Here is a 72,089-nt window from a genome sequence, read left to right on the forward strand (position 1 = left end):
GAGCTGAGAGCTTGGTCCTGGAGGTCTGGTTAGAGAGGGTAGGGTTTGTCCTGAGGAGGTGAAAAGTCTTATGGTCTCTGGTGCTTCAGGGGCTTTGAGATGTGAGCTCTGCTTTCTCTGGAAGGACAAAGTGCTGCTGCTACCACCTTGATGTTGCAGCTTGTTCACTTGAGAAGATTCTGGGGGGAAATGAAAAAGATAACATCTGGTACTAGAGAGGTAAGCTTTATCTTTTGTAGTCCTAAATAAATGATATAATAGTATGGAGTGTCTGAAAAGTAGGGCAGTGTGGTTGATGTGGGGGTATAGCTGGAGTGGCCAGAAGCAGGGTCTGGAGGAGCCTGGTCTTGGGCAGAGCTGCCCCCCTGTGTGGGACATAACAGATGAACAGCCTTTTCCACCATTATATGTTGGTCTTTCGCCAGCCTGGCTATGAGTCTGGAAGCAGAGGTGTTGGAATGTTGGGGTTGATCACTGAACAGACTGCAGCTTAAAATAGTGTGAATCCTGTGAGAGGAGTTTCTGTGTAGGGTTTTTAGAGTAATGTTATTTTAGCTATTATTCAGGTGCTTGCTTTGTTCTGGCTTCACCTTCTTCATCATGACCAGTATTTGGGCTTATTATGTACAGGGGCAAGTCAAGCAGCTGCCTCACTTGCTGTGGCTAGCAAAATCTGCATGCTGGCTGTGTGTTTTGTGCCTTATTCTGCTGCTACCCTCTCTGCTCTACACACTACCAGGGTTGAGTATAATACAGAGTAGGGGGAAGGTTTCTGCAAGCTCTTCTGCACCCAGTAGGCAAAATAATCCTGAACTTGTGAATTTTGTTGTTGTAGTGTGAGCTTGTTCTCTAAGGAAAAGCAGGTGTTGCTTTATCCGTATAGGGGAACAAAATCATTGCTTGGAACAGAGGGCAGCAAGAGTAGGAAGTGATGTTCTGCCTTTGAAAGCTGATTTGCTCTTGTCCTCAGGACAGCAGAGCTCAGCCTGCAGTTCTGGCTGGAGTGATGCTGCTGGTCTGTGCCCCAACCCTGAGTGGGATGTGGTGAGATTTATCCTAGTGAGCTGATTCCAGCTGTCTGAGTAATGATGGCTTATTGGAATAAGTTTTCCTTTGATCTTATAGACAGAAGTCCACAACAGCTGTTCTGCCACAGATAAGGATAGCCACTCTTCCAGGATGATTGTGTGGAGATTAGTCCCGGGGTGTTGTGATATGAAGGAGCACAGCCCATAAAGGCAACGTAGTCCTGTCGGTGTGCGCACCGCAACTGGGACAGTGGCCTTGGGGAAGGGGGCTGTCTGCTTGTTAGGTGTGAGGTATATCAGGGCTGTAGCACATTAGGTGTGATGGAAATGAATAAGCAACTGCTTTGTCTCTCTCTGCTGTATAACTGTTTCCTCTTATGGAGTCTGGGGAGAAACATTATTCTTGCCTGTTAAACCTGGGGCGTGTATGCTGAATCTGGAAGTTGCTGTAAAGATTTTAATTTTTAAAAAAATTTTAAGTCTTTTTCACTGTTTAATGGAAATTACTTGAGTACAATTTTTTTTCTTCTTTTTAGTAAAAAGTTCTTAAAATTTGTTATTCCAAATAGACTCACTAAAATGCCTCTTTGTGTGTTACTTAAATGTTGCTTTGGTATTGCAGGACAGAATGACAACAATCACTTGAGATGGGTGGTTTTGGCAATGTTGATTTTGGGCTTCCTGCAGGGATCACAAAAATGTTAGATGTATGTATTTTCAGTAGGAAAATAGCTCTGTATTCCCCTCAAAGCTTTTGGAGGGGGTGAAAAATAGAATCAGAGATTCGCACATTTCACACCTTTCTTGGCACTTAAGGGAATCTCAGCTCGCAACATCACCAGCAGTGACACCAGCTCTCCCAGTGAGGAGCGGGACTTGGGTTTGGGGGCTGCCAGAAGTGTGGGTGAGACTGTGGAAATAACCTTTGCCTGTAGTTGAAGGTACTTGGGAGCGGTGGTGGACATGACTTCACTGTGCCCACTGCTCAGCGTGAGTAACGAGTTCCATGCATTTCCATGCCAACCATTAATTTCCAGATGCAATGACTCGCGTGGTATTTTCCATTTCCAGATCTTGTTTGTACTGGCATGATTTAAAATACTTTGTAATTACAGTTGTTCCCATAGTCAAACTGCTAGAGCGATGCATGGTGCTTAGAAGTTTCTTCTTTAGTGAGCAATTTTGGTAATGACAGTAATTCAGATAATCTATCTTTGTGGCCTTGTGGCTTTCAGAAGTATAGGGAGCTTTTCCTCTTTTTTAGAGATGTAGCCCTATCTCTATATATAGGTTGGGGGATGTCTAGTATTATGGATGTGTTAAAATAAGCTTGACTGAGAAATTCTGGTCCTATCTCCACAAATTTGCTGATGTTGCTCTTCATGTTAATGCAATTAAGAAGATAGGGGAAGAAAATGAAGGTGGCAGAGGAGTGAGCTTGGCAGGCTGCTGTGGGCATTGCCAGGCAGCTTTGGGGGTTTGGGTGCATGCCAGCAGCATCTCCTTAAATCATTGAGTGATTGTGAATATACTGGACCTTTCGCCTGAGCTAAGCAGGCTGGATAGAGGTGAAAGAGGCCAGGGCAGTGAGAAACGTGGGGTACTGGCACTGAGGTGTGCAGGGAGGGCTGTTGCCAGAGACACGTGCTGGTGATGCTGCCCAAGCTCTGCACTGCTCGTGTCTGCTCCCTGCGAGTTAACAGCTGAGATGGGATATGGCAGCTTCCTCTCAAAGATGAGGTGGCCTCAGTGAGTACAACTTCAGGCAGCAGTTTAGCTTCGTTTTGGCCAACAACTCCCAGCATGATAAACAGCTTTGGCAGCCAAATGTGACAACGTCCTATTGAACAAGGAAAATCATTCAGTTTTGGGAAGATGGCTGAATCCCAAAGCTGCTCTTGTTTGCTGGTTAAGTCTACCACCAACAGAGACGCTCCTAAATTACTTCTGGGAGAAACTGGTCAGACAGATCAGAGGCAGACATCTCCCTCAGCATGCAATTATATGTGCTGCTTGCTTTGAGAAGAGGCCAAAGCAAACGGGAAGCAGCAATTAAGGTAGGCACCAGCAATGGAGACCTAAAGTATAGGGCACGGTGTTTATCAGTCGTCACTGTACAGAAAAGGTCTCTCCTTAATTTGACTGAAGAGAGACAAGCTGTAGCTCAATATTTTAGTGTATTGATTAACTGTTATTTTTCCTAGAAGATTCTCATATGTGGAGGAGGGTGGGAGGGGCAGATGTTGATTAAATGTAAACTTCTGCAAATGTGTGTGTGACCTCTGGCAAGTTGCTCATTCTTACCTTCCCTTCAGAGGCAGAGAACAGAGGTGGAAAGGTTTGCCATGCCTCTATCCAGTTAGTCCATATATTTTCAACTAGAGGCTGACCAAACTGGGGAATCCTGAGCCTAGAACTAAGCCTTTGAGGTCACTACTGTCATACCAAAGATAAATCAACCAAAATCACTTTTTTGAAGTCTTAAGCAGTAGGAGCAGTAAATGCAGTCTCTGATATTCTGTTGCCATGTAGCACAATGAAGACTAAAAGAAAGAGCTGTTGAACACTCAGCACATCACATCCAGAATGTGTTTGTGTCCATAGTGTGTACGGGAAGTTGTGTGTTTTCTGTAAAGCAATAAAACCTCATTGAAATCTAGCTGAATTTGGAATCTGTATGTATATAGAGATTTGGGTATCAACAGTTTTCTTTGTGGTAACCTATGTATAGGGTTGTTCCTGTCACTTTTCAGAGATCTGGATGCTAAAGCAAATGAAATATTGTTGTCACCTGGCTCTAGAACCAGGAGCCTTAACAGACGCATCAAAGCTCAGGTGGCAGCAGGAACACTGCTTCTGTTTGTGGTACCTGTACATGTACACAGGGAAGCACTGTGGAAGGTGTTTTGGAGACATAACAAAAGAGATGTTGGGTATGTTCCACCTTCCTCCATAAGTCTGTAACTTCAGGTTGTCCCCATCAATAGAAATAACCAATTTGATCCACAGAACTCCCCCCTCCTCCTGCTAATTTCTAGGCTTTGCTTAAAGCTACTCTAGATTTTGAAGTCCTCTTCCAAACCTAAATGGGGCTTCAACTCCCCAGCTCTTAGGGCAGTAGTCAAGTTACCTTTTCTTAATTGTATGTACACATGCATGTGTATTAGAAACATATAAGCACATATACAGCTACGAAAGTATCCAGAGCAAAACAGTGCTGTGGACTTGTCAAAGCAGGCTAAGAGCTGGGAAAAAATCAGGCAGTTCAGGAAGGTGTCTTGAAATGAGTGCTGGAAAATAAACATGGGAAAGGTTGGAGCTAGCTTATTAGCAAGTGCTAAAAGAACCACCTATGCCTGTGTCCACAGTCTTTGGTCCTCCTCTTTGCAACCATCTAGTACAGTCAGTGGCTCCCCATCAACCTGTCTTGGATGTCTCATTGCTTGCTTGTTGTGTCTAATAGACCTCCGTGCCATCTGAAATCCCTTCTCTTCTAAACAACATTGCAAGACTCATTCTTGAACAGTGTGATCCTTGATGCTGTCACAGTTTTATTAAGGGCCTTAGAGGCTTGGTAGCTTGTGGTCAAGTTTACCACTTGCCCCACCAATGGGAAATTATACCCTGGTGCCATCAAGAAGCAGTGGGAGCAGCAAAGCTCATTAATGCTTGCTTTATTAATGAGACATAGGAAGTATTGCCTTCAGCTTCAGAGCCCTACTTGAAAAACAGTTGCCCTCATAATAAAGGGGGCCACTCTGGCACCAGATGCAGAGTGCTGTGCTCGTGTCTTTGTCCAGTAAGTGCTCCTGCTGTAGGGGCATCAGCATCCCAGATCGGTTCTTGAAAGCCTGTGGCTTACACAGTTCTTTGGTAGTTTGCACTAAAGGTTTTTAATTTGTCCTGGTGTATCTGCAGGAGAGGGATGTTGTGTCTTGCTTGCAGTGTGGTAAGGGGCTGCAGAATATCTGTTCTATGCTCTTACAAATGAATCTGTGTTTGATTTATCAGCCAGCGACTGACCTAGATGATGACAGTCCTCATGATCTGTTCCAGCTCTCCATTTGATTAGCATTTTTCTAGCGGTAGGTGAATCATGGAGTTGATACTTCCCTGGTCTTCTACCTCTTTTCATAAAGGGAAGGAGGACACATCTGAGGAGACATCAGAGTATGTCTGACACATGGTCTGGCAATGAAGCAAAAGCAACTCCAGTATCCTGCAGTGTTGGCAGAGATGTTTTTCTTTTAATTTTCTGAGAGGTGCTGCAGCAGAAAACCAGATCTGCTTCCTCAAAGACTGTCACTCCCATCTGGAGAACATAATATTTGACCTGTGGGCTTAATTTGCTGTCAGTCTCCCACAACTCCCAGGAAGGAGTCTCCATCACTTAACTTGAGGCTGTTACCTCTTGCCCAAATAACAGGTTTCCCAAGGCTTGTTCTTGAGCCAGATGAGAAACATGAAATAAATGAATGCAAAATACAATCCTCTTCCTTTTTAACTAATACCAATAAAAATGCTTTGAAGAGAGGGTGCTTTGCAAGTGCTAATTAATAGGACTGTCATTGCAGCTCCACATTGCCACTGCGGAGGAATCAGACTGCAATGTGCCATGTGTCACTGAAGACACACGTCTCTCTGGTTATGATATTTTTTTATTGTGCATCTTGTTCTCAGCTGCTACTAGAAGCAGGAAATCTTTCAAAGCTGGGAAGAGCTGATACAGTTTGTGCCTTGAATTGGTTATGCTTTTCAACCTACTCCTGTGAAGCTGGAGCTATTGCTTCTGAGCAGAAGTCCCTCCAGCAGCTCTCTGAGGGTGCTGGCTGGCATTCCAGGCTAAAGACTAAAATGGTTGCAAGATCATGACTGAGGTGGTGGCGGATACCTCAACCTAGAGCCTAGACTTCATTCTTAAGCACAGCAACCTTATGAAAGTCCTATTCTACCTTGTCTCATCCCTTCTGTGGACCCAGTGGAAGAAATTGTAGGACTCTACTGTCTCGATATATCAAGTGTGGTCTAAACACATCCCTGCTAGCATGGACTGTGAAGAGCTTTATTTTTTTCCTGCAAACCAAAAATACCAACTTTTTAAAAATATCTGGAAATAAACAGTTACATGATCCACTGAAATTCATAATAAAGGACAAATTGAATCCTTCATGCTGTGTAACAGCCATAAATAAAGGCTTTATGGCTGAGAAGTTGTAGGCAATGTTCCAGCAAAATCAGATTTATTCCCTCCCCACCCCCTACAATATAAGTCTCTGGAAATGGGGGTTCCGAGGGCTGTTCTGACACAATGTTAACTGCAGCTTCTTAAACCAGATCTGTGCCAGTATTTATAGTTCACATTCTGTGCGTGGTATGTGCGTATATAAATGCACCAGCTTTTACAGTTGATTTCTCAGTAGTCATGTGAAACCAAAACAACTGATGGGCTGAACTTGGAATCACTTGTGCATTTAATTAAAAAAAAAAAAAAAGAAAATCTGCCTTGCTGTTAGGAAAAAGATTTCTTGATCAAAGTTGCTCCAAGTCGATGGTGGCTCAACCTCTGTGTCATGTTCCTTCTCCCCAAAACCACTGGCTGGGTTTCCAGGGGAACCCTGCAAGATGGATTTCAACACTTGGTTGTACAGTTGAAAAGTGAGCAGCTGCATCCTTTCTTCTCACAAATGCCTGGCCCTACCTCTGCTTGCTGTCCACTCCAAAATTTAGCCCTGAGGTTTCATGAAATATGTCCCTGAGGTAATTAGCCAAGTCCTAAAACTGCAGTCCAGCCAGGTCATTCCCTGTTAAGGAAGAACAACTGAATTCAGTGGATTTAAGGGCTAGGAGCCAAATATAGGTCAGTAGTGGCAGCAGATTACTGAGAGATTAATAAATCAGAAGCATAGCTCCTCATATGTCAATTTTGAATCAGCTAAGTACGTTGTTGGTTTGTGTCCCTTTCTTGAATGCTTAGTGTATATAGTCAAAGATAGAAGCTAAAATGAGGAAATTGTTCTCATTAAGCAATTGCCCAAATATCTTTTTTTTTTTTTTAGACACTGACTAGTACTTCTGCCCAAGGCAGACAGATGTAGAGCTATCAACCTCTCTGCTCTTGTCTACAGCTTGTTATAAACGCTGAACAAAATGGCTTGAATTGTTGGGACTTGAGAAATGATATCTTTGAGCTCTGACCCTTCATAACTGAATCCAGACACCAAATGTCTCTGCTTCCATCTATTTTATATGAAGCACCTGACACAGCAGCAACAAATAACATGGGAATAAATCCAGCAGCCTGCAACAGTTTGCCTTCATTAGCCAAGCCAAAGGTCACCTTGCTGGTGTCACCATTAGTGTCTGGCCACTACCAAGGCCATTGCCTGCTCTAGACCTTACCAGACAGATCATGCAATGGAGGGGAAGGTGGGGAGCCAGGTTGAAAGGCTCCTAGTGCCTCTGTGGGTTTTTTTGTACCCCACAAGCACAATGTCATCCCAAACCTGTATGTGCTGCTTTGGAAATTTAGCATAAACCTGAAGTCCTGGGCTTGAGCTACAGGGGCTGACATATAACAGATATGTCATATAACATATCTGACATATAACAGATCTGATGAGGTCCTGGCACATTCCACCCCCGGCCCTTTTTCTTAAGAGCTGCTTAAAATAAGATCATTAGCCCAAAGTTATCAGCAGCACAGAGCTGCTAACTCAGGAGTCACTTCAGCTTCCCATTCAGAAAGGGTGCGGGCATGTTTTTAATTACAGGCAAGCCCATGGCCGCTGCAGCAAATACAGCCACTTGCCCCCTCCCAATTCCAGACACAAATGCTCCGTTTCCCAAATTACTGCTGACTGGCCCAGGATTGGATTTTATTGCAGACAAGCAAGCCAATTTTTGGAGGGTGAGGTTAATTCAAGCAGCCCCATGTAGAGCCTTATCCTGCAAATAGTTAAATGCTTAACCAGGCCTGCAAAAATTAGTCAAGTGCAAAGCTACCTTTCTAAGGGTTTGTGGGACTGTGTAGCCCCCTTTTCTCCCCTTGGTTCCCCAGTACTTTTCACTGATGGAAAAAAAGAAAAGTGAAGTTGATGACTCTGGCTGACTTGTCCTGTTTTCCTTTTAAATCTAAAACTAAACTCAAGCTGTCTAAAGATTGTGCTGTCTTCATTTATGGAATTATTTCAAACATCAGGATTCTATTAATTGGAGAAAACAGCAAATTTGTCCCAAAGTGGCAAACCTCACAATATCAAAATAACTCTCAAAACATTAAAAAGTCTGCTCCTACTGCCTGGTCAGCACACAGACCCTAGGAAAACCAGTGTGCATGCTTAGAAACAAATCAGGGCCTTAAGTGTGTGTTATTCAAAACTTCTGATCTTTCTTAGCTGCTGGTTTAGGAATACAAATTCTACTGCATTAAGCAGAGAAAGGGAATAGATATTTTTATTTAAAACAGAGTAACTCAAAGTGGCCATAATAACCCATTTGTGTTGCTTTTGTACTTGGGTAATGAATGACTATAGTATAAAGTGCTCCTAGTTTTTGCCTCAAGGTCTTGTCAATCATTACCTGATAAATAAAAACTTCAAACAGGCTCCTTTTAGCTTAATTGGGCAGAATTTCTCTCTGAAGGAATGGCTGAATACAGAGAATAATGTGTTTGTGGCAGCAATAGAAGTTAGCAAGCAGGGTATTTGGATGGAAACATGTAGAGGATGCAAATTCTGAACTCAAAAGATGAGTCTTTTTGGTTTTAGTTATCCAGAAAGTGTCTGTTCCTATTGCGGATGGAGCTGAAAGGATTGAATAGAGCAGCAGAGGAAATCCCGTGGTCCTTGGCAATGCTGCTGAGCTGTGCTTGTGCAAGATCTGCTCTCCCTTTCTGGTTTTAGGCTTTACAGCTGACACTTCTATTAAAAAATCAGAAATCTTAAGATTGTACTAAGGCTTACTTAAATAATTATCTTTTATTATATGAACATTGGCAGCAATGGAGGCAGTTTCCTGTGCAGGGAAAAAAGGATCCTATTGTCAGTACTGGAACAGATCTGAAATGGCTCAATTAAGCAAACATAACATCCTCAGAGTTTGGCCTGAAAGGAAGTTAAAATAACCGATCTATAAAATGTTTTAAATGTGCTTTAATATGTCATTACTCAGATAAATCTAGCTGTTTTGAAGCTGGTTCACTAGAGCTTTATGGCCCTGCCAGTTTATGGCAGCATACGTATTCAAGTCAAGAATTCCTCTTCCAGAACAGTAGATGAGGAGACAAAGCCACAGTAGCGCTGCGGACCGAGGGGAGGCTGCAACCAGCTCGGGAACGGAGTTTTGGCTCCCAGGCTGGAAAAGCTGCTACGAAGCATATCCAGCAAGTTGTGTGTGTTTGTGGCAGAGCTGGAAACCAACCGATATTTCATGATATAAGGCTGGATGTGTTGAAGTTAGTGGTAAAGCTTCTGTTGGCTGCAAGACTGGCACTGTAAAGCAGGATGATTTAATTTGGTTGTTTTTTTATTTCCTCCCTTAGCTGGAACCACCTCTGACTTACACTGTGTCTAAATGAAGAGAATTGGGACCATACTGAGAAATACCAGAGGATCCTCTTTCTAAAATTAGTCTAGGCATACAAAAGCTGAGTAGGCATCAGTTTAGGTCAGTAGAGGTCTTTCCAAGATGCTTTGCTGGACTTCAGATCAGTGCGTGAAGCAAATTTACTTATGAATTTGTAATTGCTTGTGAAAAATAGTAGTTTAACACCAAAATGCTGGTGATTTAAGCCTCTGAATCAGCAAATACATCTACACAAACTGGCACAACTCTGCTCACAGTTCAAAGTACAGAACCCCAAAATTGCTGTTATGCCCTGAAGATATAATGTTTAGTTAATACAGGGATTTAGACCATTATTTTTTTTCAGCTGCCTCCATAGCAATGCGGTGTGGTATCCACAGTAGGAAACCTCATGCCAGCAGCATCTCTGAAATATGCTAAAACAATCTAAATTAGAAAATGTCAGCTTCTTGGCTGATGTTCCTTTGGAGTTTCTTTTTTCCTTTCTTGTGCCTCTATAATTTTATTGGGATGACTAAATCTCTGAACTATGTTAGCAGTAAACAGAACTAATTTACCCCCTGCTTCTTTGAAACAGCTGCTGACAGCTGCACTATAATTCAATCATGGATCTTTGCAGTGCAGTCTGCAAAACATATTCATATTTTTCTGTGTTCTTCCCTCTCTGTTGTATTTAGACTGAAGGAGTCACACCAAATAGCAACATGTGCCAATTATGCCCATACACAGAGACTGATCTACATGAAAACAGAGGCTCAAGATAAAATATTGCCCAGACAAAAAGGTTCTTTGAATACAGGGAGAATAACCACACAGACACACAATGTTGTTGGGATATCTTTTGTAAAGTTGCAATGATTTATTTTACTAGTTTGTACAAAAGGCTTCTGACAACTGCTCTATGAAAAGAACCAGAAACGTGTATGCATTTTTGCCAACTGTTAATAAATATCTTCTTAAATAAGGAAACAAATGTGTTTAGGAACCGAGAATAATTTTTCCTGGATGTGATTGAAAAGGAATTCAGAGATGGAAATAAATAATTCTTCTTCCACTTGTGACAACTATTTACATAAAAATGTACAAACAGTGAAGCTGATGTTGAGCCTAGCAACAGAAATCCTGTTCTTATGCTTAAAAAAAAAAAAACCCAAACCCAAAACAGAAACAATCCCACATAATATTTAATATATGAAACCTATACAGAAGATACCGTGGTCCAAGTTAAAAATGCAATACACCAACGCAGTGACCACCAACACTGAAACACCCGCAAGAAAAACTAATCCTTGACTACTAAATAGTGGAAGTTTAGGCATGATTAGCTCTTAACTTTCTAGGCAGTGCCCCAAGTTCCTTTAGGAGGTTTACAGAAGCACTGGTGTATATAGGTATACAATGTCAAAAGACACTTCCCATCTGTGTGATTTCAATACCTCACTCCAAATAAGAGACGCACCGAGGGCAGTTTTAGCTGTTTATCGTAGATGGTCTTGTCGGCAGGCTCCGGGGAGAGATGGTCTTTTGGCTTCAGCTGTTGTCCTGCCATTTGGCTGTGTGTGGCCAAAGCCTCACCTGGGGGCAGTTAGGAAGTTTTCTGGAGTCGCACTTGCGGAGTGTGTGTGTGCCACGGCCAGGCTGGTGCTGCAGATGTTTGAGGTGCCTGGGTTGGAAGCCAGGCACATCTGGCAATGTGGCAACTGCTCACCGAGGCCCCAGTCCAAAACCTACCGATGTCATGGAGAGACTTGCACTTTCCCATAAGCCTAATCCTGCTACTGAGAAAACTGCTGGGAAAACACCAGTTGACTTAAAGATTAGAATTAGATCATCAGAAACAAGTTTCCAATTTATTTCATAGACAGTATTTTTCTTCCTTTGCTTATTCTTTTTAAAGTGAGGCATCTGGTCTGGATTTGATCTGTGACTTAAAGGAAGAAGAGCAGTGAGTGATTTCCAGAATCGGGCGGTTGCGTTCAATTTATCTTCTTTCTCTAACTCTCCTCTAAGGCAAGTTACGGAGCCAAGTTCCCACTGCAGCTGCATCGCCCTGTCCGCTCACTGAGCAGAGAGAACCTTCCCCAAGGATTTATTATGTTCTGGATCCATCTGTTGGAGGTTTAGGTTTTTGAAGTTTGGAGATTTAGAGCTGGGTGTGCTGTGGACCTGGTGTTTTATTGGACAGAATTTTCTTATTTATCTCCCTGGTGAAATTTATGTCAATCCTACTTTTTTAATCGCAAGGTATGCCAAAGGGTTGAATCGGTTTGTGATTGGTTACCGCTACTTTGTATTCTTCTTCACAACAACTTTAACTGAGTTTTAATTACATAAGTGTGATGTTTGTGTAACCTGTGACTTTAAAAGAAGGAAAAAGAAAAGCCTGGAGGGGATGTTTTCTTGTTCCTGGTTCCAGCTTGTTGGTGTGGCTCTTGAAAGGGATTTTTTTTTTTTAAGAGGTGAAGCCAATAATAGAGCAGGGGTTTCATCGCAAACCCCGACTCTGGGAAGTAAGGTTTCCTAGCTTGTTTCTAGCGGAGTCTGTGTGGTGCTGGGTGTATGTCCCAGCTCACAGCACCTTTTGCACTTGAGCCTCCGTGTTTTCAAAAAAGTGTTGAAACTTGTTCTGTCAGTGAAGTCAATGGACGTTTTCCAAACAGGAGCAGGATCTTAAGCGGGCTTTCACAACTCCATAATTGCTTAGGACACCCCAGCTAAACGTTAATGTTAGGTTTAATCTCTGCTTAACATTTTGCTGCTTTCCTGTTTCAAGTTCATAGCAAACTCAAATTCTTCCTAGAGGAAATTTCCTTCCCTGTTGACAGAAAAAATTATACCCCCAAAAGTCTTGCTCTTTGGAATTATTTCTTCAGTTCTTTTGCTTGCCAATTAGAAAATTCTTTTTTCTTTTTCCTTAGACTGATCTGTCCCTTGAATTTGCATCAATCCAGACATAGCTTTTGCTACTGTAGTTTAAAACTGAAAGTTGCATGTAATTAATCTTTGTTTTTGCTTATGAAATTGAAGAAAACAGAGGGATGGAAGTAATAATTCTCTAACAAAATACCTGTTCACTCCAGGTATATTTTGTTCACTTATTTTATTGCAAACTGCATTACAGGAACTACACATGCTTATTAGTCACAGCACATTCTCACCTTGGATAGATTACTATTTTTTAACTCACATTCAACACTGGTGAGTTTGCAATCTTCAGAAAGACTCATTTGCAAAAGTATGTATTGTAGGAGCCAATTTTGTAGGCAGATTTGGTTTTAAATGGTTTCTCTGGCTTGTTTCAGTTTACAAGCTCATTGTCTGTAATAAACTAAAACAAAATGTGTTCAAATGCCACTTAGATCCAGAAACTGTTCCATTGTCTGAACTTTCAGAAGCCCAGTCCTAAAAACTGTTTGAGATTTTTTTTAAACCCGTTGCTGGAGCACTAACCTTTTCCCCTCCCCCATACAGCCATACAAAACCACACTTTACAAATAACTTTTTTTTTCTTTCCTACAAATCTAATGACAGCCACATGCTCGTACCACCATGTTCCTGTATTTTTTTAAGATAACATTGGAGCTGTCATCAAAATAGAGCACTGAGATGGCATTGAGTTGTGTAGGAGCACAGCAGGGTTTCGGCACAGTCTCTGGGTTTATAAAGTGAACCTGGGGGATGAAAGTAGAAGCATGTTAAGATTTACTTTTCCCTTCTCCTCCCCCATATTTTTCTCTCCCTGGCAACTTTGTCTGTCCCATACACTCATTTGGACATGTTTCGAACACCTGGCTTTGTGTACAAATGTCTTGATGTCCCCTGCATGTACAGAGGCTGACGCACGCACCCAAGTCAGATCTAGTTGGAAATCTTTCAGCGAGGCAGGCTTTCATTAGAAAATTCCCGTTTGTCAGAGCAGTCAACGTTCTGCAGAAGTGTACCAGTTATGGTAAACTCTGTTGGATGTGCAGGCGAGGTTTTGTGAGAAATCCCATCAGCCCTGGGCAGAGACCCCTGTCCCTGCAGCTGGCAGCACTGAGACCTGGCTGGGGCCAGGGGCTCCAGGTCCCCTGTGCTCCTGCTGAGGGACCTCCGAGGAGAGAGGGGAAGAAGCATATAAAAAGCAATCTACCAGGAGAAAACCGCAGATATTTCTTCCCTTGGAAATGGAGATGCTTCTTGTTTCCCTAATACTTTTTTGCAGTGTTGTCCTTAGATGTGCACAGGGCATGGGATGTAGATGCAAAGGTGCAGTGAGCCTCCTTGTGCCCTGCAGCTGTGTGCAGGGGGCCCAGGCTGTTAAGCTGGGCCCAAGTTGGGTAGGAGAGGGCATCCAGGCAGGGTGGCTGAGGTGCTGCTCAGCCAGGGTGTTTGGGACCACCAGGCCAAGAGCCATAGTGCACTGGCTTTGGTGACACAGCTGGGGCTGGGTGGCCCCCAGCCAACAGTCCCACGAGCACAGGCGTGGCGTCATGACACGCCAGCTCAGGGCTCCCATCTGGACATCTCTGTACAGTTTCTTAAAACAAATACACAGAGCAGCTGGCCTGTGTAATTTTGGAATTCACTGACCCATTCCTCAGTCTGCCCCCAGACCCGCTTTTGGTGGCACTATACAGTGGATCCTCACAGAGTTTTTCCAAGAGATGCTGATAGTGGGGCTCATGTCCTGCTCTTTCCTTCCCATGCAGTGGGACTGCACCACCATTAAGATGCCTATCATAGGGCCCTTTTAAACTAGAGAGAGCATGTCAGTGCTTGCAGCAAAGGCAGGGTAATTCCTAGCCAACTATTAATTCAGGCCACTTGGCTAGACATGTTGAGCCAAATGCTGCAGGCATCTTAATGAGCTAATGCAGACCTTATTTCTCTTGTTAGCTTAGAGATATTTTTTGTGTATAAACTTATTTCTGAGTAACACCTATCAGATATAACTGTACTAGGAGCTACAGTGCACCTACCAGTGTCTGTACAATGGCATGATTTGTAGCATTCATGTATGAATTCAACGGGAAAGCACATTCTCCTTCACAGTAATATGCAGCATAGCCCTCCGGAGCGATGATCCAGTCCTTGATTAAATTGAAGCCATTAAATTGTGGAAAAAGACAGAAATATTGTGCAGTGAAACAAAAAGTAAAACAGCACATAAATCTATCAATTCATACATCCACATACAATTAGAGTGGCCTGCAAAATAAAAATCTGGTACCCGGACCTTTCTAATGCTATTTTATACACCTCTAAAGTGGCTGCTTTTCCTGGATTGACATATCCTGCTTTGCAAACATGTCCACAGAGTAGCTGAACTTCAGGGTTTAGTTGTTTATCTACTCAGCAGTGTGCTGTCCAACAAGGATCGCTTCACCCATCACTGTAATGCAGGTATAAGCTCTCAAATCAGAATGTCCTTAACCAGGTTTAAAAGAATTGATAGATGAAGATGAAGAGCCGTATGTGTGTTCAGCCCTGCCAGAGGAAATTCAGGGCCACAGCTTCTCAAAAAGACCCAAGTGTGAGTTTCTAGCCAGTCTCACACTAATTATTTCTATACCCTAACTTTGCAGAAGCACTTCTTAAGCATGCTAAAGGCAATACATAATTTTTCCCCTTTGGGATAAAAAAAAGAATCCAGTTATTTGCTTGACATCACTATTGCAGCTCAGTAAGCGATGTGCAAAGGTACCCCAGCTCCCACCCCAGTCACGCGCAGCCCTTACCTGCCATCCTAGGTCCCTGAAGCTGACGTAGAGCTCATGCTTCTTGCAGGCTTGTCGCTGGTCGCTGCTGCTGTTCTCTGCATGGGGACAATGGGTGGCCATAAGGCCGGGCTGCCATAGGGCTGGGCTGCCCCACGCTCGCGGCGTGCCCCAGCACCCACAGCCCTCAGCAGTGCCCCAACAGGGACTGAGGCAGCACTGCTCATCTGCTGCACTTGTGGGGTGCTTTTTTAATGTTTTCAGTTTTAGTCATAAAATAATGGCTGGGTTCAATACATATGAAATGACCCTCTGGCTTTCTATGCAAAGCCAAAAAAGGCCTGAGAAAATAGCTTTTTTGCCTTTTTTTTCCCCCTGGGCTTCCTCTGACCTCCTATTAGCAAAAAGCAGATCTCTCTGATTATTGCCTATTATTTAAAAGGAGAAACTGTGAAAGGAGTAATAAAGGCACCCTTTACCTATTTTCTAAATTCCTGCCTTTGAATCACCTCTGTTACTGGTGATGGTTGCACCTTCAGGCCTACAAAAGCAACATATGACATTAAGATAATGTGGAATTATCCAGTGCAGCTGGATCCAGATTACAGACTTCTCACACTGGGTGACAATGCTACAGACAAAGAATAAAGCATGGGTCTGAATCACAGAGCTGTGAAAATGCACTGATAGTTACGGTAGTTGCGTCCATCCTCAACATACAGCCTGAGGTGGAGACCAAGTAGAAGTACCCGAAAATACTTATTCAACTCTTGTCATTGGAAGCTAACTCAATATGGCATCTGCAAGCTGGAAGCAGGACACTGGTTACAGGGACTTTTCTAACATACTCGCACAAGTAAGAAATTCTTCTGTCCACTACCCATCCTTTAAAAATTGAATTTATACAGCAAATAGATGATAAAAATGCACAATTAAAACTGCAGACCATCTATGCTCAGGCAACTGCAAAACCCAGACCTTGGAAACATAAGCTATGGAAAACCATTTTAAGACTCTTGGGTTTTGTGTGAGAGGTACAAAAATACCTACATGTGGGCAGGTCAGAGAAGCCACACCTGTCACCACGGCTGCAGAAAAACATCATTAGTTCTAGGACAGGATTAACCTGATTAAATACAGGGAAGCTGCACTAACTCTGATGGGAGAGAGTTCTCCCATAGCCTTGCAGGTAATCCCAAGCAACCCAAGGCAAAGGTGAGTTGCAGATGGTGATAGTGTCCTATGCTGTCCTCTGCCTTCCAGCTCTGGCAAGCTCTCCCTCCATTCAGTGAAGTGCTCACAGAAATAGAGCTCGAATCTGCCACTGCCCTCAGCAGAGCAAGCCCTGCGCTGCGGTTCCTGCTGGGAAGGTCACCAAGGGCCCGTTATTCTGAGGTATCTCATCATTAAGCCACGTTTCTATTTCAAATGCCTGATGGGGTTTTCCATATTAGGAGGCACAGCTCCCCCCCAAACAGCTGCAGTTATCCTGAACAACAACTGGGTTTTCCTCTTCCAGGCAAAACTTTTGGGACTACTAATCGTTTTGGGAGCTAAACTTAAAATCACAAAATGTGAAAATCTACAGCGTTTTGATTCTGATCCACTGAAATATATTAATCATTTTGCTCTCTTATTGCTTTAATGTAATTTTATTTAATGTAATATGTAATTACATTTAAAAATGAGAATTTGTTTTATGTGTGAAAAAAGGCAGACTTTCTGGTTAGGTGCTTTTTTCTTTTTTTAAACTGGATTAAGAAATCCCTCAGTTTAACATTGTTTCCAATAAACATTATTTTTCTAACTTTTTTTGGAATAATCCCTAATCCCAAGTAGTTTCAAACCAGCAACTGAACACTAGTGGTAGACCAAAGAGACGAGAAAACAGACTGACTGTGTGAGAAACTGTTCCCACATTATCCCACGCCCAGATACACCACGTCAGCAACCCACACTGTACCTGCAATGTTCGACACCCGGAAAGCTTCCTGGTTCTTTGGTGTTTTTGATCGATTCTGGCTCCTTTGCTTCCCTCCTGTGGAGCGAATACTGCGGAGATGAACCTCGGTGGCTTTGAAGAAGGCTACCGTGAATGGCTGCTTGTTCTGTGGGCCGTGCCTTCCGATAAGACCCGCCAGTTTGGGATTGATGCTTTGCCCTTAATAACAGAATGGACTGGTAAGAGGGCCTGCAGTAACTTTTCAGCAGGCGTAGCAGACAACAAGGAGGAGAGCTGCTGGCTGGTCAGGGTGATTCCTAGCCATGTCTGTATGTGCTGATCCACCAAGGGCCTGGACTTAGTCGGCAAAGCTGCTTCTGACAAGAGCAGCTCAGCACAGCTAACTTCATTTTATATCTGCGTGTAAAAGTTACATAAAATAGTCCTACATATAATTATTTTACCCTAAATCCGCTTAGCATTAACTTTTCCTGCATTCTTTAGAGGGGTTTCTTTAAGTTCACCAACCTGTAATTTGAAGTGATCCTATAAAAGGACCCATAAAACTCTGCCCATAGGAACACTAAATTCCCAATGGAAGGTTATTAACTTAAAATAAAAATGCCTTGTATGAAATGCTGACAGAGTTCCAGATATACCATAGCTGAATAAAACAAATAGTTCAGATGTTTAGAGACATTTTGCTTATTGCTATATATCAGGTACAGCAGTGCTGTGAATTTTGCAGAACTGTTGATTACTGTTCATGCTTCCTTCATCCTGGGCTTTTAAAATAATTTGATTTTTGGTAAAAGATGATTAGGTGGTTTCTCTGTAGAATTAAATAAATTATTTACAAAAACCACAAGGTGGGGGTAGCAGTGGGATATTTCTTCCTGTTGCCTCTGGGTGTCCGGGTGCTGTTGAGAAATGCAGGGGTGATATCCAAAATTATTCTGTTCCAAGCTACTGAGTACTGCTGCTAAGTCAAAGTTATGTTAATGGCTTTTGAGATCCTTTTGCTAAGACAGATCTGGGACTTGTCAGCCACAAATCGAATATGCCAAAGGACAGCTGACACTTTCCTAGAGAAGCCCTGAAAGGCAGCCTGGCTGGGGAGAGCAGGTGAGGGGCTCTACACTCCACTGACAAAAATGCCTTTATCTTACTAGTTTCTTACTACCAGGTGAAAAGAAGCTGCTAACCTGCAGTATTTCTAGGTAATATTCTATAACTGCTGTTTTTGAGATGAGTAAAGTAAATGCTAAGGCTTAGAAATTACTGTCTCTATGGAATTGTTTCCATCTTTGCTCTTGCACGTGGCCAAAAGATTGGTAAATGTGACAGACCCAGAAAAAGGGCGCTGCACTCAAAGCTTGAGGCCAAGCAATGGACCAGCCTCGGCTGGAGTCCATTTTCTATTTTTCCAAAAGTGTGCAGCTCAGCCAGCAAGTCCCAGGCTGCAATATATGGGATTTGTGGAGAGGACTGGCTCAAGAAGTGTTTTAATGGGAGCTTGGCAGTGGGACAACTGCGCAGCATGGCCAGGCCTTGCAAACTAGATAAAACAAACTAATCTTGGGACAGGAAAAGCTTTGGCGAAAATAGCAAATGCGAAAACTCACGTACGTAGATTTATATGTGGACACACATCAACAACTTCTTCACCTTCTGCTTAAGCTACTTCCCGGAAACTTGTCTGAATGGTTTTCATTTTAAACATTTGAGTCTGAGCCCTCAAAGTGCTTAAGCAAGTAGCTAATGCTAAATACACAAGTAGTTTTGCTTGTGCTCGGGCTTTGCCGGATCAAAGCCTTATTTCCTGAAAACTAGCTCAGCTGCAGGAGTTAGAGCTCACTGAACACTGCTCCTATGGCTTTTCCTGGCCCTTCAGAGGAGTCTTTCTGCTTCCCAAAGCTGTTTCAACTAGCAAGTATATGTATGGCTGTGGTTTTTCCAGTGTAAATTATTTCACCGTTACTGTATCTCTAGAGCGTAGGTCAGCAGTATGCAGTGAGGGGACACAGCTTCACACTGACACGTTTAATGGATTTACATTAGTAGAGCAATAAGCAGCATTTGACCAATGAATTTCTCATGTAACGCCAACATGTCATGTTCAAGATCAGTATGGTGGTAGTGTTTCCTTAGGGGAAAAAAAGGCAAGTAATGCTCTGTATGCGAAGCAGCATATTTCTTTTTAATAAAGATGGGGAAAATCCACTTTCTAACTTTCCTATACATGTAGAAAGCAAGGTTAAGCATAATAGTCACCATTAGACAATGATAAACTTCTCCCAAAAGAACTAAAGTTTTGCCCTTGAACCAGAGGGCACAGCTTTATCTGCTTTTATGAGGCTTCTTTTTTAATACTGTCTAAAATGGGATCTTAGGTAATAAACTAAGTTACACTTGGTGGGAAGCTGCTGTTCCCATGTGCTGCTGCCGAGCAAGGCGTGTCAGTGCTGGGCTGAGAGCTCGCTGATGGCTACTGAGCCACTCCAGCATTTCTTCTGCTTGCTGCTTGAGCCAATCCCCATTTTTGAAAACAAATACCCTTTGATTCCACCATAGTTATACATGTTAATAGACTTATTTGGCAAGACTATAATGAAATACAAAAATCAGTTTAATTTCTTTTGTATAATTTCATCTGGACAGTGCTTGTGATGTCATAATTTTTTTAAATAGACTGTATTGGCTTCATGATTACAGATCCCTATATGTAATGACAGATATAAGGAAAACTGGTGTTTTTTTTCTAATTCACTTACAGCTTTGGGGATTGCCCAAGCATATAGTGTTGCATCAAAATCCTGCTGTGTTTGCAGCATATGATTTTCATATGAGGTCCAGGTGTAAAAGCAACTTTCTTGTTACTGCACATGGTTGGTCTAAATCCAAAATGAAACTTGGGGAGCAAAGGAGGACATGTTCTTGCCATTCAAAATAGAAATTAAAATTCACATGTATGGTGGAGAACTGTGAGTGCAAAGGTGTGCTGCCAGGGAACTTGGTTATAGAAGTCAAGCAGACAATTGGGTTCTGTATCTCTGTATTTACTTTTTAAACACTGCACTTGGCTTTTCTAACTTTAATGACACGCTGATTAAAGTATTTTGTTAATATATTTCGAGAAGGCAGCAACTTACTTTGCAAAGGGCTGAAATCATATACAAACAGCTAGTTTTCTCAGGTGTGCAAAAAGAAATCGGATTCCTAATTTTCATTGAGTTGGGTTACAAATAAGAATGCACTTATCACTGAACATGAGAATTTCTGTCTTTGAAAGCTCTCTCTGTGATAGATCTGGCTGTATGCTTCCAAAGATCCATTTCTAATTGCTCCAGCAGAGCAGAGGTACTGTAAGTGTGTGCAGAGTTGCAGCATTTCCTTGGATGCAGAATCCTGAAAAGTCTCCACTGAAGTTTGGAACATATTCATAAATCAGCTGCCTTTCTCCTTAATGCTGAAAAACAGGATTGACTTTTGTTGTAAAATCACTAGGAGAGGGTAGGGGAGGACAGACCGGTAAGAACACTTTATCGGAAAAAGAGCGTGTGAGACTGTAGTATCCGTGGTGTTTAGAGATATCAAGCCTACTTCTAACTATTGCTTTTCTGTGGACCCTGGGCTGGGTCTTGATGGTTTTCCTGTATGTGAACCATAATTGAACAAATGTGTCATGACCATGAATACAACTTCTGTACTTCCAAGTATTTCATTTAGGAGGCAAACTGGAAACCTAAAACATGGGCAAATGTTTGAAAATGGGTTAAGCTCATCTTGGCTGTTAATTTGCCTTACTGTTTTACCTTTAAGAGGTAAGATTAACTTGTAAATCAGGCTGAATTTTAATCTTTATACAAAGATGGCAAAAGGCATCTGTTATTGGGGTGGAGAACTAGTAACTTCCATGGTGAAGCTCCTCCTTTGTATCTGTGTTTGGGTTTCTGTATTTGCTTGGAAAGAGTAGGTTAAAACAAACCCATACACCTCTCGGTGCACAGGTCTCACATCCTTTCATACAGATGCCTCTCCATAGGTTGTCTGTTAACTGCTTTGCAAAAAGTCTTTATGCAAAATACTACTTACTGAAAATGTTCAGAGGGTTGCATAAAAACCAGTAGCAAGTGATATCATAGATGCATATCTGGAGAATGAAAGTATGTCCTTAGATAACTACACTCAGAGTATTTATAATAGTTTTGAGCTGGGTTTTGCTTAACCTCTCCTGTGGGGCAGTCAGGCAGTTCCAGATGGTCCCAGGTCCTGGGAACCCACATGAACATCCAGGATACTTTGGTTTCCTTTACAAGTTTCCAAGTAAGCATCAGGAATCTTAACTTTAAGACAAAGCAGGATAACTTTTTAGTTAAGAGCTGGTTAGGAAAACTCCCTGCCTGATTCTAAACACATCCTTTCTGGAGAAGTTTCAGAGCCAGGTCCTCCCACCCATTCCCAAACCTCACAGGTTTGTACCATAATCATACTGCTGACCTTGGAGTCCAGACCAGGCATGACTTCACTAGTCATTTCTACTGCCACAAAGGAAATTAAAATGGATCCTAGCTGGTTTTTGATTTTGTGCCAATTAACACCAGCCTTCTACATCACTCAGTTGTGTCTTTTTGCACATAGCAAAGTTTCTTCCTTTCTCCTTGACTGGATTGCACTACCTGCAAATTAGCCAGTAGCATACACGTACCTGGATGAGGATGTGTATCTAGCTAATACCGTAATGGCTGCAAACAGGTTACCAATCTGTTACAGCATTTGAGTACATCCTTAACTTGAAATATGTCTACAGATTATTTTTTTTATTATTTCTATCTTAGGCAAATTTAGGAAAAACGTGCCTAAGAAATCCTATTCAAAGGAAAGAGTACTGAATGCTTAAGGCTTCCGTTGGCTGGGAATTGTGTACCTGAAATCGAGACTCACTGATTGATGTTGGTGTCTGACACTCACCATCAATGCCTTCCACAGACAGCTGCAGGCCAAGATTGTGTTGGGGATTCACCACCCAGTGATTACTGGTTGCAGTAATGTCAAACACCAGCCACCCTTCTTCTGCGGCCCAGATTGTTCGAGAGTCGAGCAGGAACAAATCTGAATCCCTGAAAAAAAGAAGCGTCATTGCCAGTTACCCAGGCTTGCCAGGAGTCTCTATAGGCATCCACATACATGCTTTAAGCAACACATTTGGTCGGCCTTTCAGCAACAGGCAGATGATGCCAGAGCTGGGCTGCCGTGCTTTCCTCTCTAATCACCTTCAGATGAAGTGCTTTTCCTCTCTTCAAAAAAGGAAGGATGGGTTCAAGCAGCATTGGGGTGGTTTTGGGTTACTTTGCTGTTACTGTTAACCTTAGAGCTGCTGATGCAACTGCAGAAAAAAATGCTTGCCAGACACAGATTTGCAAAATTATTGTTTGCATATGCAAACTTGGTAATTGGGCAGACAATGCTGCTCATTATCCTTTCCACACATAATTTCCTGACTTTTATGCATAATTGTAGCATTGGTGCAAGCCAGCTGGAACACTGGTGTGCATATATTAACATATGAAATGGTTTTTAAAATTTGTTCATTTGAGGTTACAGGTAATTGATAGAGGCAATAACCCTCTGCACAGTCACAGATCTGCATTATTTGGGGTGGCAATTTTCTTTCAATTCATTGCTAAATTTTTTTAAAGGCCACTGCTGAGTTATTCCAGTTGAAGAACAAATACCAAGAAATGAGAAAGATCTGAAACAGAGAGGATTTTGTGCATTTGAAAAGGATTAAATAATTCTGGATTTACAAAACGTTTCCTGGCAAATTTCTGTAAAATAAAAATTTGAGAAAACACAGGTTCTGTAAAGAAAATAATCTTTTTTTATCAGAAATTAAGAAAGAGATGAAATTTGGATGAAAAAATTGGATAGTGGTGCAGTTCATTTATAAAAAATGACTTCAAGAAGAACAAAGAAACACGGTGGAAGTGTCTAGACAAGTCCTGTAAGAGCTGCTTTTGTACTTACAGTGTGCAAACACGATAACTTGTTTAAGTGTAATTATATCCTTGTGAATGAAGAAATATCCTTGGAAAACCCTTTAATCATGTCCTCAAAGCTTAAAGAAGGCCTTATTAATTTTGTCACTTTTGATTTGTCAGTGCAAATATACATATTTAACTTAGTTTACACAGTGCCTCTTGTCTGCACGAAATAATCAGGAGATCAGAAATGAATCTGAGAAGTGCTGTCGTCATACAGGCTTTTGTCTCATAGCTTTTCTTTTCTCTGTGCAATACCAAGAAACTAGAGGCTTTTGTCCAACGCAGATGACTCAAAACAGAAATGGAGTTTTATTGCAGTGTTTTACTATCTAGCTTTCCTTTCAACCTTTGTGGGCTAGAGCATGTAAGAGATGATGGCTTTCCTCTGTGAGCTAATAGCTGTCACCGCCTATGGATCTGTGTTGCCTTACCTGATATTAAACTTCTGAAATAAGCTCGTGCAGAGCACATGAGCACATTGCCCAGGGTGCATATGAGGAGGATTCTCTCATTTCTTCACCAATGCCCGAACCCTTTGGATACAGCACGGCTGAATAGGTAGATAGAGCCAATGCTGCTGAGGGTGCAGTCAGTGCTGCATGTGCAGCCTGAGGGAAAGCAGGGACTTTGTGTCACCTCAATTCAGCAAGAGAAGGCAAGATCTGATGCTTGCAAAAGATGTTTTGCAGGTGCAGCATTATGACAATTGTAATTCCTCCCTTCGCTCAGCATGTCCCTGCCTTGGAGGGAGGCACGGGAGAGGGGGTTTTGCTTTCTTTTAAGCAAAGTTTTGGTCTGTGGAAGAAGCCCTACATCAGAATTGAACTTGCTGCAACACTTTCTTGCTAATGCGTAGGGAATCCTATGGGGATTATTTTGACAGATGTTTGGGCAGCCAAAGTGGGTGGCTCAGGAAAGGGCCGTGGTGCAGCGATGGAGAGGCTTAACCCAGGTGTTGGGAGCTCCTCTGGAGCTCAGCTTTGCTGGGTGCACCTAGGACAGCTGAACATGAACAGTACAGATAACCCCCTCCCTCAACATACACGTTAGTTACAGGAATGTAGGATGCTTGAACTCTAACCAAGGGACAAATTTCCTGGGGCTCCATCGCCACCCAGAAGCAATCGCCCTGTTCCCACAGTGCATGACACAGTTGCATGGACACCTCCCGCCCTTCCCTGTTTACAACACGCTGAACAAAACGCATCCCAAAGGAGCCAGGGACGAGGGAGTAGTACGGATTGGCCCGTTCCAATGGCTGAGTCCAAGTTTCCAGAAGTAAAGGGTTTTTATATTCACATACTGCATCATTTAAGCATGGCCCCTGACTGGAACTCATGATTCACACAAGGTTTAGTTAATAGGGACTTGGCTTGCTTGGTTTTTCTCCCTTATAGTTTGCAGGTTGAAGATAATAGCAATAATGATAACTTTTGTTTTTAGCTACTGCTCAACTGCAATATTATTACTCAGAAAAACCAGCCTTTAAGCTTCCCATGCTGACATGATGCAATCGGGGTAACCAGACAACATGAGGCATCAAGTACCAGGGTGAGTCAGTCTGGGAAATTGTATAATGCGTTTGTTTTCCTGTAGTTACAGCAATGTGCAAACAATAGGCCTGGAGGGGAAGCCCAACGTGAGAGAGATCAAAGGGACCCACTAAAGGGAAGTGTCCTTCCCACACACACATGGAACATTTGGACCCAAAAAGGCCCCGTGTCAGATGCTCTCTAGAGAAGTTCAAGCACTCCTGGATTAGCACTTTCCATTCTGGCCCACCAGCAGTGGCCATGGGATGCAAAACCTGACTGGTGTTGCAAGTGGAGGCTCCCGAGATTGTGTTGCCTGTTCTCATGAAAAGAAACCTCTTGTTCTTTAAAAAAGAACAGCCTCTCTTCAAGTAAAATGCCCTGCTCTCCAAAGACTTACGGCAAACAGCATTAAATAACTAGCTAATAGACAGCAAGCCCTTTAGATATCATTGTTGGACAAGACATATTAAATATGGCAGAGGAATTTTATTCTGCTTAGACTTAAAAAAATTTGCTGTGAGGATTCAAATCTAATGATTTGTCATATGAGATAGTGCTAACTAATGTCACTGGTTTGGGTTTTAGCTTGGAGATTAAGGTCTAAGCACAAAGGGAAAAGGTTTCTAGTGGACATCTCACTCCCTGGTACCTTACCTACACATAATTAGAGCATTCTTGGAGTGATATAAATAATAGCTCTGCAACCAGGAGGCAGAAAAGCACTCTGGCTCCTTGGCCCTGCATTCAGTCCCTTCATTTGAGAACTTCAGAGCATGCAAGAAACTATACTGAACCCCTTACCAGACCAAGAGATAGGAAAAGGCACATGATCCTCATTTTACAGAAAATTAAGCTGGGACACGGAAACATTAATGTCTAGATTAGAGTTACATAAATTATGAAGTCTGGATCCAGACCACAAGTATGTTTTGTTGAGACCACATCAAAATATCTCAGTGTTCAAAGTACTGACATCAGTGGGAGTGTCAAAGCTTTTAGCAATGATAAAACTCAGGACTTTTAGCTCAGTTTTCTCAAACATCAGGCTGTCAGTGGAACCTAAGATGAGGACAGGAGGTTGGCACTTGTCTACTGATTGCTTTGGTAGTGTCTGGCACTGGATGCCAAAAAGGAAAGTCGCCTCCTGTTAGAAAACACTCCCAAAAATTCCTCTACAGGTCATATAACTGCTGTGTGGTCCATGAGATTTCCTTAGTGAACTTGTCAAAGTGAGGGTGGCTGGGGAGGATGCACACAAGGTCTACACTGCCATGGGGTAGCCCTCTTACCAAACAGCCCCAGCTTTTGTGTCTGTTTTCTTCACTCACTTTCCCCATCCTCCTCACCAGCTCTGTTATTTCAAGCTGCTGGTTGACAAGAGGTAGTAAACGCTAATGAGCGCTTCCAAGTGGGATAAAAATAAATGTGAAGAAGGACAGGCAGCATCAGTGAAGGTGACTCTCGGCAGCTTTCATTACATTGCAAGACAAGCAGATTTCTGTGATGCGCTGGCGGATCTGGATGGGAGCAGACGTGGAGCCCTGGCTCATCTGGCCGTGTCCTGGCAGCAGCCAGCCCAGAGCCACTGCCAGCAGGTCCTGCAGTCCCCTGCCTGCGTTCAGGTAATCTGCCAGCCCAACTAGCACACCGAGGCCTCCCTGCCACTGCCCTGCTCTAATCCCTACCTGCTAGTTTGAGGAATTACAGACCTAACGGTGTTTTAAACAACGACCATGCTGTGACACCTTGCAACTGACTTTGAATGGTTTTACAAATATGGGTCAACCCTCCCACTTCTGTTTTAAAGTGGGAAACACCTGAAGCATGGATATGTTAAATGTCTTCTTAACTCAGCATGTAAACCACAGCCACGAAACCAGAAGCATATCCTATCCTCTCGACTGGTATTCTAACCCTAGAGGGGCTGTTGGGGTCACTGGCATGGTGCACAATAGCAAGTTCACTAACAGGCAGCCCAAGGACAGAGCTGGCATGGGGGAATAGGGGCAATTCATATCCAGGTCTGAGCAGGTGGAGGGAGGAGAAGGCAGAAAGGGCATCCTGGGAGTGTGAGAGGAGATCTGGGGTTAGAAGACATCTGTTTGGATTGAAAAACTGCAGTATCCAGATTCCAGTTTGCTTGGTGTCATTGCTTAAAGTCAGCTGCAGCTGTCCAAAGACAAGCTTAGGAAAATATTTTTCAGAGTTTCCTACTTTGAGAGGGCCCCAGGATCTCCCTGGGCCTCTCCCTGGCACGTTTGCAACACCCTCTGTACACAGACCTGATGCAGCCCTCCTCCCACACCTTCCCTTCCCCGCATACCGGTTCCTCTGCTTATCCTTCCCTCTCCTCCCCACTGATAAAAGCCCTCCCCGTGCCCCCAGAGAGGAGTCACCAGCCAAACACAGCCTGGAGTTTCCTCCAGGTGAAGGGATGGCCACAGCAGGAATACAGTTTGCTGGAGGTGGTTTCCAAGGACTGGTCTGAAAACTGGCTGTACTGGTAGTGAAACAGTTCTGGGTAAATTTTGGTGAATCTTGGGAGAACACAAATTCACTTTAAAATTTCAGTAGGTTCTTAATTCTGTTTTGTGTTTCTAGTAGTCGTGTTCCCTTTCCTATGTAGTGTTTGAGAAGGGTAAGATCTAGGTTACAAAGACTGATTAAAAGTGTCAGTGAGAGTTTGCTACAGAGAGATGCAACATGCTTCCTAACTATGAAGCCTCTTGTAAAGGCAGTGCTGAGAGAAATGAGATTATATACATATCTCTGACACTTTAAGTACAGCTGTTTCTATTCAGCATTGAATCGTTGTTCGTTACTGCATCACGGAGCTGAGCAAGAGCCCACTGGGGTATGCAGAATGCCTCCTGTAGCTACTCAAGTGCCTGTGAAGAGTTGTGCCTTGCTAAGTGAGTTCAAGATTTGTCAGAGGTTTTGCAGGCTGCAGTGGCTTTTAGGAATGGTCTGAAAGAGATAACTAGATGCGGCTCTGTTCTTGGAGAGCTACAGGGTTTCCATGCTAAATTTCCCCTACTACTTGCTAAAATGAGTAAACTGACTTGCAGGTAAGTCACAAAAAAAAAATTATCAAAGCTAGTCAGTGCCTTTCTAGATGCTGTTTGTACTTGCAGAGGCTGCCATGGTGCTGGGGCACAACATTAAAACAAACCCTTCTTTGGTGCACCATCCCTAGAATGATCACGCTGGTACTTAAAAAAGCTCCAAAAAGAAGGCACATCTGCTTCACGGGGTGGGTGGGCCTAAGCCTTTCTTAGTTACTAGAATTACATGTTTCAACCCACAACATGGAAACAGACTCCAATGAACGGGAGAAAGGGGTCTGGAAAGGGGGTCAGGTTTGATCTGGGTGCAGAAGTGGTATATTTGAAGCACAAACTAAAGTGTTCCAGCTGCAAGTCAAACCCAGGAATGCATCATGCAAGATCTTATTTTTCTGTAGGGCTGGTAACATGAGCGTTCAAATCATTCGCTGCCTTTGAAGCCTGTGAAATCCATAATGGCCACAAAGTGAACACGTAGCAACTACATTTCAATTATCAAAGGCTGGTCAAGTACCTGGCTTTATTTTCTCCAGTAACAAAACTCCCATCGACTTCAAAGGGGTTGGGATTCACTCCACAGTGCAAGTGCTGGGTCCAATGAAATCGGAGATGTAACTCTGGGACGAGGTATTTTAGCTTCTGGAGGTGCAGACAGATGGGCAGGATCAAGCTCTGCTACTGAAGGAAGCTGTACAGTCTGCATTTTTTCTGAAGCTTCAGGTTAATAAATTGAGGATGATGCCCCAACTGATAATCTACCCCAGAACTGCATGGGTACTTTCTGAAAATACCCAAGTTCCTATCAGTTGCAATAGGAGTTAGGTGTCCAGCCTGCTTAGCTGCTGTTAGAAATCCCGCTACAAACCTGCATGTCTCTTTGCACTTAAGTCCCTTTGAAGTTCTTGCTTTGGCCATTGCTTACAACAGTGGAGAGTCTGAGGGTAATGGTTATTTCTTTTGCAAAGTAGTTCACAAACTATTTCATGATTCCACTGTAGAAGTATCAAAGTCCATTTTTCTCAGGCTTGTATCCATAAGCTTTATTTAGATGTGTTCCCTGCTTAGGCACCTGAGATAAATGACCTTCAGCACCTTGAGGCAAGCCTTGTGTCCTGTGGTGTGTGTTCCCTAGCACTGGAATCTGCTTTGCTTTCCCGCAGCACCCAGGAGGGAGGAGATGGAGGCTTGAGCAGCACCTGGTTCCCTGCTGACAACCTTTAGTTTTCACTAGCAGAGTTTGAGACCACAAACAGGGACATGATGTCTTCCTGCTCATCACCCTTCTCAAGCCAGTCGCTGGCTTTATAAAACTTTTTCCCAGGCTTTTGGGTGAGTGAACCACTAAGACCAAACAGAAGTTGGACATGAGTCACTGGACTTTAAGTTATGCACACAAAAGCTTTGAGACATGTTATATTAGTCAAAGCATCAACTGTTTTCACAGTCTTTATGATATTAGGAACATTTTTGTTCATGAATGTACTTGTTTCCTTAAAGTGAATAACTGATGCTTTGTGCCTAAAGAATGCTGTACATGCCTTTTAGAAAGGCGATGTTACCAGTTTGAAAAGCTTGCCTTGCAATGAATTCATAGATTTGGAAAGGCCAGAAAGAATATTTGACCATTTAGTCTGATTTCCTATAAACATCTGTAATAATACTTTCAGTCTGACAAAGATATAATTTCTATAAGTCTAAGTCCAGAGCGGCATCCTGCCTGCTACAAAGGACAGAGCTGGGCTCTCATTTTTACTGTCAGGGTTGTTAGCTGTCTATCTGCCCATGACTGAACAGGCAGATGGAGGAGAGCTTCCACCCTGTGTTCAAATGTTGGTACTATTGAAGGGCAGGATTTCAGAAACAGTCTGCTGTGGGTGCAGCTGTTTGTCTGGAAAGACCTATGCCTGTATTTGTCACTAAGAATAAACTGCAGACAAGAGATGTTGCTGGTGAGATACCTGCCAACCTGCCTGAACTTGTAAAGCAAGTCATTAATTGTTGAACTGCTCGTACTTATGGTTTATTTGAACTGAGGGCACACCATCACACCCTCCAAACTGGAGGCTCATCTGAGGTTTAACTGAAAATCAAGCCTTCAGCATATCCGATGGTGTCTTCACTCTCAAAGGAAAAAAAATCTCCAGTCAGCCTCTGCTTGGGCTTTCCAGCTGCATCCCCTGCTGGTTTTGTGGCCCTAGAAGCTGTCCTGATCTCTGCTGTGTGTTGCTGTGTTACAAAGGAGAGACGATGCTGCAGCTGCCTCTGGGGAGCCTGGCACTGAGCTTCTGTGCCTTGGTGCACTTAAACAGGAGCTGCACGTAGCAGCGGGGGCACAGGCCTGGACAATACCTGGTGTTTCTGATCCCAAAAGGCAAGTCCAGCAATCTCCTGGGAGATCCCACTGCTCTCTTGTAAGAGCACAGAGAGAGGGAAAACCATTTGGTTTTTTGTTGGCCATTGTACCTGCCATGCTGTAGGGAGAGGAATCTACAAAGCCAAATGTGAGCAAAGGTTTTCTTTCCTGCGTGGGGGGGAGGGTTTGGCTTTGTTTTGCTCTTGTTGCTAACAACGTCAGATGGGTCTGACTTTCCAGCCTGCTCAGGGTGAGACAAACAGCCAAGGAAGCATCAAAGTGAATGGGTGTTTTTTGATCAACATTGGAGAGAGTTTGTTTTCTTTCTCCACTTGCCCAATGACACACTGACTTGGATGACTGGTCTGTGACAGAGCTGGTTGGAAAATGTCAGTGGAAAAATGCAGAAAAGGAGCAAATATTTTTACAAATGCTAGTGACAATATTTCTACCTTTGGTCAATCCAAACCAACAGGAATATTTTTTCAGGACAAGCTGTTCAAAACTCACCACTGCCTGTGCCAAAATGTATGCAAAGGGTGAATATGCACAAACACTCATTAAAAAGTGTTCCTGTGGTGAATATGATGCAGTAAAATTACATTTAATCTTGTAGCTAGAACATCTGTATAATTAGCAAGATTTCTCACCTCTTCCAGCCAGTGGTTCATGTATATGCCTGACCTTTGCATACATTTTTTTCCTTTAGGAATAAGGATTTATGAAGGAGACAGATCGCAGACTTGCTGCTTCACACATAACTATCCCCAGTGTGTACCTTGCAGCCCTCTTTAAACATAGTTTTAACAAACCTGTGGGTGTATAATCGTAAAGTTAAGATAATAAATGTCATCCCTCACTGTCAGTAAGATTCTTAGTGGGCATCTACCTCACTCATCAGGATCTGCAGGAGAACTTCCCTGGCATCGGATGAGGAAGGACATTCAGTCCAAGAACAGGTTTCTGGCAATTCCCTAATGCCCTGACACACTGGTTAGGGCCTCTTCATCTGCCAACACATTTCTTGTTTCTGCTCTTCCCAAGAGTGAAAAGTTATCCCTGCAAGCTTGTACCTAAATAACCCACTCAAGAAGTACAGCAAAGGAAGGCTTCCATCTCTGGAAGGGCCTAAGATGGAATAAACTTAAATGCTTATGGTAAGCAAGACATCTAATGGGTCCTATGCATGTTTGTGGCTTGTTGCCTTCTCCTGTAAGAAAGCCTGGTTAAAATGTATAGTTTGAATTATGATTGTTTGATAAAAATAGATTAACATTAACATAGTCCCCAAACCCTGTAAATAATTGTGTCATTAGAAATGCCAAAAGAACCATGGATTTTAAGCCATAAAATTGGAATTTCAGACGTGGAAGAAAACACACTGGTGGTTAAATACTTTTACCATACAACAAAGCTGGTTGAAATTCTCGTCATTTAAAAATGTTGATAAGGTTTTCTGTCGTATTTCAATTTTTTTCCTGCATTTTTATTAGTTCTTATAAAAATATAAAGCCAGAGTCCTGATTACGCTCTTTTTTTCTTACCCTTTTGGACTTTCCCTTTTTTAAATCCCTAGTGTTTCTCTTTTCATAAACCTAAATTAGGGCTGTAGCATTACTACCCCACATTTACTAGTCCTAAAGAATAACTTCTGACTAGCATGTGACTGTAAATACTTTCCATGTAAATAAATGCAATCTCACTTTTGGTAGAATTTGTATGTAAAAGAAATATGTGCAAATGAAACTAAGTGCCTTTGATAAATGGTTTGGGATTGCTGATTAATTGGAACTAAAAACAGATGAGAAAACTGAACATATGTTCTTATTCAAGTTCCCTGGAGGATTTGTCAAGGAGTTTGGCATACATTAATAATTGCTTGGAAAGGATTTAATAGCTCATCTTGTAGTTTTGCACATGCAAAACAATCAGTCAATATAAAAAGCATGGTGTAATCTGTCTTTGTTAATTAGGGATCTCAAACTGTTTCGGTAGTAGAGGCTAGTAATTAAGCTACAATTAGGAAGGAAGTATTCAGATGTGGTTTTGCCACCTCAGGATCCATAAGCGGCAGGAGGAAGAGGGTAGGTCTTCCAGAAATCTTGAAATACTCTGACTTTATGATCTTCTCTTGCACTAGCACACGGCCAGGCTTGTTGGGTCCTCAGCTACTGTGTGCTCCCAGGGGCAAGAGCGACAGTGCTTGGGATGCTCCTTGGGGCGAGTGGAGGCTCACGGGGCACCTTCCCCTCATGTCCTCAGTGGCTGACTACACATGGCACCTACGTGCCCACTGCAATAGCACTGACTGAGATTTCACTGCACAGCCCTGATGCCTAAACCCAGCTCTTCAGACACTTTTGCTGGCACCAGTGTTCCAAACAGTATCGGACATAACTCTCTGAAGGAACATACTGTGCTTGTGCTTTCACTGCGCTTTCCCTGTGGGTCACTCACCTTCCTGGGTGCTCCTGGAGTACTTGGTAAACACTAATCTGGAACGTTTCATTATCAAAGCGTTCACGGATGTAATCCTTATATATCCTGAACTCGGCAGCCGTCACCGCTTCCCCCTCTGGAATTCTGGAGAGATCAAACCTGAACTCTCGGTAGTGGCAGCGCTGATGGTGAAACTCTCTGTCATGCTCCACTGAAACAGAAAAACAGCCCATTAGCCACCTGCTTTGTTCCCTTTCCCCTCGCCATCAAACAAGCTTGTGAGTTGCCACAACAGAAAAGGGCAAGAATATCTGATTGCAGCATCTCATGCTGTTGTTTGGTTCATTAAAGCATGTAGGAAATACATGACTATCTGGGCTATTATAAGCATATATGTGTTTATCAGACTCTCTTTGAAATAGTTTTACAGCTGGCTGGTACAGGGTGTGGGTGACCGTTGTGTTTTAATGATTTTTGGCAGCTTCGGGCTTGACAAGTGACTCTGGACATTTGCCACCGGTAATGACCAAGCTGCTGTGGGAAGGCACTGAAAGAAACAGATGGGGCTTTTCAGGAGTGCTGGTTCTTGGCCTGTCTCTGCTTCTGAAAACTGCAAGCACACATGCATACCCACACATATATATACACAAATTCCAGTCCTTGAGGCTTTTCATGCCAGTGACCCACATTTGGTGCCAGCTGAATTCATCACAAGCTCACAGCCCCGCTGCAAAGGGTCAAAGCTTTCTTTTTAAAGCATCTCTAGCGATCAGGGCTGTGAAGCACATGTTCAAAGTGAGGACCTTCTTCCACTTCCCAACCCTGACCGTGAAATAACAAGAAGGGCTGGAGTCCTCCCAGTGTTCTCACCAGTGTTAGGATGGTGTGTTATCCCACTGAGTGACAGCTCTGCCTGTCTTCTGATGGGCAGCTGATGGTCACATGTAACACTGCTTGTGTGTATTGAAGCTGAGGGTCAGCGTGGCAAGGAAACAAGGACTTCAAGACTGTCCTCCAACAAGTGGGACGCGAGGTGTCAGTGCCCCATTCCAACACATAAAGTGAGGCACCCTTCTTGGAACAAATTCCAAATTAAATAGACAAGTTGGACAAAAGAAAATGGGGAAACAGAGGTATAAGGGGATGAACTAACTCACCAGAGGTCACACTGCACAACATTTTAAGAGCTGAGGTTTGAACCAGGGACTTCCCGTATGTCCCAGTCCTGTCGTCTGTCCACTTGACCTCCCTGCAGCTCGACTGCACAATTCAAGTAGTTAGCTTTGAGATTTTCTTGGCAAAGAATGTGTGTCTTTCTACAGGCCTGATTCTCTTCTGGCAGCAGTAAATCCATTGTGTAAATCCATTGACTTAAATGGAATTACTCCTGAAAAAGAGGAGTTTCAAGCCTGCGCCTGGGAAGTGCTATTTAAATTTACAGCTCTGCACTGTAGAAATGTCTATCAGCACTGGCAAGGGCCTGCCCTGTGGCAGGGATGGAGTGTGGGGAGCATCCAGGAACCAGGCTGTGTCCAAGCGCTTACACGGAGCAGGTTGAGCGCTGCTTTGCTGGCCAAGATTCAGCAGCTGGCCACGGGCTCTTCCTCCTCTTGCACATTACTTTTGCAAGGAGTCCAGGGCTTGCAGTTTGCCACTGTGTGATTGCTGTTCAGGGAAATACTTCAGAGCTCTTACTAATAGCTGGGATTCATCTTAGAGAAGTTTCTTAGGTAGAAATCCCTAAACTTTCCAAGATGAAGGCTATTCAACAAATAGTTTTATAGGTTGAGCACTGAATGAACAAAGTTATTGCTGCACTTCTAGCTATAACATCTTGTACAGCCTCAGGAAGATCACTGTCTGTCATACTCTGAATATTTATCAGCATTTGTAAAACATTTGGTAGGCTAAAACTGCCCTGTTAAATTATTAAATTTACTATTCGCTATTAAATGTGCCTCTTTCCTCCAAAGTATTCTCAGCAGAGTAAGATACGAAGAGTATGATTTCCGTCTCAAAGGAATTTGTCTGCACCTAAATTACAGAGGGGAGGAAAAAATATTTTAATATGGAATAGCTCCTTTAACCACAACTATAGAAGAATGAATATAATGTTGTGTAGTTTTAGTTATATTAGGGATAACATCACTGGCAGGGTGTATTATAGAGGTCTAGCAGTAGGATGTGCCAATGTGATTTGCACACTGGAAAGCTGAATTTTCAAAGGAGGGTGGGTGTACCTTTTCAGTGTATGTATGTGATGACAACTACATCAGCCAACACCAGTCTGTAGATGCGCTTCATACACAAACTCTGACAACAAACACGCGAAGATGAAACTTTTTTGGGTGCTGCTAGAGTTCACAGTGATTCCCACTGCAGAGTCCCAGAAAAAATGTGTCATATTAGTATGAAAAATTAACGGCCAGGGTCATTAAATAAAGAGCCCCGAAGTTTGAACTTTCCCATGCTTTGCAGATGTTTGGATATAGGGTTCTGGGCTGAGCCATCTTTAGTGTTAAAGCAAACATTCCTGTGGCTATAGTCATTAAGATCATGAAAATATGTGGATATGTAACTGAAGAAAGAATCCCAAGAAACCCTTCCACTCAGTGTTTATTGTTTTTCCTCTTTTTCTTTGCACTCTGGACCTATCTGCTGACCCAGAAGTAACAAATCCTTTCAGAACTAATTTATGAGAAACACTGACCCTGAATCAACATCTGTTAGATGACTGCAGTAAATCTTATTACATAATTAAACACCAAAATCTATGTTAAAATAATGTTAAGGGTCTGACTTCAACTCATAAAAGCAAGACTCTTCATTATGAAGGTTGAAATCCTATCCTTAATTCATGCTGCTGTGCGTTGGTGTTTGTGAACATATGGTACAGTATATATGATCGTGCACTTTTTGTAGACCCCAGTAATACCTTAAGCACAACAGCACGAGGTAAGCAGGGGAGTGCTCAAGAACTCTGAGTTTCCTGGGTTTGATGGGTGTTAGTCAGACCTTTGACAATACTGCAACTGGGTTGTTTCCAATTAATTACCTGAGAAATTTAAACAGGGAGGAGTGTTTAACAAAAAAAAAAAAAAAAAAAAATAAAAGAAAGGGGGGAGGGGGGAGTGGTATTTTAAGTGTTCACTGAGAAAGTCAAGCGAATTGCTACAGCTCTTTGCCTATGACTGTAGTTACTGTATTCGATCTATAAAATCCACGACCCCTATTGACGAAACGTATCATAACGAGAACCTTTGGGTCATTCTTGAAGAACTTAATCTCAGATGTTTGTCAGCCATTATGTGCTAAATGCTTCCTTAAAAGTCATCAAGCAACATGAATATTTGCTGGGTATGCTTAATAGCCCTTCTGCCCAAAGAATTTGAACTCATGTTTGTCCCAGGTTCATAGTTCTTACAAATCACTACTACCCAAAGGCTTTTGGTGAATGGTTTTAGCCCAGTTCCTAATTTCAAACATTGGAAACTCCAGCTCAGAAACTGTCACAATTCAAATGCCTTGGCAAGGCAGCTGCTTGGAGAGGAAGCCAAAGCTCTGGATGTGCAATAAAAGGTTGTAAAATATGAAAAGGAAGAATACTCTTGAAAAATAATTCCGCTATGAAACAGGCTGTGTGACTTAGCTGTGGGAAAATAGTGGATTTCCTCTCCTAAAGAAACAATCCAAAGTCACTCACAAGTGATGCATGTGTAAATGCACCTCTTCTCATTTCTAGAAGTGGTCTCCCATTCTGGAGGCACAACTGCTGTAGAGAAATTATGACCTAATTAAACACATGGCTGAAAATCTGCTGGTGCAAAATAACTCTTGAGCATCGTGAATGTAGCAGTTAATTGTAGCTCTACCATAGGTGGGGATCACTGGACACTCCCTTTGACACAGTCCTTTGGGAAAGAAAAGGTCAAGATGATTGGACTTGAGAGTTGTAGGATGGAGATGGACAACAGATTAATGAGAAAATAAGCAAGACACCAAAAAGTGTGAGAACAATTAAGGTGATCCAAACAAAACAAGCACTTGCCATAGGTTAGTGGTTATCAGTAAATCTGCCACACCTCTGTTGCAAATATGCAAGTAAGATCAGCATCTCTGAAAGCCTGGCCTTCACTATCTGTCTACAATCTGAATGCTGCACAGACTGCACTCATCTATCTGATACAGATAGGGCTCCCATCTCTCTGAAGTCTTTTGTCTCTCCAAACCGACTCTGTTGTGGCATTGTGGTGATGCAAGAGGAGGCGAGATGGCATAGTTGTGCAACAGTGGGCATGGTTAAAAGAAAACAGGATGGATACATGTGCTCAGGTGTGAAGTAGCCAGGTATCAGATCCAAAAATATGGGAAAGCTGGAGATAAAGTGTCAACAAATCCCCAGTACTTGTTTTGACATGTCCTAAAGTGTACTCATTTCAGACACAAAGCTTGAAAACATTAAGATGCAGGGATGAAAAAGCATAGTTACAGCTAGAACTCATAGGAGTACAGTTGGAACCAGTACCAAAAAAGTCATGTTGGACAGAAAGTCTTGTGATCCTGCTTTAACACCCCAGGGTACCCAAACTTCTAAAGCATAAAGCTGGGAAACTTGAACTGATCCCACATTTGGTTGTTTTCACAACAAGATATGTTGAAGCGAGAAATATGAGCACCAACTATTTTCAGCTACTTTGTAAATCACTACTGGTAAGTGAAAAGCTGACCTGAGCTAAGTTTGTAAACGCTGGTTGGACCACTGGTTTTTTTTAATACGGATTGATGGTAGGCGAGGCATGACACATGACAGCAAAGACTATGCTGAGACATAACTTGCAGTAGTTATTATTTCTCTCTATACATACCAGAGAAACCATACCATTTCAGCCTTAGTACCGAGCGCAGTAGCACAATGTCAGTCATTAACTCCATGTGTCAAGTGAAGAACTAGTGAATCACAGCAATAATTTTCCAAGAATGACTGTGTTAAAAAATAATTACAGAAGCATTAAAGGGCTAATCCAAACCCCAGGGAAGTCAGTAGAAATATTTCCACTAATTTCAATGGATTTCATGGGAGGCCTTACTTTTGCCAATCTACCTAAGTATTTTTATGCTCTTGTTTTCCAAAGATTAAAAAATCTCTTTTTCACAAGCAAAGCAGACACCAGATGAATAGATTCTGTGCTTAGAGTGCCAAACTGGGAAAGCTTCGGTTAATTCCATACCTCCTCCTCCCTGGCATGTTTATGTGATGCACTTGGAATAGATTTTGAATACTTAAACAAGTAAAAACTTAAATTTCCCTGTTAACACTTTCACCTGATAATATGTTAATTGTTTTTATAAGACACTTCAAGATTAGTTGTCTCATTTATTGTAGTGCTTACAACAATTAGAGTGCTACTTGTTTATCATTTACGGTGAAAAAAACACCGAAAGGAATGTGCAGTAGGGTGTCTGTAACTTCTTTACTCCCAAAAAAGGCCAGAAGGGGTTTCTAAAGGACTTTAATCTCAAATAGATTAAAGGTCCTGAATTCCTGAGACTGAAAGATAAGTCAAAGGAAAATAGATTCCAAAAGACAACACCCCCTCGCCTCAGCCTCCCAGCCAGGCGGGAGACTCAGCTGCAGAGCCATCAGCAGTTGCCTAAGAAACCCTTCAGAGATCTGGATGCCAAAAAAAATCTGCCCCACTGCAGCATCAAGGTCTAACAGGTTTTCAGATTCTACCTGTGTCTGCCTGGCCCCAGGGACTGAAGAAGTCATGTAGGTGAATTTAACGGGTAGAAGAGTCTCTATCTGCTTTCCCTCTGATAGCTGCGGAGCTACAGAAAATAAGCGCTCTTTCTTCAGAGACGGCTGAGGGCTGGCTGGCTTGTCAGTGAGCCAGTGGATTGATTTTGGCCTTAGGGCAAACTACACTTGGAGTTACACTGTTTTCATCCAGCAATGTAAAATCCTGTTTGAATTTTCCAAGAAAACTTACATTTAATTTCCACCATCACCACCCCTTGAGATCAAAGCCAAAACTTCAGAAACTCTTTTGCATCATTTCAGTGTACAGCACGAGATTCCTAGAAACCAGCTGCCCTGGGACCACCAGCTCTGCCTGGGGTCCAGGAGCATTTTCAGCCTGTGTCTGTTACTGCTTTCAAAGGGAAGGTCCACTCCTACCTACTGCTTCACCCTGCTGTCTCCCTTGGGAAATGGATTAAACTGGAAAAGGATTTTCCCTTCCCAAGATGAGTTTTTAGGTGGATCCCATCCTCGCCCAGCTCACTGTGGTGCCCCAAGAGCAGTGGTGGCAGGAGGAGGAGCGGGGACCTCCCAGCACAGCGGGAGGGAGGGCAGGGCCACCCCTCGGACTCTGGGCTTGCAGCGGTTGTGAAACTGTGCTGTAAATTTTCAGGATGTCAGATTTGAGACCTCTTGATGGGATTCTAATTAACAGGCATTAAATGTTCCCTCTATAAATTGCACTTCTTTGTCTCTAAATTGGTGGATAAAACCATGTCACTTATGAAATATAGGCCTTTTCTCCTTATGTTAGTGAGGTTTGAGGAGGAGGAAACCAATTAGGGGAAGGATCCAGCGGTCTCCGCAGCTGAAAGAGCCTACTGGGCTCAGCGGGATTCCCGACTGAGCAAGAAGTGCAAGGTCAGTCCTTATATTTTTCTGAGGAAAAGGGGGAGTATAATAAAGGTTGCAGTAATGTCATGCCAGGCCACAGTCTGCTAAGGCACATGTTTCCCTCCTCATTGTGCTTGACAGCAAGAGTTACAGGGCAGTGGCAGTAAATTTATAATGGCAAGAATTTGGTAATGTGAAGTTCTGTGATTGGTTTTCATTTGCTTCATCCTCTCAGCTGCAAGATTTACATGCTGACATTAGGCAGCTAAAGCAGCAGTTAAAAGAAATATTTGAAGAAATAGTTAAAGAATATAAATTGGGAGTCCTATAAATGGAGTAGAGAAAATGTCCTGGGTTGAGTGATGGGATTTTTTTTTTTTTTTTCCAGAGAGTGATGAAAACAGTATTTGGAGGGGTTTTTTACACCAGGTAGTTGCAGGTCTCCAACTCATCTAAAAGCTACTGCAGGTTTTTTGAGAAACCTAAGAAGAAACAAATGCACCCTTGATTTTGGTCTGTGAGATAAGCTTACTAGGAAAATAGTCTGTGGTTTTTCTATAACTCATTAATGCATCCCATCACCAGGCACTGCCGCCATCCTGCCACTTCTGAAAACACAGTCTGTTCTTCAGCCACAGGCCCAGGACCCCCAGGGATTTGGGGGGCGGTCTGGGCTCCTCTGCCAAAGCCCTGTCCTGATGGTCTCATCCCCATCTGCCCTTTGCAGAAGGGGCTGCTCTGAGCCAAGACAGCGCTCAGCAGAAAGGAACCTGCACCCAAACACTCACTGCACATGTTCCCATTTTACAGCTGGTTAAAGGGGGAGGTGAAGGTGATAAGCATGGTAAATTCAGTGCGTGGCAGGGCAAAGTCCTGCCCCATCCACGGGTGGAAAGCAGGACTAATGCATTAATTTCAAATGAGATGAAAACCAGGCTCTGTAAATTCTGATCTCCAGCCCTAGAGGTTAGAGACAGGGAGGTTCAAAATTCTTTAGTGCTCACTCTGCAAAGCAATCTGGGATAAGCATTTTTGCTTCGAAAGGGGGAAAAAAAGCACCCTTTGGAGTTAATATTCTTCCTTTAGCCATCACTTCATTTTTTCAGCTTTCAGCATGAAGGTGGTGTTGCCAGCAAGACCACCTAGCCACAAACCCAGCAGGGAGCTTCCAAAATTCTTCTGAACACTGACTCCTTGTTATAAATTGAAAAGTGGTAATAGCAACAGTGCATATCACATCTGTGCCAGGCTTTGGGCCTGGGAAGGAGCATTCTCCCTACTGCTGAACACAACTTGGAAAGATCCTTTCAGTCCACACATGTATCAGCATTAGCCATTTCTTTGTCAACAAATCCCTTAATACGTACCCTTTCTATCATGTACAGATGTCCAAAAAATAATGGAATACTGTACTACAAGATTAAACACTTTAATGTCAGCATATGTGTTGCATGACTCCGAACAATGGTATCATTGTGCGTGTACAAACAGCGGGTTGAGGGAAGATGGGTTTAATTATCTCCAAAGCAGCAGCAAGTTCTTCCCGACTAAGTTAAACTTCAGCTAGCAAGGACCGCTCAGAGCAGAAATTGGTATTTCTCTAACAAAATGCCTGGGCCCTTTCTGATGTTCTTCCAGCGTCAGGGTTAGTGTCACACCCGCCTCAGGCAGGGCTTTGGAGAGCGGCGTGGAGCCACCTGCTTCCCTGGGAGCACGCGGGGGGCGAGAGGGTGCTGCGAGTCACCGCATCCTCTTGCCCCATGTGTCGCCCAGGACACTTTTAAAATTCCTTAGGGTGGTAGATAACAAAGGGGAAACATAATAATCGGGAGGGAAAGGACAGACAGAAGTGTGCATGCCGCCTCTGCATTTGGAGACATTCCCCTGCCAGGATTCCTTTGCAGGCACTTTCAGGCAATGCTGAATGGTAAAACTAGTTTTCTGTAAAGAACATCTATAAAATATCTGGGCAGGTTATGCACAAGTAATCAATTTTCTTTTCTGAGTGTGCCCTGATTGGTACCCGTTTACGCTGTGTTTTTTCTGCTGAAATTGGAGCCAGACTAGATGAAAGGTATTGTGAAAAATTTACACGTGGGACTGCTCTGTGAACACGAAACTCTCTTAATAGTAAACAGACCAATCGTGGTGCGAATCCTGATGCTGTTTGCAGTGTCTGTATGTGTATCTGGGGAAAGCAAAGTTAAATAAGCAAGGAAGAGTTGTGTTGCTTCAGAATACCCTATTCACAGCCTTAGCATGTGAAACACAGCAGCACGTAGTGCTGCAATCCATCTGCAGCTTCTGTAACACACGACTGCTGCAGGATTTGGGGTGTGTGATGGAACGGAGAAATGGGGGGGTGACAGGGGAAAGAAATAAATGGGAGTTCATGAAGTTGTTCCTTTAGAAAGATGTTCTCTATTTTCATCTTCCAGGAATCCAGTATCTCCTGCAGGGCCTCCCTCATCAGCCTCGCAGATCTTGTTTCTCTTGCCCTTTTCCCTGGGAAGGGGAACCCAGGATAGTGCTGATCCCGAGATTTGCCCCTAGCAGCTCTCCCTTACCCACCTTGGGGGTGGCATTTTTCCAGAGAGACAAAGGGCAAGCTGGGGACTGTGGTGATGCTGCAAAGCATGTCTCCTCCTATGTTCTCCCAACTGGCCAGCATTGTGGCCATTCAAGCTCTCATGCTGTCACCAGGAGCAAGGTTAATCGAGGCTGGGATTTACCCTTGGCAGCTGCACCACCAACAGACTGGGGCTGCTTGCAGCTCTGTATATCTGAAAGATGGGGATGCACCTGGACAGCAGCTTCGAGCCGGGGACTCCTGCAGGGACCACGGGCTGCACAGGCAGGCTGAGGCAGCTGCAATGCTTCCTGCCCACCAAAGGCAATCTTAGTTCTTCTCTGCACCCTCCTCTAGAAATGTCCTTGTAGTCAAACTGAGCAGCAAGCAAAATCAGGCAGAAGCTCATCATTACTCCTGCTGTCTTTTCTCTGTCTGCACCATAATGCATAGCATGGAGTAACACAGCTTAAGAGCAGAGGTGCGCTGCTGTCTAATACATCCCCTACACCCTAAATCCTCTGGATGCAGCTGTGGGGGTATGTGAAGATGCAGGAATATATTTTTCTTTTCCCTCTTTGAACAGAGATGATTGCTACATTACACTGCTCTCTCTTTTTGTCATGTGGGGGACAGTAAGGCTGCTTTCCCGGTGCTGTGAAATCAGTGAGCTGTATCTGGTGAGGCCAACTTCACGGGGAAGCTGGGCCAGCGTTAGGTGTGAACTCCGAGTCACACAGTTTGCCAGTGCATCCAAGGGTCAAGGAGATAGTGGCAGCCTGGGGAGGAGGGGGAGGAATCATAGATGAGGATCAGGACGGTGGGAGACTGAGGTGGCAGGCACAGCACAGAAAAGGGTAGAGGAGAAAGCAGTGTGATGGGTGTCTCAAGAGGGAGGAGGTTGCACAGCACAGAGCGAGAACAGTTAGTGACAATATGGTTCATTGAGAAACATAATCCCCCAGTCCACCCAGCAGACAAATGGGGCCCAAGGTGCTTCCTGCAACCTGCTCTGAGGCTGGAGGCCTCTCAAAAAATCACTGATGCAAAAACCAGCAGTCTGCCCTGTCTGCTTGTACACACAGCGTTGAGCAAATGGAAACACATCCCCAGGCCCAAGGAAGGAGAGACAAGTGGCTGAACAGATCTGGTCAGAAATAATGTGTATTCAGACAGGGGATATAAGAAGCAGCATGAGGGAAACCTAGTACAGGGAAACCTAAAATGGGCTATTTGGGATGAAATGCAAATTTTGGAATAAAAAAATCCAGGTCATTCTTGAAAGCTTCCAAGCGTGAAACAGTTCTTCTTCAGCTTGGACCAAATTTCAGATCGGGGGAAGGGAAGAAAGTTTTCCTGAAGTGTTTTTAGCCAGCTCTAGCCTAACCTCAGGTAACAGCCCACTAGTGACTGGCAGACAGGAAGGGTGCTCCTCTTCAGAGGGCGAGGGCAGCAGCACTGCACGCTCCCCTGCCCTTCTGAGGGTGTCTGCTCACACCCCCATGGCTGTACAAGGGAAGGACTAAGCATCTCGGCAGAAGGCTGGGAGCCTGCAGCACAGGCACCTAGATCTGCAAGAAAGCATGCACAGAGGACATGCAAACAAGAACCAAATCATGATATAGTAACTCTTTGATGCAATGATTCGATCATGCAGAGATGCAACAGCATCAAACTATGCTCTTGCATTCCAATAACTACACTGGGGCAAAGTAAGAAGGCGTCAAATAAATTAGATAAAGTTCATAATAAACAGCCTGAGCCAGTAATCTTGGGAAGGTCACTGCCCAAGTGTCTCTACAAAACAGATAGAAATGGCTGAACGTAGCACTGATGCCCTGGAGAGTGTGTTCATCCACATTTGCAAGGCCAGACTCCTCTGCCTTACACTGGGATGGTGAGAGAGGTTATTACCTACCAACTTGGTTTCATTTTTTTCCAAATCTTGCTTCCAGAACATGAATAACTTTATGAAAGTTATGCTCATAAACTGATGCTTTTCAAGCTTATATGCTGCTAATTATCTCCCACTACATAATTTTTTTCAAGTTGCCTTCTGTTCCTTATTACTATTGGTATATTATTATATAGTGTAAAGTTACTTAATACAGCAAAAGATTCAACAACATTTGCAAGACTGATATAGAAGGAAGGACTGGATTCTGGACTGGTACAGCTGGTTTAAGGTATTTTAGAAGTAAATGAAATCAAATGAGAATTTATAATCCTTCCTGAGGTCTGGATTCCATCAGACTAAACTCATTAGGCATTAAGGTGCAGGTGCAGCTAAATAAAGGATTGTTCTGCTTTCCTTAATACCATAGATTCACATCTTGAGTTCAAAATAAAAGTCTTTTAAAAGCACGTGTATATTTTGTGCATCTACTGGCAACACTTGAAAGAGAAAGTTCCGCTGATGGAATCTTCAAATGCCTCATTTTTGTCAAAGGAATGTGCCCATTTCTGCACTGCCCGTGCTAAGGGACAGGAGTAGAGAAGTGACCGCACATTGGCCTCTTAAGGCTTATTCATTTCATTTGCATTAGTCTTCCTTTCATCTACTGAACAGCTGCCCAAATAAATAACATAAATCTAATTAATCCTCCTTTAATATTATATTGCCACAACAACACCAGCATCCCCCCAAATATTCCAGAGTGTGGGGCTACACCTGCACAGGCTCTCTGGGAGGAACACGGCGAGAGGTGCCAGCACAGGGAATCGAGGCTTTTTTGTGGTTTACTGTGATAAAAGGAAAATAATTCAAGAACCCGTTTTCCAGGTTTGAAACCATATGACTTACTGGATTTCTCAGCTGAAATCCCAGATTCTGCTTTTGTTGAGAAAGTAGTTTGTGGGATATTACAAAATAAGCAGTTGATATCAGACATGCGGCCATCAGATAAGAATCTCAGCCTTTGATTGTAATCAGCAAAATTTCAACTTGGAATGTATACACTGCGAGCTGTGCCATAAGACCTCAATCGGCTGGACCTTTTGAGCTTGTCTATGCAATAACAAACATCTGTGCCTTTCTGGGTCAGGCAATGCTGGGAGATTAGGGGGCAACAAACTATTCAGGCAAAAGGTCCATCTGCCCTGGAGGGGAAATCCCTGCAAGAGCAGAGCTCCTCTTGCATCCATACTGTTAACATCTCTTGCTTATTTTTCAGGTGTTCTGTCTGTGGGAGGTCCAGCGATATTAACACAGTTTATAAACCAGGATTATTAGATAGAAATAGTGTTTGGAGGGATGGGAGGAAACATTTTGGAAAATGATTAGAGACTCCAATTACTGCTTAAGAAGATATTCCAGAGTGCCCTTCCTTATGAAAGTGGGACTTTGTGACCTATTTCACATTTTTCTTTGAGATCATCATGTTTCTTCTGTGCTGCCAAGATAGCTGTGATCAGGTGGGGCACGGAGCAACAGCCTCCTGGGCTTGAGTCACACAGGCACTGGAGAGGAGGTCACTGCCCAGCAGTGATCCTCACTGTCCTTTTGCCTGGGATGGGACTCGTAGCTTATGTGTATGATCTTTTTGCTTTCTAGGAATGTTTGCTGTGCAACACATCTATTTTTATTGAGAAACAGGCAGGGGACTGTTTATTCTTTTAATAACTTGGTATATGGGCCTCAGAACTATGAATATTAAAGATCTCTAAGTTGACATCCACATATATTTCTGTTAGTAGATGTAAAATGCTGGCGTCTTAGAGTCACGGCAAGTTTAAACTATTATTTCAGAAATGTCCTCAGGAAGACATATATATATGTATCTATACAGACATGAATAGAGTGTGTGCATGTATCGGTCCCCTTTACACTTTAAATGTCGGTGGCCAACGCCCCAGGCGTAACAGCATCTGAAGGTTAGGAGAAGATTTATTTTCAGTTTAATTCCCACCCACGATCCCTATTATACAAGAGGAATTTTTTTTTTTTTGGTACAAGATAAGCCCATCGGTGACATCAGCAGCACCTAGCCCTGCATACCACACTGCGAATTGCAGGGCTGGATTCCTGACACTGAGCCTCTCACTAGGGTTGGGCCATCCAGGCCTCCTGAGTCAGCCCCTAACAACAGCATTTTCTGTTTTGTTTTGGTTTTTCTGTGTCTTCGAACGCAATTTTGCAATTGCAGTTCTGGGGTAAAAGATCAGCTGTTGTAATACACCCTCGTGTCCTCACATCGGTTTGGTATGAATGAAGGGAACGCAGTTCATGTCCTGTTGTGTGCAACTGTTAAAAATAGCACAGAAATGAGAGTATGGCATTTCTGAAGGCATCTCTCAAGGAGCAGGAACACAGATCATTCTTCTCCAGCTCAGTCTCTTGCCTCCTAGTCACTTGTTGGGTTACAACTGCCAATACGGGGAGGAAAGACTTTCAGTGTATTAGACACACTTGACTTAGATTTTCCCCCTACTCTGTAATATTTTCAGTGAAACAGTTCTCATTTCACAATTGTGGACTAATGAGCAAAATGACAATTACTGTTTTCTAAAAAAATATTTGGGTTTGCTTGAAAGCATTTCTGCATCATTCCGGATTCTTTCATGCATTTCTGTATTCCCTGTGTCAGGTTTTAATGTAGTGTAACCGTCAGAGATTTCTGTAGATATGGAGTCTAATATTCTTGTAATTTGATTATAATGCATGCCACTGAGTGGCAGGAACTATAGTACTCAGAGGTCAAAGTTGTGTTCACACCAATGAGAGAAGTTTTACACCACATGTCTGATTTGCTTCTCCTTTTCACCTGTCTCGGGAGACAGATGATTCATCACATAGTGCTGAAATATCTTCATCTTCTGATTTGGGCCAAGATTTAAAAGAATGGCTACTCAAAAGCTTATTTTTGAGTTGAAGTGAAAGGATCTGTGCTGAATGATTCTTTTTCAGCTCTTCTGCAGTTTATTACAAGTATATTTGTATAATTAGGGGGCCCAGTGGTAATGTTGTTAAAATACAAGTGGGCACATTTATTGTTTCCTCCAAAAGGAAACAACCAATCTCCAGCAGTTCTGGTTTTTCCCTGCCTCAACTGAACATTTACTGCTTTATGTAGCTAGCAGATTGTGAGGCTAAAGTTACTACTTTTTTTTTTTCTAATTCTTTTTGTTAAAAACAAAAAAAATGCCCTCCTTTCTCTTAACAAATGCTGGATTTTTTTAAGGATATGGTCAGAAAGGGGAACTTATTCTCAGCATGACGTTTATAGTGCCACACAAGCTTCAGGAAAAGTGATGTGCAGTACTCTTTATTAGCATCTAAAAAGTCCCTGTGGGATTATAATTACTGCACAGTAATAAACAAGTAAAAGTAGCAAGATTAAAATGTTCACAATATTTTTAGTGATAGAAGCAATTAAGTTTTAACCTTGAGAATCCAGGGAGAAGCAGCTTGCTAGCATGGAGCATGTGGGTAGAATAGATACAATTAGGAACTTACTCCTGTTAGCAGTGGATGATTATCATTCATGGCATTGTAGATACTGAGCTGATGTAAATAAATTGTTAAAATATTGACACAAAAGTATTTGAATACTACTAAATTGTAAGCACCAGAATTCAGAATTTCTAAATTACAGTAATTTTAAATCTTCCATTTAAATGATAAACCTGAACTTGCTTTCCCTCAGGGTGCCCATTAAAGTCGATGGGCATTTCAGGTCCACAAGCAGTGACATACTACCGGCCCTGTTCCTAATCCTTACTCAGTAAGAAACCTGTCTCTCCATCAGAATTGTAAGTCCCAACTACTGATGCTGTATTATTTTATGAGCATTTTTTAGTAGTTCTCCCAGGGTTCTTCTGGTCTCTTTTAAAAAGTTTTACTGCCACTGTGCTGTGGGAAAAACAATTGGTAAAATCAGAGGACGGGGGCAGCCCCACCGGTGCCAACGAAACGAGGTGACTGAAGGCAGGATTTGGCCCAGTGGCTCTAGTCAAAGCTCGACCTGATTTACAGCTCCCCAAACTTGGTACAGACACTGTGCCAGCTCCTCAGATGGTGTCAACTGTGATGACTTCACTGCTGGGGTGGCCTTGTGCCAGGTTGCTCCAGCTGAGGATATTGCCTGGTGACATCAGTGGCTTTGTGCGGAGGTGTAATTCAGACCAGCATCGCGCGCTGGGAGGTTGCAGCCTAACGAGAGGAAACTTTTTGCTCATTTGAAAGGCAGTTGTGCACAACAGACAGAACTTTAAAAAATGATGAGCTGCGAGATTATCGGCCTGATCAGTGTGACAGTGTTCCCTCATCATAAAGAGCCTAAGAAAGCACTTGCTCCTTTTAATCATTATTTAAGGGAAGCTGTGCCTTCCCTCTCCCCCTCCCCTTTTTTTTTTTTTTTTTTTTTAAAGGAAGGTAGCTTTTAAGAGCTTGCCATGAAGATCTAAGTTAAAGGATTTTCTCTACTACAAAGCCTGCATAGTTTCCCAGGCCAGGTGGACCCGATAGCACTGACTGCATACTGAAAAATCTCATCCCCACCCTTCAGGCACTTTAATTGTAAGCCTTTCCAGATACACTGGATAAACACTGTCAAAATGAACCTGAAAGGGTTGTTGTTGTTGGTTTAGCCCTTAAATAATTATGAGTTTGTTTCTCTAATTACAACATAATCTTGTTTAAACTTGGATGGCTATTTGCAGTATCTTTTAAATGAGGCAGAATCAGAAACAGTGAAAAACCGAAACTTTACAGTTGTTCTATTTTAAGACAAGGAAAACAGAATTTTTACTCCTGTAAAATTTAATTCAACCTGACAGCAAACGAGTCTAACTTGGAAGCTACTGCAGTAGGATAAAGACAATAAAAGAATAGCGTGGGACCTCTGAGATGCAACAGAAACTTAATACTCTACGGATAAAATTTTTCAAACAGTTTAGAAATAGTTTAAGGTAATTTATGGGAAGACTTGAGTGACAAAGCACATTACTTGAAGTGCCTTTCCTTCACTAGGCACTTTCTAAATTCTTTCTCTTTCATTTCTTTACTCTCAGGAGACTTTTAAATTCAGTCAACCAAAACAACACTTTGTTTGTTGGTATAGTGCAGGGCTGGCACAGATGGCAGACATTGCACCTGTTCCAATAAAATGGGAAAATTGAGAGATAAACCATAGCAGTCATTAAGAGGAATCTACTGAATCATGAACAATTTGTATTTTGAATATCCTCCAGGAATAAAAGGAGAAACACATAAACAGACCTTGTTTTCTCCATCATCAGTATAAAATAAATTTCTTTAAAGGGAACTTCACATTTGTTTCATGTAAAAAGTACATACTACTATGATTGTGCTTGAATTTCTTTAAGAAAGCAAATTATTTTATCTATCTACTCCTTTTAAAGAGAAATTATCTGTTGGCAGTTTTAATCAAAATCAGTTAATCCCCCTATTCCTTAGTTCTGGTAGCTTTTTCTACTTTTACATTTTCTCATGATGAATAATAACACATTCTTACAATCTAGTTCATAATGATCAGAATAGCAACATAAATAAAAGTCCTGCTCATCTATTAATAAATAACTAAAATTGTGGGAGGTGTAGGGAACCATAGAACTGTTTGGACAGTCAGCAAAAAAATTCACTGCAAAATAGTTTTTTCTAGGCAGAAGGAGTATGCTATGTAATATCTGATAGATTATTACAAATCTTAAATGAGAAGAAACATTAAGTAACAGCTACTCAAAGGATAAATTTCTTCCAACATCTGCCTTGATCGTCAGTGGCTGTGCTGTTCAACATCCCATATATCTCTCTCTATTTCTCTCACACATACACACACAAGCATTAAATACAAAATGTCATGAAAATTCCTAAGTATCATTTAATGTTGGCAGCCCTGCACTGTAAAGCCATTTATGTAAAACTGTGGTTGGCAGCTCTCACTCTTCCATGGGAACAAATTAACATTGGCATTCCAAACACAGGAAAGTAAGGAAATTAGAAACACAGTTTATATTTGGCCAGTGCTTTGAAATACTGTACCATGCTACTGATGTCAATTAATGAAAAGCAGAATTTTGCGGAGAGGGTCTGGTTTTGAAACACATTAACACACGTTAAACATGTTTGCACAGGAACTGGATTGTAAGCATCTTGGTTCCAAAACAATAAAGCAATTACACTAAAACTTGTAGTCTCAAAGTTGCCATTAATTCAATCCACTCAATCTGGATCACTAAAGGATTTTCACTGACTTCAAGATGTAGTCGACACAAATGTTTAAAAAGAACGTGCAAGGCACAGTATTGTGGGGCTTGCGCATATGAGCTCACACCCAAGATCCTCTTATGTTACCTTCTGTAAATCAGCTAAATCTATGTACAAATAATGGAATTATACAACATATACCCAAATAAAGGGGGTATCTGCAAACTTTGCATTTTTCATCAACAAAATAAGGATTTCCAAAAGAGCTGTTTGAACTTGAATCAGTTCAATCTTTGCTACCTGCAATGCTTTTCTTAGCAAAGATGTTCGCTGACAAAATCTTAAACACTTCTGTTTTTTTCACATGTACACCAAAAAAAATCTAGATGGCAGTTTATCTCCTGGCACAACTCCACTGACTCTAGTGGAATTACTCCAGCACGGAATTTGGCCCCGCAGTCTTTACAACACACTGTTTATTTGTACTGTGATTCAGATATTTTGATACCAGGAATCTTTCATCACTGAAGTTTCTCCATATGAAATATGTCTTGTATTAAGAAATATCAGTTTCACATTTTTGTCAAACATTATTTGTTAAATTCTGTTTGTTGCAAAGATGGGAATTCAGCTGTAGTTCAACAACATGGATTGGGCTAATAATGATAAGCAGTGACTAATAGGAGCTAGTTCATGTTTTGATTATTTGCAGTAAAGGAAACCTCCCTCAAAAACAATTTCAAGATTAGGAGAGAAAACTGTTTGAAGCTCTAGCAGAAACTACTGCATGCTCATTATTTCAACACAGGGGCATTTCTTTGGCCCAATTCTGTTCTCAATTGTGCTAGTGTAAATCAAGAGGGAGTTTATGGGAATTACTTTGGACGTACAGTTGTATAAATGAGACCATAGGGCCAGCTTCGGTAGAAATTTGACAATTTACACCAATGAAGTCCCAGCCAAGAATTTTCTCTTGGGTTTCCATTTTCCAAACATATGCGTGTGCAGAACTTTATCCATGTGATTAGTCCCATTTACTTCAAACAGTTGTAGAATTAAAATCTTCATCCTGAATCTAATTTAAACAGCTCACTCATTTCTTTAGAAGTTTAGAGAAGAAATAGATATGTATAATAGCACAATTAATTTATTTACATATATATATATATATATATAGTTAATTCATGTGAGTATTTTGATGCTGGCCCCAGAGAGGAGAACTATACCACTGGAAAGGGCTTAAAATATCGTGGTCCCTTAAGGGTGTGTATCAGCAGGTAGTCTCTTAGTCTCTTTATCTGGCATGCTATCAAAATTTGCTTACTTGTGTTCTTGCTCAGATGACTTCATCCATCATTGCAACTTCTCAATGGTATTCATCAAGTTAGAACAATTTAGATACGTAAAACTAAATGTGTTATCGTTTTAACCACAAATTAACAGTTTCCATACAAATATTAGCATTTCCTCACTTGGTCCAAGGATAGAAGCCATAATGGCACTAACAGTATATTTGATTTAAACTAATTAAAAACAGAGGCTCTTGCAATTTAATATATTGATTTTACCAGTGGGACTTAAATCTTTTATAATAAGTGTACACAGCTGCACCGCTCACCCACCGCCACTTTTAAACCTAATCCCTGCATTCCTCCTGACAATAACATGACAGGATCCACACATCCCAGTATTAGCCTTAACCCCGGTGACACTGCCAGAATGTATTAAACTAAAACATCGCAGTGTCCTATTTAAAAGGAGCCTGTCAACAGCCCTGACTAGGCTTTAACAGTTATAATCTTTTTTTTAATTAACGTTTCCAACCACTTGTGTAAACTTCTCTCACACATCTCCCCTGCGCAACCCAAAAATGTGTTTCAAGCTTATTTACAGACAAAAACGTGACGCCTGCTTTCACGCTGCCTGCCCAGAGACCATTACTTTGCAAGACGGGGGGGATGCACACACACGCACACAAGCAAATCCGACGGCAAGCGGAGCTGGGGTGGGAGCAGGTCCTGTACGCTTCACTTGTGCCGAGCTCCTGTTACAAGCATCACAAGATCTGGCCATCAAGGCCCGTCTCCTTCAAAGCACTTTACAAGCCGTTGTGTTTTGGCTTTTAAACTACAGTTCCCGGAGGGGGCTTCACCTCCCCAGGACAGCCAGTGTGGGAACAGAAGGGAGACCCTGCTTCTGGGGTAAATCCGCCACAGAAGCGTGCGAGTGGATGGAGACAATTTCCATGTCCTTTTTCCTTGCACGAGGACATCTGTCCTCGGCTGACCACTCTGTTCTCTGCTACCACCACACCTGTATGGTGGAGGTAAATCGTTCCTGTTCTGTCCTGCCATTTTGCACCTGGAAGTTAGAAAAATAATTAATTTATCTCTAGAATACGCCTGCACATTCAAAGAATACTTGCTGCACAGTCAGCGTACTTCACACCTTTAGTCTGCTCCAAGCTTCCTACCTTAGCTAATCTTATACCACCAAGTGTTGTGTATATCCATCCTGTCCAAAACAATCACAGGATGTACCTGTTCAGGCTTGAGAGCTTATAACAGCGCTAGGTGGAGGAGAAAAAAAAAAAAAAAAAAGATGAGGGCTTGGCCGAATGTATGGACAAACCATGTGATCATGACCAGGCATCCAGGGCTAACATTTAATCTGCTTTGTTTCAAGTGGGAAATATGCGAAGATCAAATAAGTTCAAATCCAGGTCAAATATCCTTGAAAATCTTTGATTTATATAAGCAGGAAAATGAGGTTTAAAAGAAGTGATTATGAAAGGGTTACTAAAAACACAGCTGTACGCGTACTCTTATATCTGAGGCTCTCCAAAGAAAAACTGTGTGACATCTATATTAACCTTTGGCTGTACACCAATGAAGGCCTGTAGTGAGCTGGAATGCAAGGCAGCCCCTTCCAAATTTTAACACAAGCCAGGTTACAGCTGCAAATGCCTGCAGCCCGTGCTCACTTTATAAAGTATTCCCCGAAGGAAATTTTTTAACTGTTATAGAATCTTTTTCTAATACCCTACAGTGTTAAAGCCTGTTATTAAAGGGCAAAGAGATGGTTCTCTATGCCAAACACTTGTCAACAAAAAGGATAGCCAGATGGTATGAAATAAAAGGAAACTTGGGGGCTCTTCAGCTTCTTGATTTACATTAACAAAAGCCACTTTCATGTGCTCCTTCCAAGAATGACTAATTCCCCCCCCCTTATTTTTTGCCAGGATTGAACAATGTTGTTCATTTTATAATCAACCATGAGACAAATAAACAAATTGCATATCACTTGTGCCGACTCTTTTAAAAAATATTCTAAGCAAGTCTGTTTACCAAGGCAAGATTACCCACATAAGGACAACTCATTTATTTTTAGAAGAGAGGGTCTAAGTAATCTAGAGGATGTTTACTCCTTAGTTTGCTGTTTATAAACTTGAAATTAAACTTGTGCAAAAAATGCTTTGCATTTTTTCAGTTCCTAAAATGGATCAGTTTGTAAACTGTACTTGGACAGGATCTGAAATGAAATTCCAAATACTGAAATTATAGTAATAAATTTTATAAAATTAGCCAGTAATTAACTCAGACTACTGTGGCTAAATTCTCTTTTAATTTACATGTAACTTCATTCTTGACACAAATCCATTCCCCATCCATCTTAGCACAGGTGTAAGCTAAGACAAAATGTAGCCTGTGAATTAACTGGTTATAAATCTAAATCTAATTAATTGTCAAGATTTTACAATAACATTACATGCTTAGTACAAAGTACAAAGCTCCCTGCAACATAACCCTGAAATGGAGCACCTGTATTCTGGTTCCTCCCTACCAATACCCAGTATAAATTCTCTGGAATAAATATACACCGTATCTCCATAGAAATCAATGTGTGATGGTTTTGTTGTTGGGGTTTTTTTTACTCTGTAGCCCAGTAAATCTTGCAATGTAAATTATTTTTTTTTAAATATTTTTTTCCTCTAAAGTTGTATGACTAGATAGGTGAAGAATATGAATAAAACAAAAAAGTATTTTTGCAGACTAGCATTTTGAAGTCTGGAACAACATGTTTTATTTATTGAAATTTAAAAGTATTATTTCTCTACTCACTTTTACTTCCTCCATTCTAAAATGAAACTTTATTATGCTGTGACACTTCCTCATTGTGATGGCTCTAGTATAGTAATAAAAGCCTACCTGTGAAATGCAATGCTCAGAGAGTATCTCTTACAAAACTAGGACACAGTTTACTACAGTCTGCATTTAGCAATTCAGCTCTGCTTTAAAAGGGATCATTGTAGAAAGTCTCCAAAAACATATCAGTTCTACAATAGATCTTCTAATTTTCCCTGAATGTCATAGAAAACTGTACATATCAAAGCAGGTGTTGTATTTGACTATATACGGGAGTTGAGTGGCTGGTCTAATTCATTAAAACGTCCATAAACAAGCCTGTCTTTGTCCTATAAAGATGAAAGAACGATGACTATAATGGGATGAAAGGTGTGCACAGTGATGAAGAAAGCTATTATAGATCTGTGTCCTTTTTAAACTCGTCCTGGCATGCACTGTTGACAAGGGAACAAAACAGTAGAGATAAACCTCCAAAATGTGCCTTGCTGGTAATAATTCCACCTGTCCTTCTTAAAACTACTGGATTTTGCCTGCGCTCGTACTACTCACTGACCATGCTGACGGTAATTAAATAAGATGATAATTAAGTATTTTGCATAAAGAACACTTCTGGATTTCTAAGCCGACTACAAAACACAGCCCATCGAAATGAATGAATATATCCACTGCAGTCATCACATCGCATTGGGATGTCAATTATTGATTATGTACAGTTTATACAGGTAAAACCCGCTCTATAAAAAGTTCTCACGTAGAAACAGACAATATCCAAAATGTCATTTTTTATTTCACGGTTTACGGATCGATTCCAATCCTTTGTATTCGAAATAACAGGGGACCTGATTATATTAATTCCTTTCACATAAAACCTCTATGGGCTGCAGAGGTGCCTTTTCCTTACATGGGAAGCACAGGACGGGAATGCTGCAGTTTAACTGATGGGAGTTATACAGTAAATAACTACACCCAAGGAGCAGAGCTGCTTCCCCAGAGCTAAACTCCCTTCCATTAGGTACTTACACGTTTTATAAAGGTTCTCTCCTCTCTACCAAAATGGAAACAGAAGTGTGAATTTCGCTATCGTTATTTCAACATCCCGTGTCTTCTGTTGGGGACTCTCCCTGCGCTCTGGTTGTACATGGTGTAGGAGCCAAGAACCACGGAGAACAATGTTAGCAAGATCACTCTTATCTCTAAAGTCAAATATTTGACTGCCATTGGTACTTTTGGCTTCTCAAATATTTGATTTTAAATGTATCATTGCTGATCGGCTTAAGTATCTAGCAGCGATTAGACAAACACTGTAATTCCAAATGGAAAGCACCAGCGCTCTCAAAGAGCACAGCCCCCAGGCCAGATGTAATTCAGAGCTTCCCACTGTGAAGCTGATGGTAGTTAATAAGGAGGTGCAGCTCATGCAAACTAGAGATCTCCCACAGCGTCCCCGTGTCTCCCTGTCATGCAAGAATTGTGCCGGGATGGCTACCGTGTCTAATAATTATTAACGTGTGTCACGGAGCCTTTGCAGCTACCGACTTTTTCGGTTAGTTAAAGCGCTGGGATTAGAGAGGTGGTGATTTAGGTGGCGATTTAATCTTTGTTGCCTCTGAAGCTCCAGACAGTGGAAGCGTCCAGAACAGTGACATCCATAAAGGTGCTAATGGATTTATTGGGGACGGGGGTGTCTGTAATCCCTAGTGGGCTACGTGCCAGAGGTGGGCTCCTCTTCCTCTTTGAGCGTCCCTTTGTTTGGGACAAAGTTTGAGTTGATCTTGTTCTGGAAATACTATTTGGATTCTGGCTTGAATTTGCAGGCACCCAATCTGTACGTGTGGTGGTTTCAGAGCTGCACATGATGAGGTCTAAAAATGGATAGAGCGAACCAGGTCTATAATTATCTATTTAAAATAGAATGCTCATCCCGACAATGTTTTACTCAAATCCGGCCAAGTCAGTCCACACGGGTGTGCAATCTACAGCAAGCAAATAGAAATCAGATTGGGCCGTGGCATCCAATTAGAGAGGCCTAGCGAGCTGCATACAAAGCATGCCAACTTTCGTATCATTTGCATAAACCCATCCACATGTGCTTGTGAAAAGAGGCAAGTTAGCTGCATAAACCGGGGTCAGCAGAAAAATCTGCAGGAGTAAATAAGGATTTACTGTGGAATCCCTCGCGAGCCTTTAGGAAATGCCCCTCGTTTCTCATCAGGGAAACGTGTGAGCAGCTCAGCGCCTTCGGCCGAGGGAGCGCGGCGCTGGGATGCTGCAGGGAACCACCCGTCCAGGCAGCGCCCGTGGCTCCGCATCCCGCGGGAGCTCCGGCCCCGCGCTGGGAGCCGTGCGGGACCCGTGGTCCTGCCGGGGTTTCGTGTCCTGCTTGGCGGTGCAGGATGCGGAACAGACCCGCTAATGGTCCCGTTCGACTCCTACCTGCAAATCCAATTTCTGAGGTGCAAGTAACTATCAAAGGGAGAAGGCGACAAAGGACTTGGTGTGTCGGCGTGCGGGGTGGAGCGTGGCGAGGGCTTGTGGCTGTCCAAATGCTGTGATGGCAAGTCAGAGCCCTCTCCACCTTGCTGCCATTTAGTTGCCGCCTCGCAGAGCGGTCGCCTTTCCAGGGGCCGCTACCTGTCCCTCCTCGCCCCGGTGAGCTGCCGCCCGTCCCACCCGCTGCGGAAACAGCTCCCCAGCGCGGCCACCTGCGCCACCAGCCCCCTGCCCTCCCGTCGGTGGCCGCGGGCCGGCTCTAGCCACCGGCCGCCCCCCGGCCCGGTCACCCCGGGGCCCGGCCGAGGGCCAGGCACTCACCCAAGTTGACGAAGCTCATGACCATGTCAGCCTCGGTGAGGAAGTTGCTGTCCTGCAGGCTGGCCAGGGGCGGCCCCTGGGTGCTGAAGATGGGCTTGTAGGGGTAGGAGAAGCCCTCGCCCTCCTCAGCGGCGGCCCCCGCCGCCCCCTCCTCCACGGACATGGCATTGTAGAGGTCCAGCATGAACATGGGGGCCGAGTTGTGCTTGCCGTGGAGGTGGGGCCGCGGGCGGTGCGGCAGGCCGAGGATGGAGAGGATCTCCCGCTGCATCTCGCGGCGCTCGGGGCCGCGCAGCCGCCGGTGGATGAAGCTGGAGTGCACCTCGTTGTCCACCGTGAAGTCGGCGAGGACGCAGCGCAGCCAGAGGGCGGGGGCGGCGGCGCCCAGCACCAGGAGCCAGGAGGCGGGCTGCCCGCGCCCCGCCGCCGGCATCGCGGCGCGGCGGCGGCGGCGGCTGCGGAGGGGCGGCGCGGGGGGCGCGGGGCTGCCCCGCCGCGGGACGCGCCCCACCGGCATGCGCGGCTGCGGAGCGGCGCGGAGGGGCGGCGCGGCCCCCGCGCTCACTGCGGCGGCCGGCGGCCCCCGCGGAGGAGCCGCAGCCCGCTCATGGCCCGGCAGGGGCGGGGGGGCTGCCTAGCGGCCCCGGCCCATGGACGGAGCGGCGGCGGCGGCGGCGGCCCGAGGCGCTTCCCCCGGCGGCGGCGGCAGCGGGAGCGGGAGCGGCGCGCTGTGCCCGCGTCCCGCACGCCGCGGCGGAGCCGTGTGTGCAGCGCTGCGCGGCGGGCAGGCAGCGGGAGGTTGTCTCTGGTGGGAGGAGCAGGCTGGAAAACCCGAGCGCTCTCGCTCGCCCGCTCCAAACCGCTTGGGAGAGAAAATCCGTGTGAGTGCCTAGAGGAGGAACATCTGATCAGGTTGCTTTTCAGGATGTTTGTGGAGGCTGCTGGCTCGCGGGAGAGGGTGAGCCCGTCCCAAGTGCTTAAATTAACGCGAACGTAATTACGGAGAAGACACCCCAGGAGGGAGGGTGGTTTATGTACGAGGAAGGGGCCCAAACTCCCAGAGAGTTTATAGATGGAAGTTTATCCTCTGTCTACACAAATATGCATATGCAGGCATGCTTTTATTCTTCCCTTCCACTTTTTTTTTTTTAAGAAGTACAGATGGGAAGAGACTGTCCAGGACACAACCAACAGCACTAAATTATTTTAAATGTGATGATTATATATTCACGCACGTAGGCATGTATGGCTGTGTGCATAGAGCCCCGGGTCACTTTTTCCAACTGGCAGCAGGGAGAGTTAATGGAGAAGCATTAGAAATCCGAGGGGGGAGTTATCATACAAGACTCACAAAACCAGCAGCTTTACTTGGATTGGAACCTCAACGTGTGCACACGGGTGGTTTATGCCATTACATATCCTGCTCTCGCTTTCCCCTTCCCTTCTGCTCTCCGGTACGTGCCTTTGTGGAGTAGTGTCTTGAGATAGATTGTCAACTTTTCAAAGCAGTGACTTTTTTTTTAAAAAAAAAAAAAAAAAAACCAAACAACTCTGTGGGTGTCACATCTACAGTAATGGAGCCCCAGTACTGATTAGGCCAGGTACATGTCAACTGTTTTGCGGAGAAATCACTCTAAGACTCCCCGTCTCACAACTGCAACAGTACATCATCATCGTCATCTCCAATAACAAATGTAGACTACTGCTTCCCAAATCTTACTTGGAAAGCAAGGGGAAGGCAGGATGAAGGGTTTATCTGGGTCACTGAATCCAGCCCGAGGTAATTTCAGAAACCATATGTATATACGCTAAGTTATGCTGACATTATGTTCCTTAGGCAAAGGAGGAAGAAGAGGGGCAGAGGATAAAGGAGGTCAGTGTTGGTTTTTTTGATGTTTTCAGATGAGCAATATCCAGTACTATCCAGCTACAGATCCTGCATCTGTTCTGGAAGCTGATATTCAGCACTTCTTTCAGCTCTTTATGTTTAAAATCCTCATGTGAACAGCAGGTAACTAATCAAAAAAGCTGCATAGGAAACACATTGAGTGATTTAGTGTGTTTATATGCATGCATGTGTATCTCTTAATAACAGGGAAACTGAGGCATGGCATCGAAATGACTCACGGAGCTATTGAAATAGTGGTGGAACCAGCATTATAGTCGCAGCTCAGTCCTAAACCATGTTTAGGAATGGCTCAAGCTCTGGGAGGATGGTGAGGGGAGAGAGGTTGTGAAACCGCATCCACCTTAGGTAACACAAGAGCACTTCCTGAACTCACTGGTACTAATGGGGGTGCTCAGATGCCACCCCTGTAGCTGCCTTGCTATTACTCCCCACTAATGAAAACACCGAGACCTAAGCAGTTGCAATTTGGATGCCCAGTTAAGATCATTCTCTCTAGCATCTTCTGTACTTCCTGAGGAGCAGCACTAACCTGCTCTTAACCAGGCAGGTATTTGCCTAAAATTCTCCCTTGTCGAGGGTGTGGTTTCTAGAGAATTTTTTTTTCTCATCCCACCCCAGCCTGGACCTTCAGCCGTGCACCCCCACCCCTCTCCAATGTCGGTACTAACACATCCACACACAGGTCAGGAAGCTGATTCTGGTTTTAAAAGTAATCTCTTTTTTTAACCATTTATACGTTTGTTTTTGCTGAATTAATTTTCTGCTGGATCAGCTCCTTGGTCTGACTGACTGCATGTTGTGCTGGAACTACGGAGGCCACAGGAATGCACAGCTGGGGGCAAGGAGAGGTTGTCTAGGCAGGGTTGCCTTAGGTTGGCTTAGACTGGTGGTGGAAGGGCAGACGGATGATTCAGGATCCCTCCGCTCTCCCTTTCAGCTGCAGATAACTTGATTTCACTTTCTTTTTTGTTCCTTGTAGGCAGTTTGTTTTTCCAGAATTTTCAGTGTTGGCCTTTCATCAAGCAGCAGCAGGGCAAGGAGACTTGCTTTTGTCATGGACCATGAGACGAAAAAATCTGTGAGGGTGAAACAGTGGACTGGAGAGCAGGTGTCTCTGCTGCCTGAACTACTTGCACCGGAATTGCTTGTAGCTCACATTTAAGAACTGACTCAATTTCACATCAGTGTCCTGGTTTAGATTGACATCACCCCTTGAGAGAAAGAAAATAAAAAGGTAGTTGGGGAGGTTTGGTTCCTGGCTCGTTAACGCCTTAGGTAACTGTTGTTGAATCTGTGTGTGTCATTGAGGAAACAGCAGAGGAAGAAAAGTAAAGCTTGAAATCTCTTGATTTGACAAATCTCATGGAAAAAATGTGATGTTTGAATCTATTTCCTTCTTGTTTTGTCTGTTTAAGTGGTCTGGGTTTGGCCAAGTTTAGATTCATCCCGATTTAATGCAGGGTACGTTCTTTAAAGAGGGGGCAATGCTGCAACTGTGTCCGATGCTTTCAGAGGAATGGTTGCCAGAGTTTAATCTGGTTTAGCAGTATTTTCTGTGATCTTCTTGCACCAGGTACAGCATTAAATAAATGCGTGATAGTTTGCAGTGGGGTACTGCTTTCATGTATTCTTAAAACACCATTACAAAGACACTCTAGGAGCAGGCAATGAGAAAGGGGATCAGTTAATCATTTTTTGGAATGTGAAGTCCTCAGCTCTTGACTTCAGCTTGCTTTGGGACACAACAAAGAGCAGCATTTATTCTGCTGCATACAATAAAGGATGATGCAGCTCAAACTGCAATGGTTCAGCCCTCAGATCTGAGCTTGAATTTCAAGTAGCTTTCAAACAAAAAAGGTACAAACTGGATTGCCTTTCTCATAGACAACGTCTTTCTCTTCCCTCCTTTCTTGCCTGCTACATAAACCCCATCCTGCTTCCTGTAGGATCAGTTCCACGCAGGTTGATGAAATATTGGCACCCTCATGTCATTGTCTTTCTTCTCCTCCTTCCTGGATCAATTAAGAAACCAGTTTTTCCTCTTACTCTTCTCTGCTTCTCTTGTCTGTCCTCCTCTTCTTGAGAAGGGAAACTAAATGCTTGTGATGAAGTAATCCCTGTTTGTTGGCACTTGCTGCTTCAGATAATTTCTATAAAAACAAACTCCCAATGTTTCTGAGGTTCTGCACAAGCCACATTACCAATTGAGTAACTTTTTGATCTCTTTGAGCTTTGCATGTAAACTCTTATCTGATTTTTGTACCAACTACTGCCATTGTTTTTGTTTGTGTGGAAGTCAGTATAGTTGGAAGCGTGTATTTAGGAGAAGAAGAGCCTGATTCTAAAACACGACATGGACAAAAATGTGCAGGTTTGTGCTTGATGAACTTGTATGCATTACTGTCATCACTGTGTACCCATATTAGGCATATGCCAGTGGCACAATTTGGCCATTTGCGTTCAGTTTTACCCAATGGTCAGCAAAAAGTGTGGGTTCGGCTCACAAACTCATTTCATGACTTTTTAAAAATCAGACACAAAGCATTTTTTTCCCCTTTTTTGCTGAATCAGTTTCAAGCTCCTTGCCTTCCTACTTTGATGTCCGCTTTTTAACTTTAACCATGTTTCTTTTCCATTCTGTTTTGCATCTTCTCTCATTTGTCTTGAACAAAGCGCAAGTCCTAAATTATAGCAAACTTTTTTCTTCATCCAAATACTCCCACTAAAATAGCATGTGTTTGGGGAATTTTGAACTCTTCCTCCAGGCCCTGTGCATGCAAAACACTTATATAACAAAAATAATGGCATTATTGTTTGTATAAGCACACATAATTAGCTTACTTATTTAATTACGCTGTATCGGATCATTCTTATCAAAAGTTTCTATTCATCCCTTCAGCATCATTACTAAGAACATATTCACCAATATGAAAGTAATCGCATTATGGGTAAGCCATTATATTAGCTTTAATCCTGGAATTTGAACAGATCTGGGTTGAACTGTGCTGGGTTGGACTATACTGCTTACGTTATAAAAATTAAGTATTGATTCTCATTGCGACTGATCAGAGGAGAGTCAGATATGAAATCTGTGTTATAGGGTAAGAAACGCCATTATTACTTCTGGAGATGCTAGTGATAACTAAAATAGAAAGTGATTTTTGGATTTATGAAATGGGACTATGGTGCTGAATCCAATGTTCATCAACTGAGTAAAGTGGGAAAAGTTCAGTCCTTCACAGTTCAGTTCACTTCTGAGGGCTTCACTTTATAAAACTGGATCTCTGTGGGGATTATTTTATTATTATTTACTCCAGAGAACATTAGAAATGAGTTCATATCACTGAAACATTTGTACTATTATATTTATCATACATCTATATGCAGCTGGAATATGGACCTATGTTATATTTTATATATATATATTTGTATGTAATTGTTTGTATCTTGGTATGAGCATGTGTATGTGTGCATACACCAGTATACTTCAATAATGTCTTTAAACTATAAGAAGTATATTTCTGTAGTACAGATATATACACATGAATATTGTTTGATGTAGGACCATTGTTTGATGTAGGACCATGTTTAGGTCCATATATTTGCCAAAGCAGCCCAAACAAAACAGAATTTAAGTTTCTACTATTAAATTTTTAAATTTTGTACTATTAAAGTGTTCTGTGCACGCTGGATTTGGTTGAAGCTCTTGGCATTTCCTTCACTGGTAACGTTGTAATTTGCACATCTGAGATTTTAGGCTTATATTTGTGAAAAACTATGCTGAGACCACTCTCCTGTGTCACTGTTAGGAGTGGACTTAAGCCCTGCTGCAGCACCTTGGAAATGTGCCTCTGAAAGTCTGCTTAGTTTTAGCGTTTTTCTTATAATAAATGGTGTTCTTTGCTTTTACAGTCCATCATCAGACATTCAGGATTCTTCTTATTAACATATATTTATGTCTTCTACAGTGTTTTTTAGTTTTTCTGCCGTTTGTATTCACTAAAGGTAGAGATGTTTGGTATTTTTACACTCAGCTACGAACGAAGAGCATATAAAACCTATTCATTGTTTTTAAAGGCAACAACAATACCTGATTCTGACCTGTAAAATGCAGTGGAACAAATTTGGATGGCTTTACTTTTTCTCTTCAGGCAGGTGCAGAGTAATACCTCAAAAGAACCATTATTTTGTGCCTTTATTCCAATGTGTACATAAATGCTTGCATAACCCTTGCACAGCTGCTGTACAAACTACTCATGCCACAAGTATTAGTAATCCTAACAGGGGAGGTTGCATGGAAAATTGGGGTGTGTATGCTAAACCATATGTACCATGCCCCTGAATCATAAAACTCCTGTTGCTGGAGCAGAGAGATCTTTGGAGACTGTGGGTTTTACAGGTCTGTAGGAAGCAGGATTATATACAACAGCTGCACCCCACAGTTTCTCTCCTGTTGAGACTTATCTTGTGCATTTAAATAAGCAGGAAACAGAATTTGGTCCAACATTATCTTAATACGGTCTCAGCTTCTACTTTTATTTATATTTCATTTCCATAGGAACAATTATGTTAACAGTTTATTTTGAATACATGTTAGAGCCACGCAAATTGGAAGTTCTGAGCTGCCAATTTTGAGCTGCATGGCGCTGTGGAGATACAATGCTCATTTTTTGTCTCCGGTTCTGCCTCTAAAATAACTTTCTTTATATCTGCGGTGATTTATAGCAGTGTTTCTGCACTGGTTTGAAACAAGATGGAAGTTGGAGATTCATTCGATTCTCTCAAGCCCTGGCCACAAAAATCCCTTCCCAAGTTGCGCAGAGTAGCACAGTTTGGCCCCAATTCTCCATGGTTTGAGGAACGTTCCAGCTCCCGGTCTGGCCGAGGGAGGAGGTTTGCCACATTACAAGTGGCTGCGTGAAGCAATCTCCCAGAGCTTTAACAGCAGAAAATCATTAATCAGAAGTTTATGCTGGAGGATTTTAAAATAATGTGACGGGACTGTTTCCTCTGCTGGTGTAAATTGGCATAGCACCATGTGAGTAGATGGAAGTATGCTTATTTACACCAGCCGAGGAGCTAACCCGGCGCTCTCCCGTGACTGTATATGGTGTTACTGCTGCACTTTTAGTGGGGGATACTTTAGTTGTAAGTGCAACGCTGCAAGAGTTTATCTTCCTGCAACCTGGACTTCTAAGTTTTCAGTCGGAAAATTTTTGCTTCCTAAATAGTGCTCAGCGTGCGCCATTTGCTTTGTAAAGTGCATCTTTTCAGCATTCATCCAAAGCCTTTTCTGCAGTTGTCTGAGCCCCATAGGCAAATATATACTGTTAGACTATTAAGATAATTTTTCAGTTAAAACATCGTCAAACTGCAAGCGGGACAATAGAAACAAAACCCCTTTTGTTCTGACTAAACTGTTCCTAATGACCCCCTCTATAAACAGTGGCACCAGCGGAGGTCTCAACAAGGCTCTTCATTGAGACCCCTTTCAAAAGGACAAGCAGAGCAGAACATGGGGCAGAAACTCTCAGAGTTACTGCACTTTACTCCGCTTTGGTGGTCTGACCACAAGAGAGAATCTGTTGTTTTTGTTGTTCAAGGCACCCAAAAAGAATAATTTAAAAGCATGAATTTCCACAATTAGCATCCTATAAAGTGTTCTAAATATTTGGATTGTCGGGAAAAGAGCAGAAGGAAGCAGTTTATTTGTTTGTTTGTTTACTTAAATCAAGGGGCTATAAAATACACTCTTATGAGTTCTATATAAAAGCTTATTTGGGGCAGAGATTAGTTGTTATCTGTTAAACTTATATGAAAATAAAAATGTAAAGTCCAAAGAAGTTAAGATTTTTACATTCCAGTAAGATCCTTGTGTTTGTTTTGGGGGTAAAAGTCGTCTTTGTGAATAATGTGTGTTTACCAGGAGCAGGAGAAAGGTTTCAGTTGTTTAGTGAGAAGAGAAATTGGCGATATGGAGACAAACTAAAACCACTAAGGACCAAACTTTTGTTCTTCCAGATGAGTAACTGTAGGATGCTCTGTACAGATACATGTAGCATAGACAGCGTGTCTTCACGCAGTTGAGGGCTATGGAGATTATGAATCACTCCCTGATTATTTCTGTCCCTATTTCTGTGTCCTGAATACATCAGAAGAATAGCACAGAAGACCTTCCACTTAAACAAAAACCTCTTTACAGAGCATCTTCGTTGTACGTAATTGGGAAACAACGATAGGTCTGGCAGCAAAAGTCCATAATTTGGATGCTTTGGGAATTACACGGACTAAATTTGCAAATAGAAATGCCAGTTTCTGCTGAAAGAAGCTGGAGTTTGCATTCTAGCATCTGATTTTACTAGGGGTATTTCTAACTTAAAGCATGGGCTACTGCTTCATTTGGAAGCAGGCAGAGATCATAGAAGGAAAAGAGAGAAGAACATCCATTAAGACAGGAACCACATATTCTGAGTAAAGGCTAAATCGCGGAGAAGAGTAACTCTTACAGGATTCAGAACACCTTCAAGTCTCCACGATGTGATGGGGGTCTGAGGGCACTCAGCCATTCGTGGGAAGTGCTCACAGTTCGCAGCTTTGGGCTTTTGCTTTTTTGATTATGGATAGTGTCCACGCTTCCTTCATAGGAGAGTGGGATGGAAGGTTTCAGTGTGTCTTGGAAAAAGGAAGGATTTGGGTAAGTGCAGGATGAAGGTCTAGTGCCCTGTGACAGGATACTGAGAGAAAGAGAAACGTCAAAGAAATCTTTTAAAGATTTCCAGAGAAACAAAAGAATCTTTGTGAAAGATACTGTTAGCAAGTCTAATGGAAGGAATGGGGACTAAAATGAATTGAGAGGATTTGCAAGTTGTTTCTAAGCCTTGAGGCAAGAACAAAAAGCTGAGCATTTACTGTTTACTATATTTGGTATGTATGGAAGAGCAGTTTGGACATCAAGGGAGCTAATAAAATGCAGAGCCTACTTCGTCTCTTTACTGCAAGCTGTGGTTTTGCGCTAGGGATAGAGGAAAAGCTTCTGTTAAAGGACATTTCTGAGGAAGAGCAGCTGAGACTTGACCTGGCCTTTTGTGAAAACAACTGTTTTCCCGGCAGTGTAGCCAAGGTCCATAAGCACGTGCCAATGTTTTTTGATGAATGCAATTTTATTTTTCTTATTTGTATGCATGTAAGCATTGTACAGAGTGCTGTAGATCTAGTTTTCAGGATTAAATATGGGAACGATGTAATGTGATAGCATGAAGGTACAGTATTAATTTTTAATCACATCTTTCCTCAAAAACCAACATTTGGGGATCGTCTTTACTGAAAATTTCTGAAAAAAAGACTCACTGTATCTGACTAAAATTTGCTGCCTCAGAGACTTTCAGGTTGAGAAGTCCACATGGATAGGCTGAAAAAAACACCTTGCTTTGTGAATCAGTCTGCAGAAGTTTATGGGAATTAATTTCCTAGAATAAATGAACAAGTGGATTTCTAACTGTGTTTAATGCCATGCAAACCAGATTTTATTTAATGTTTTGACTAAAAACTCTCATGTTTAAGGGTCTTATGAGAGATGTGGTAACTTTTAACCATGAAGAACAATAGTGTGAAAGAGTATAATATTTTCCTGATTTTTGTGTGATTACAAGATGAGGAAAAAGTAATAACATGAACTTTATATTAACTTTGACTGATGTAAAATTGTTTTCTCTTGAAAGTAATGAATCTGGTTATACATGAATCTCCTCAGCCAAAATATTCTTCTTACTGTCTTTGAAACCATCTTGTGATTTTCTTAGATTTTAGTAATTATTTATCCCAGTGCAAATAAAAGCTTATTGCAAGCTTTCAACCTGTACTAACAACAGTAGGACACAGGTATATTGGTATAAAGCAGTGATCTTTAAAATTTTCTAATTTGCAGACTTCGGTGACAGCAGTTCTTTATGTCATATCAAAGCAATCTGTCTTATTTACCTTTTTGCATCCCTGTAAAAGCAGCTCATGTGCCCCAAATGCTTGTGAAACACACTTTAAAAATCAGTGATATAGGATAATACAGAATGCACAAATCAAGTTAGTTTTTCCTGTGCAAAAGTGAAGTGTCTCTCACTCTTCTAAAGGCAACTTGGATCAAGTTATAAGAGAAAACATGAATTGAAGAGTTAAGGGTGGTGCACTGAGAATTAGGGTTGTCCAGAAACAAAAAATTCCAGTATATAAAAAATTAACGGTTTTGACATTTGTTTTAGATTTGTCACAGAATGATTTAAAAAACAAAACATGAATAGAAAGAATGAGACATCCCAGAATAGCCAACATCCAGTGGCTAGGGTATTTACTTGGGCCGTATCCAAGTAGTGCTTTATGGGATTTGGAGCAGACATTTGACATAATGTTTTCAACATTATTTTTGTCAGACTCAAATTTGGGCTCTGAAGTGGGTTGAAAGAGAGCTTGCTTGGAATCCTGTGCTTCATAGGTGAGACATAGTCACCACACTGTATCATCATTCAGTGTTTCTTTGGTCTAGGGAATTTTATTTTTCTAAATAAAGTAGCTGTATAGAGAACAGACAGACAATTATTCTGTTGCATTTGGTAGGGTGCTATCGTATATTTGGGTACTTTTCTGTCTTTGGGAATGAATAAAGTAACATCCACATTTCTACTTCATTCTCATTCAGAACAGATTTTTCTCATGGAAATACCTGAGCCTGCCTCACTATATTTCCATGGAAATCAATATATTACTTCTAAAAATGTTATTTTTGGCAAGTTGGCATTTTCTGATGGCGAAAAGCACTTTGCCCAGAAATTCCCAACCAGCTTTTCTGAGCTGAGACCTACCTCTGTATTGTACAAATGTGTGGCATTCCCCTTCAGTGTTTTCTTAGATTTAAGAAGAGATCACAAGCGAAGTGTGTTTTGGGTTGATAAAATCTCTGTGTGTAAATTTGTGGGAACTTCGTAAGGAATACATAGAGTAACATATAAAAAGCTGTTGATGACTGTCAGATAATTATGTTAAATTCAGAATGCAGGGAAAAAAATCAGAAAATGTATTGGGTTGAAATTTCAGTTCTTCTCCTTTGCTTTGCAAGCATGGATCTGTCAATCCAGTCCTTTCATCCTTGTTCCCAATCCCACTCTGAATCTCATCAAGCTCCACTAGATACACATGCTCAGCTTCTCTTTCTGGTTTAGCCTGTGCTCCTGCCAACCTCCCACTATTCTGTACTCCTTCCTCCCTGCTGTCTGCCTTACACCCAGGCCTGATCCTACAGCCAGTGCAGTTGCCCAGCGCTGTGCACCCTTGGGCATTACTGACTAAGAACTGAGGCTTGCAAGTGTCCCAGGGGAATCTAAAGGCATATGCGGAGGTGGAGAGCAGGCGTTTCAACAGCACACTACCTCCATGCCTCAGCACTCTCAATTGATTAATCAGCATAGTTAATTTTAAAGACGTTTGCCATTTCTGCAGCTGGTTATTGGAAAGCTGATTACTGGGTTAATGGCCCTACTTGAAAACAGTTATCCCATTACTGTAGATGAAGTCAGTCCAGTTCAGCACACCTTGTAATAAAGCCTTGTTACAGATTAGGTGTGCAGTCAATTGACTTGTTTTCCTGGAAGAATAAATTGGAAATACATTTTTCATCGACATTAAATGTGTCTTGCCCAATTCTCCAGGCAGTTAAATTATATTGAACAATATTGGGGGTAGCTATGTTCGATGTCATATGCGCCTCTCAGCTCCATTCCCTTGTACTAATTCAGTATCTGTAATGTTTCACTTTTAACATTCATTTCTGAACTGAAGCATCTAGAAGTGAAACTGAACGCCATGCAGGGACAGCAAAGCCATCTAAGTCATCTCCAGCCCAGGATTTGGTACAGGTGTGCTAATTCACCTACTGAGAAATAAAATAGGCTAATTACCTACTGAGAAGCAGAATTTATTAGCTCTGGTGCAAGTTTCTTGTTCTGCTCCCAGAACCTGGTCTAGCTTGTTCTGAGCCAATGCAGGTAGTCTGAACAGGTGCTGTACACACTTCCTGTAATTGAGGAAGCGCTGGGTGATGCTTTTACTTTAGAAGAAATATATAAACAAGATTCTACTGACTTCTGGTCAGTGGAGATCCTATCACGCCTCTTAGTCTGGTTCCCTAGGGAAACTACTTAGACAGTCTTATTATTTGTCTGACCCAGTTTCCAATATGCTGACACATTTGTCACAGGTTACATAGATGTTTCAGAGATACTATGTCCTTACCAGTTTTGCAAGAATTAGCACCTAAGTAGAGGAAGGAAAGCTTATTAATGCTCCCATGGAGGAAGAAGGGAGAATTCGGCGATTATTCATTGTGTTTGACAACAGCAAACCACTTGACTGATTTTCACATTGCTCTGATATTCCTTAGCGAAATCACTGCTTTATTCAGCTGCCAAATCAAAAAAGTCAAGGGATGGCTAGGGGAAGGATGCCAAGGCATGCTAGGGTACTCCCCACAGAGTAAGAGATACTGCATGTTCTTGGGCAGGGGGCGAGTCTGGAAGGATGAAGGGGGCTGGAGGCATTGCAGGGTGATGCGGCAGAGGACAGGAGGACAGCTGGGGTTATTCCAAGAGGGAGGTGTAAGAGATGCAACATAAATCCATAAAGAATCAAGCTTCATTAGTTCCACTTTTCAGGGAATAATTTGTTAGGAAAATATTGAGGTCTTAATTTTGGTATTTTGGATACATTTACACGCTGATTTAACCCGTCTACAATTCCGTGTATCAGTTGTAGCTGGTATACCGCCTTGCTGTTACCCAGCAGGAATCTGCTGTTATTTGACCTGAAAAGATCATTATACCAGCTTTATTTGGTGTGCATTTAATAAAGTTGTAGCTGTTGTGACTATAACTCATGACTGCCATGTCATTCTGCAGTGGTGTAACCAGCGATTCAGCATTCCAGTAACATCAGTTCAAAGGGAAGTATGAGGGACTCAAATGTATGCCAGAGCATTGTGACTTTTATTACTCCTCTCCTCCCGCACCCCTCTGTTAGGAAGATACATTCTCTAGCTGGAGAACTGAGAAGTACAAAGCATCCTTCGACCTTGTAGTGCAAAATGTAAAAAGTGATGTTATCTGCAGAAAGTGGACTTTAGATTCTATCAGCGCACATTTAGCATAAAGCATTTCCTATGGTAATGCCTCTCACTTTCCCAGACTTTTAAAGGCTCCAAGTGGCACAGAGGCTGCAGACCTCTTTGTAATGTTAATGAATCATCTTAATGGACTGTTTTAGCAGAAACATTCATCACCTTTTGTACCACAATGATTTTTTTTGTTATACTTAAATGGTTAAGTAGGCAATAAATGCCTATCAGACCAACCACTATGGTCTAGTAATCCACCTCACTATAAATCACCAGTGGATTATTATTGTCCTGTTTAATTAACACTCTTAAAGGTTTCTATCGTTGGATAGACTTTCACCTTGCACTAAGCAGGCATTAACATTTGAAATAAGAAAAAGTGTGTTTATGTGAAAAGTGTTAAATCAGTGTGACCTGGAACTGGTAGTGGTGGGTTGGATGAAATATGTGCATGTGCATCCATGGGTGGTGGTTCCTGACATCAGTTTTCCATGGAAGCTAAAATCAGACCTATGGAATACTTATTTAAGTCATAGCGAATGATAGTTGCGGTATCATTTGTATTAGATCTTAAAGATATTCGGCTATATTTGATTGTACAAAGCAGCTTTAAGGCTTTTAATTCCAAGAGTTAGGAAGGTGATGGGTTTTACGAGTGTACATTTTGTGCATAATATGGGTTTGTGGTCTAATTCAGTCTGAAGTGTTTTTAGAGGGCTGGATTTAGAGGACCTTTTCTTTTGCTGCAACAAAAGGTGAGAGGGGAAGTCTGATCCTGTTGCTCCTCTGTGAACTCTTTTCAGACTTCACAGCCAGAAAGAGTAAGCTAAGCAGCAAGAGTTCCTGGGAAAGGCAGGGGGTCCGTAGGCTTAGATGCTCTTTGCAGAACAATCCCTGCAGTTCTTTTGCAAACGAAATTCCCACACTGGGACACAAGCTTGAGACAGGATCACTCTCAATATACAAACATTTTTGTACGTAGTACAGCTCAATGCTGGTTTTCTCCTCTTGGCAGTATGTAAAGATGGCAGCCTTTTTTTCCCCTCCTGTAATACAATTTAAAGCATTTACCAGTAATTTCCTCATCTTTTGTCAGGAGAGAAAGATATTTGAAAAAGGCTCTTGTTAAGGCAGTGTTTCCCATCCATGAAATCTTATCCTGCTTTCTTTGATTTTGTTACATTCGTAATGCTAGTAGTGCACTTACCAACTGCACATTCTGTGAATACCAACACTAACAGCAGTTATGTGAGATAACCAAGTGCTCAATTTCCATTTTACAGACAGAGCAACTAGCCTGTAAATGTTCAGAGAATTTCTGAGGTCTTTAACAGTCAGGACTAGTAACACAGCTCAGGACACCCTGTGCCTTGTCTGCACACAAACCTAGTATGCACATCCCTTTCCTCTTGGCATTTTTGTTAAATTATTTCCTAGTACGGATTCCTGCAAATTAAAGAACAAATGAAACTGCTAAATGGAACGCAAACACACTAAATCTTTTCAATTAAGAGACTGAATCTCTTAGTATAAATTCATTTCCTGAAACAAAACTCCAATTATGTAAGATTAATTCTTTCCTCTAAGATTGCATGGATTTATTGACTAACAAAGTCTTCTGTTGCATAAATGGAAATGTGCTGTTTAATGTAGTCTGCTGATCAGAGGCAAAACCATAGCATTAGCATTTTCACTGGATATTTTTCAGTTGCACACCAATCTGCCAGTTTTTATTCTATCTGTAACTGAAAAGGTGTGAAATGGTTCACTACTGAACATGTGGGAGATAGCACAAAACACGAAAGGAGTTTGAACAAGATGAGAAATTAAATTAAGCTCATAAAGAGTATGTTATTATTGCATGAAGAACTGCAGTGACAGAAAATAAGAGTATCTTATGTGCAGGACAGTATTGTGGTGAGGTATGTGTGCATTGATCATACAATAGTCTTTTTCAAATGATTTAACAGAGATGCACAAACCCCACACAGTTTCAAGTGCAGGCATGTCCTGA

The 72,089-nt window shown here is 42.4% G+C and overlaps 1 protein-coding gene across 3 annotated transcripts; it reads right to left on the reverse strand.

Annotated features, from left to right (window-relative positions):
* Positions 1-10,450: 10,450 nt before the first annotated feature.
* BMP7 (bone morphogenetic protein 7) lies at positions 10,451-57,531 on the reverse strand. Of its 3 annotated transcripts, none has more exons than XM_074919995.1 (7): positions 57,015-57,531; positions 32,707-32,899; positions 22,224-22,372; positions 17,274-17,471; positions 15,332-15,408; positions 14,573-14,683; positions 10,451-13,282 (listed from the first exon to the last, which is right to left on the reverse strand). In XM_074919995.1, exons 1-7 carry the CDS (start codon positions 57,529-57,531, stop codon positions 13,133-13,135), a joined length of 1,395 nt encoding a protein of 464 aa, XP_074776096.1. In that variant the 3' UTR covers positions 10,451-13,132. The 3 variants fall into 3 exon arrangements, with proteins under 3 accessions (XP_074776096.1, XP_074776098.1, XP_074776099.1); XM_074919997.1 differs by having other exon boundaries at positions 15,332-15,388; positions 17,239-17,471; positions 57,015-57,479; XM_074919998.1 differs by lacking the exon at positions 14,573-14,683 and having other exon boundaries at positions 57,015-57,479.
* Between the last annotated feature and the right edge of the window lie 14,558 nt (positions 57,532-72,089).

The sequence above is a fragment of the Athene noctua genome, chromosome 16 (assembly GCF_965140245.1).
Source record: "Athene noctua chromosome 16, bAthNoc1.hap1.1, whole genome shotgun sequence".
Taxonomy (NCBI): domain Eukaryota; kingdom Metazoa; phylum Chordata; class Aves; order Strigiformes; family Strigidae; genus Athene; species Athene noctua.

Bases quoted from the DNA above. Each gene is read 5' to 3' on its own strand.
- BMP7 (XM_074919995.1), bottom strand. From the start codon at position 57,531: ATGCCGGTGGGGCGCGTCCCGCGGCGGGGCAGCCCCGCGCCCCCCGCG. The intron at 14,684-15,331 runs GTAAGGGCTGCG...AATTTAATCAAG, and splicing joins TCAGGGACCTAGGATGGCAG to GACTGGATCATCGCTCCGGA. The intron at 13,283-14,572 runs GTAGGTGCACTG...TTCATCCCCCAG, and splicing joins ATGCCATTGTACAGACACTG to GTTCACTTTATAAACCCAGA.